Below are 72,089 nucleotides of genomic sequence, written 5' to 3' on the forward strand. Positions count from 1 at the left end.
ACATTCTTTTTAATAGTAAAAGCAAAAGCAACGCAAAGCAGTCACCTCCGTACAGGCCATGAAGGCCCTTGGAGGAGTGGAAGGTAAAGGCTTCCACCATCGTTAACCGCGGCACGTGATGGGGTAGAGTGGTTAGCTCTACGCCCGGCCGCCTTTGCCCCCAAGAATTAACCTGGTACTCATTTTTGGTGTAGGCTGAGTGAACCTCAGGGCCATATGCACCTCCGGAAATCTCGTTTCTTAAATTTTACGACTTCCTGACGGGGATTCGAACCCACGTCCTTTCGGGCGAACCGAGCACGCTCTTACCGCCTCGGCCAGGCAGCCCCTTTTTTTAATAGTAAGTACTTAAAAATATTTGCCTTTGCTGGCAAGATGTAGTGTTTACAGTGCGCTATGTCTTCTGAAAGGAGTGAGGCAAGGTTGCAGTTTGTCCCCTCTCCTTTTCAATGTTTACATAGAACAGGCAGTAAAGGAAATCAAAGAGAAATTTGGAAAGGGAATCACAGTCCAAGGAGAGGAAATCAAAACCTTGAGATTTGCCGATGATATTGTTATTTTATCTGAGGCTGCAGAAGATCTCGAGAAGCTGCTGAATGGTATGGATGAAGTCTTGGATAAGGAGTACAAGATGAAAATAAATAAGTCCAAAACAAACGTAATGGAGTGCAGTCGAACGAAGGCAGGTGATGTAGGAAATATTAGATTAGGAAATGAGGTCTTAAGGGAAGTAGATGTATATTGTTACTTGGGTAGTAAAATAACTAACGATGGCATAAGTAAGGAGGACATAAAATGCAGACTAGCACAAGCAAGGAAGGTCTTTTTTAAGAAAATAAATTTGCTCACTTCAAACATTGATATCGGAATTAGAAAGATGTTTTTGAAGACTTTCGTGTGGAGCGTGGCATTGTATGGAAGTGAAACATGGACGATAACTAGCTCAGAAAGAAAGAGAATTGAAGCTTTTGAAATGTGGTGTTACAGAAGAATGCTGAAGGTGAGATGGATAGATCGAATCACGAATGAAGAGATACTGAATCGAATTGGTGGGAGGAGATCGATTTGGCTAAATTTGACGAGAAAAAGAGATAGAATGATAGGACACATCTTAAGACACCCAGGACTTGTTCAGTTAGTTTTTGAAGAAAGTGTAGGTGGTAAGAACGGTAGGGGTAGACCAAGGTATGAATATGACAAGCAGATTTGAGCAGATGTAGGTTGCAATAGTTACGTAGAAATGAAAAGGTTAGCTCATGATAGGGTGGCATGGAGAGCTGCATCAAACCAGTCTATGGACTGATGACAAACAACAACATGTCTTCTGGTATGGGCTAGAATAAATCTGTTACTTTCGTTGACCTGTCTCAGTCTCTTCCTTGGCTTTGACAATATGATAGTGACTGAGGTATGAGCGATGCTAGTAATGCCATTCCTTATGCAGCCAGTCCCTGCTATGAAAGGTGTGAAAATGTCGCTCATAGGGTTGGTTGGTGCACGCATTTCAGTGGGCTTGGCAGACTGATATGTAATAAATAGCAACTTCTGACTCAGTGAGGAAAGCAACGGGAAACTACCTCACTCCTCATTTCCCTAGTACACCTCTTCAGTGACACCTAGGCCATCTGTAACAGGTAATGGTGGGCCTGATGAGGATCCAACCAGCCTTCGGGCTGAATACCCAATATACATACACTTAGAAATATACGTACAAACTCTATTTTACGACATCACTTTAATTATAATTCTTATTATAGTATGTTTTTTAGAAGACGGGATACAGCACATACAGTAGTGAAAAAAGACACATACCTCGGTTAACACCTTTGGAAAACAAATCCGTTAGCCTCTTCTGTTTGTTACGGTTAACCTTTCCTCCCTTCACGTTGAAACTTCTCGTCAATACAACGCAGCCGAGATTCGTAAATGGAACTTGTCATCCGCGACTCCGAGGCTTGCTTTCTTACGTGACCGGTAATTAATTCACACCCGAGGTTTCGCCGATTTTCCGATCACTAGAACTTTAAGTTTTTGGTTCCCGTCATATTAGCTCCCAGCATCACTGTAAACCTTCCTTTACTTGTTAACTGTTCCTTACAAACCACAAATGCCGTATTGCACAGTTAATGTTGCGCAAAATTCGAGTTACAGAGTATTCTTTGCTTCAAGGGAGGAAATGTTTGCTTCGTGAAATCGAGAATTTATCGTGGTTTTTTTTTTTTTTTTTTTTTGCGTCGCACCGACTCAGATAGGTCTTATGGCGACGATGGGACAGGATAGGGCTAGGAGCGGGAAGGAATCGACCGTGGCCTTAATTAAGGTACAGCCCCAGCATTTGCCTGGTGTGAAAATGGGAAACCACGGAAAAACATTTTCAGCGCTGCCGATAGTGGGGTTCGAACCTACTATCTCCCGAATACTGGATACTGGCCGCAATTAAGCGACTGCAGCTATCGAGCTCGGTATCGAGAATTTCATGTAACCGAATTTCGAGTAGTAGAGTAATACACGTGAAGAATAAGACAAACGGCCGAGAAATTTAAGTTACTTCGATATACTGAAAATTCGAGAACTGGCGGTTCGAGATATCGAGGTTCGACTGTAGAAAAGTCGCGTGGGTTCAGTGGACCCAGGTGTACCTTGTGTGTACCAGTTGGGGATCAAATCAGTCTGTTAGAAAGAACCTCGTACACTCACTACGCAGATTGTTCGTAATAAAGCCCATGACTTTGATGTCAGTCCTTTTAATTTTATACAATAATAATATCATTGTCTTGTAAGTCCCACTAACTACTTTTACGGTTTTTGGAGACGCCGAGATGCCGAAATTTTGTCCCGCGGGAATTCTTTTACGTGCCAGTAAATCTACCGACACGAAGCTGGCGTATTTGAGCAGCTTCAAATACCACCGGACTGAGCCAGGATCGAACCTGCCAAGTTGGGGTCAGAAGGCCAGCGCCTCAACCGTCTGAACGACTCAGCCCGGCAATCAGTCAAGTCTATGCTAAGACAAGGCTTTTTTTAACCACCCGATATTTTTTTTTTGCTAGGGGCTTAACGTCGCACCGACACAGATAGGTCTTATGGCGACGATGGGATAGGAAAGGCCTAGGAGTTGGAAGGAAGCGGTCGTGGCCTTAATTAAGGTACAGCCCCAGCACTTGCCTGGTGTGAAAATGGGAAACCACGGAAAACCATCTTCAGGGCTGCCGATAGTGGGATTCGAACCTACTATCTCCCGGATGCAAGCTCACAGCCACGCGCCTCTACGCGCACGGCCAACTCGCCCGGTCCCGATATTTTTAAGCATTCAAACATACACACATGTCCGCCTCTGGGGTGTAGTGGTTAGTGTGATTAGCGGCCACTCCCGGAGGCCCGGGTTCGATTCGCGGCTCTCCCATGAAATTTGAAAAGTGCTACGAGGACTGAAACGGGGTCCACTCAGCCTCGGGAGGTCAGCTGAGTAGAAGTGTTTTTCCGTAGTTTCCCACTTCTTCAGGCAAATGCCGGGATGGTACTGCACCTAACTTAAACGGCCACGGCCGCTTCCTTCCCTGTTCCTGGTCTATCTCCTCCAGTCGTTTCGTCCCTCACAAGGCCCCTGTTAAAGCCTAGCAGGTGAGGCCACCTGGGTGAGGTACTGGTCCTCTTTCCCAGTTGTATCTCCCCGACCATATGTCTCACACTCCAAGACACTGCCCTGGAGACTGTAGAGATGGGATCCCTTGATGAGTCCGAGGGAAAACCAACCCTGGAGGGAAAACGAATTAAGAAAGAAAGAAAGAAAAAGAAAGAAAGAAAGAAAGAAAGAAAGAAAGAAAGAAAGAAAGAAAGAAAATATTATTAATAATAACGGTAGCGTGACACGGAAGTTCTGTTCTAAATACCTGTGATAGCACTGACGGTTGTACACAGCTGTACAGGAAGGTCTTGAAGGTCATATAATTCGATACAACGCCCAGAGAAAAAAAAAAAGAGAAAAAAAGTTCGTAAAGTCCAGAGGTGAAACCGCCAAGTATTGAGAAAGAAAGAGAAAAAGTAAGAAAGGAAGTGCCTTGCTCTTGTGGCTCATGAAGAATGTAGTTTGGCTACGTGCAATATTTTACGTCAACAAGAGGAAGTCCTTGGACCGTATCTCGACTTGAATAGCGTCATTTGCTTTAAAGATACGAAAAGATACAATCAACAAGATCTTGCCACATCATACAATTCTAATCTTAGGGGCCATTAAATAGAGAGAAATAAAATCTCGGTGTGAAAAACTTAGGCAAACCTGCGATAAGAAAGTGATAATGAACGGAGTGCTCACATCCCGCCAAGCGACAGAGAGGGCGTTGATTAGCATAACACTTTAGATTGTCAGAGGTGTGGTCATAACGGATTTCTCGGACCGCTACTTTTTCATGGCCGTCTGTGCGACATTTCAGTTGGCAACAAGAAAGAGTTCCTCTGGAAGGCCTAGGTGGTCACAATACCGTTCCTTGCCAGGATTACGGATTCCTACTTTGATATTAAACTAGACTTTCACTGATTTTAATCAACACAATCGCGAAATAATAATAATAATAATAATAATAATAATAATAATAATAATAATAATAATAATAATAATAATACCGAACTCAATAGCTGCAGTCGCTTAGGTGCGGCCATTATCCAGTATTCGGGAGATAGTGGGTTCGAACCCCACTCTCGGTAGCCCTGAAGATGGTGATCCGTAGTTTCCCATTCTTCCACCAGGCAAATGCTGGGGCTGTACCTTAAATAAGGACACGGCCGCTTCCTTCCCACTCCTAGCCCTTTCCTATCGCATTGTCGCCATAAGACCTATCTGTGTCGGTGCGACGTAAAGCAACTTGCAAATAATAATAATAATAATAATAATAATAATAATAATAATAATAATAATAATAATAATAATAATAATAATAATAATAATAAAACCTAACCAAAAACCAAATCCCACGGCGTAATAGCCCTGAAGAGTCATGGCCTACCATGTGATCGCTGCTCAAACCGAAGGCCTGCAGATTATGAGGTGACATGTGGTCAGCACGACGAATTCTCTCGGCCGTTATTCTTGGCTCCCTAGACCGGGGCCGCCATCTCACCGTGAGATAGCTCCTCAATTGTAATTACGTAGGCTAAGTGGACCTTGAACCAGCCCTCAGATCCAGGTAAAAATCCCTGACCTGCCCGGGAATCGAACCCGGGATCTCCAGGTGAGAGGCAGACAGAGGCAGACCCCTACACCGCGGGGTCGTCCTAATAATAATAATAATAATAATAATAATAATAATAATAATAATAATAATAATAATAATGTTACTGGCTTTACGTCTCACAAACTACTTTAACGGTTTTAGGAGACGCCGAAGTGCCGGAATTTAGTCCCGCATGAATTCTTTTATGTACCAGTAAATCTACCGACACGAGGCTGACGTATTGGAGTACCTTCAAATACCACCGGACTGAGCCAGGATCGAACCTGCCAAGTTGGGGTCAAAAGGCCAGCGCCTCAACCGTCTGAACCACTCACCACCGCACCAAGTTTATCATTGGGTCATATAGTAAAATATATTGATTCAAAATTAATATTGCTTATGGCTTGGGGGTAATGTGAAATTAGTACACAAAATGTATGACGGGATGTTACCTAACAATCGTGCAGGCTGTGATGTGATGTATTGATGGATGGTCATGACTGAGAGACACATTATCGAAGAGAGGCATTAGAGTAAAGATGATCAATGTGATATAGCAGGCTGTGATGCGAAGTATTGATGGATGGCCATGACTGAGAAATATATTATCAAAGGGGGGCGTTACAGTACAGATGATCGATGTGATCTTGCAGGTTGTGATATGAAGTATTGATGGATGGTCATGACTGAGAAATATATTATCAAAGAGGTGCATTAGAGTACAGATGGTCGATGTGATCTAGCAAGCTGTGATGCGAAGAAGTACTGATCGATGGCCATGCCAGAGTGGCGTATTATCAAAGAGGAGTACAGGTGCCCGATGTTATCTTGCAGGCGGTGATGTAAAATATTGATGAATGGCCATGAATGAGAGAGAAATATATATGAGACATATTTGTGATCGTTTAATTTTCTCAAAAGGAAATTTGGCATCATTTCTTATGCAACTTGTGCGTAAACTGGGCCTTTTTGGCAGGTTTGGAAAATAAATACGAACTTGCATATACATGCACTTTTTGTGAATGTATAGGCTAAATTATATAAATTATCTGGCACTATCGTCCCCGAGGGGCCATTGGCCTACTAAGCGAGCGCTGCTCAGTCCGAAGATCCACAGATTACGAGATGTCGAATGATTAGCACGATGAATATTGGCTAAGTTACACACTACTTCTTCTTCTTCCGCTTTTCCCACACCTGCGGGGTCGCGGGTGAACTATGTCGCACATGTGGATTTGGCCATGTTTTACGGCCTGATACCCTTCCTGACGCCAATCCTATACGGAGGGATCTAATTGCTTTTGCGTGTTTCTGTGGTAGGTGGTAGTGTATTGTATTGTCTGAATATGAAGAGGAAAGTGTTGGGGAAACACAAATACCCAGTCCCCGGGCCAGAAGAATTAATCAGACGCAATTAAAATCCACGGACCAGCCGGGAATCGAACCCTGGACCTTCTGAACCGAAGGCCTTATCGATGACCATTCAGCCAATGAGTCGGACGCTAAATTGCACACTATAATATAATGTGTTATTTTCTCTTAGCCCGGCTCCGTGGCTAACTGGTTAATATGCTAGCCTTTGATCCAAGGTATCCTGGATTCGATTCCCGGCGGGGTCGGGGATTTTAAAACGAATTGGTTAACTCTTCTGGCTCGGGGACTGAATGCATGTACCGTCTTCTACTCTAGGCGTCATCCCAGATGGGTCCCCATCCTCACAGACGCGCAGTTTTCCCATGATCGTCATTTCGAAAGTGTCTGGAAGTCATACGTTATTATTATTATTATTATTATTATTATTATTATTATTATTATTATTATTATTATTATTATTATTATTATTAGCAGCAGCATGGATATGTTTTAGGCTGGGTGATCTATCTGTAATTAGCGTCATCAACTTCCAGACACCATTGTAACCATGACAACCACTTTTCGTCTATGTACACTCGGTCAGTAGCGTCATCTTCTCACTGTGAGCTTTCTTCTTCATGTAACTAAGAGCTTGAGAAAATCTCGTATCAAGTGAACCACGCTCTGCTACACAGGCCAGAATTAAAATCCTTGAACTGGCCGGAAAAGTCCCAGGGCCTTGGAATTCGCACTGTGCGTTTTCTTCCTGTAACTAGGAGCCTGACCGAGTGAGTTGGCCGTGTGGTTAGGGGCGTGCAGTTGTGACCTTGTATTCGGGAGAGAGTGGTTTCGAACCCACTGTCGTTAGCACTGAAATGAAATGGAAATGGTGTATGGCTTTTAGTGCCGGGAGTGACCGAGGACAAGTTCGGCTCGCCAGATGCAGGTCTTTTGATTTTATTCCCGTAGGCGACCTGCACGTCGTGATGAGGATGAAATGATGATGAAGACGACACATACACCCAGCCCCCGTGCCAGCGGAATTAACCAATGATAGTTAAAATTCCCTGCGGGAATCGAACCCGGGACCCCTGTGACCAAAGGCCAACACGCTAACCATTTAGCTATGGAGCCGGACGTCGGTAGCACTGAGGATGGTGTTCTGTGGTTTCCCATGTTCAGACCAGGCAAATGATGGGGCTGTCCTTTAATTAAGGCCACGGCCGCTTTCTTCTCACTCCTAGTCCTTTCCTATCCTAGAAGACCTATCTGCGATGTAAAGCAACTTGTAAAAAATAAAATGCTTGAGAAAATCTCGTATCAAGTAAACCATTTTATACTCTTCAGTCCAGAATTTAAATCCTTGTACTGGCCGGAAAACGAACCCAGGGTCTTGGAATAAGTGACACGCCCGCTACTAATACACCACACGAATGGCTAATAATAATAATAATAATAATAATAATAATAATAATAATAATAATAATAATAATAATAATAATAATGTATTTACAACTTGCATGTTCTCACAATTCTTGAGCCTTACCATTCTTTTCTGGATACGCTGATATTTCTTTCGATTTATCGGTAATCTTTATCTGCTCTGCGGGTGGAGGCAAAGGATGCATAATCTGTACCCCTTGCATGTCGTAAGAGGCTACTAAGAGGCGAACAGCTATTTTTTTTTTTTTTTTTTTGCTATTTTGCTTTACGTCGCACCGACACAGATATGTCTTATGGCGACGATGGGATGGGAAAGGCCTAGGAAGTGGAAGGAAGCGGCCGTGGCCTTAATTAAGGTACAGCCCCGGCATTTGCCTGGTTTGAAAATGGGAAACCACGGAAAACCATCTTCAGGGCTGCCGACATTGGGGCTCAAACCCACGATCTCCCGATTACTGGATACGGGCCGCACTTAAGCGACTGCAGCTATCGAGCTCGGTAAGAGGCGAACAGCCAAAGAATCTGTACTCTCTCTCTCTCTCTCTCTCTCTCTCTCTCAGCTTCTAAGCCCAAAATCATATCCACGATTTTACGATTTTCCGTGCAACTGAGACAATGTACGAGTGAGAATTATTATTATTATTATTATTATTATTATTATTATTATTATTATTAGGGCCCGGATGTTTATGCAGTAATAGGTTAGAATGCAAACTTACTGAAGCGAGTAATAAGTGGAGCCTACCCGTACGACGGTAGTGCTATGAGGTTTGCATAAACATCAGGAGTTCGTCCCATTAGAACCCCTAGGATTTATGTTACTCCCACTACATTACGTTAGAGCGGGCTAGTCGACATTTCCTATACTAGGAACTGTCCCGGCATTCGCCTTAGTACAGGAGAATGGAAAACCACGTAACACACCCGACGATGGGGACTAGCCCCTCTCCGTTTCCCGAATACAGAGGCGTAGAGCCGCGGCCAACCTTCCTCTGCTCGGTTGGCCGGTCGGAGTGCAGAGCTGTCGTACACGGACCAGCCGTGGCCACTTGTGGCCCAAGACCCACTCTGCGTCCACCGTGATTTATTCGTAGGTATAGTGCATTGTGAAGGAAGTGATGTAATACAGAAGAAAGAAAGAAGACCAACCTTCAGACATTATATAAGACTGTGTTCCTCCTTACTTTATTGTATGGCAGAGATTTGGACTGGAGGAAAGAAGCATGACAGCAGAGTAACAAGCTCAGAAATGAAATACCTACATCAAGTTGTTAACGAGACTAGGAGAACAATAACAGAAGAGCTTGGGGTGACATCTGTAGTGGATGATACAAGAAGTCACTCAGATGGTCTGGTCACCTGGTCCGTATGGATGCTAAGAGGAAATCTAAGCAAGTGTTTGAAGATAGACTTGAGGGAACTGAAAGAAGGAACGTCCATAGATGAATTGGGATCGAATGGTCTGTGGAATTGTGAAGTAGCCTACTGAGGAAAAGACACAATAGAGTGCCGAAGATGGTTGGAAGGCCAACATCGAGAGGCGGAAGGGTGCGGTGAAGAAGGAGAACTCAGAAAGGTCAAACAACATCGCTGTGCGGAACCTGCCTCTTAATCATTACATTATCGAAAGCCTTGGATAGGTCAATATCGATACAGACCATTTTAAAACTAGAATCTAAAATATCTGTTATGTCTTACTGGAAGCCTGCAAGTTGAACCTCACTGGAATAACCTTTCCTAAACCAGACGGTAATTTCAAAAACGTGTCTGATATAATCAGAAAGAATGCTTTCCCAGAGCTTACATGCAACTCTTATCCAGCCGACTGGCCTGTAATTACTGTATTTGCATTATGTTTACCATCCTTCCGTTTATACACCAGGGCTACTATAGCAACGCTCCATTCATTCATTTGGTACAGTTCTATATATATATATATATATATATATATTTGCTATTTTGCTTTACGTCGCACCGACACAGATAGGTCTTATAGCGACGATGGGATAGGAAAGGCCTAGGAATGTGAAGAAAGTGGTCGTGGCCTTAATTGAGGTACAGCCCAAGAATTTGCCTGGTGTGAAAATGGGAAACCACGGAAAACCAGCTTCAGGGCTATCGACAGTGGGATTCGAATCCACTAATCAAATTAGTACGGTACTTCAAATATGTCAAACCCCCAATCCATTGTCTTTAGCATATCCCCAGTCCGGCTCCGTGACTAAATGGTTAGCGTGCTGGCCTTTGGTCACAGGGGTACCGGGTTCGATTCCCGGCAGGGTCTGGAATGTTAACCATCATTGGTTAATTTCGCTGGCACGGGGGTTGGGTGTATGTGCCGTCTTTATCATCATTTCATCCTCATCACGAAGCGCAGGTCGCCTACGGGTGTCAAATCAATAAAGACCTGCATCTGGCGAGCCGAACATGTCCTCGGACACTCCCGGCACTAAAAGCCATACGCCATTTCATTTTTTCAGCATATCCCCATAAATCTTAACAATTCCAGCTGCTTTTCTAGCTTTCAGCTTTTGTATCTCTGTCAATATCTTCATTATCATAGGTAAATATTATTACTTCTCTGGTATTAGTCACTTACTCTTCTTGGACATTATCCTTATCTCCAACTATGCTGACATATTACTGACTAAATACTTCTGCCTTTTGTAAATCCTCGCATGCACACTCCCCCCTTGTCCATTACGCGAATGTAATTTCTGGACCCTGGTTTTTTTTCCCCCTTAAAGTACTTAAACATTCCTTTCCATTTTTACTAAAATTCTTACAATTGTCAATTATGCTTGCTGTCATATTAGTATTAGCTGATTATTTAAATAACTCGTCGTAGTCATATCTATTGTTTTGTCTGCCCTTTTCAATGGTTACGTTTACTCGTTTTCATTCCCCACCCTGAAGGGGTGGGGCGGGCCACCTAGAGGGTGACGCCCTCGCTCTGGTCAAGAGTTGCGGGCGGGTTGAGGAGGTTTGATGGATGAGGGAGGTGGGTAGGAGGATGTGAGAAATAGAGGGGATGGTAGTGGGTTGGGCTTCTTTACTGAGCTTTATTGAATGTGCTTTTCCAAATGTTACAGAGAGGAATTTATAAACATAAACAATATTTTTTATGATTAGATTTTTTTTTGTTTCCGCTATTTTCTTTCTTTTTTCTTTTTTTTTTCATCCTTCGCCTGATGCTGTACAAAATATTATGCTATAAATAGATCTAAGAAGAAGGACGTTTGCAATACAAGAATTTGGTGGTTCTAATAGCATGCCGGTCTGAAGTGATTCTGGATCTTGGACATTACATTGCGTCATTAAGATATGATGCTATTGTCCATTTCTTGATGCTGACAGGAGGTTGAGGGGGTTTATACGAGAGTTTCTAAGGGTGTGAAGTTAAAATGAGTATTTAAGCCTGAATGGGTAGTGAGAAAATGGAGATTGAGGGTCTGATTAGCAGCAGCCTGAAGGTGTGTGAGAACCAGGTGTCTATTGTATGGATGGATATTTAACAGGGAGATTGTAACAAATCTGACAAGATCTTCAATTGTAGGGTGGGGGAAAAGTGAAGGGGTGGGCGTGATTGGTGGGTCAATAGTGCGAATCGGGGCTATGAATTCTGGGTGATTTGAGGGAGGTGTCGGACGTCCTCGACAGCGGCGAGAATAGACTGGATGGCTGCCCCCACAAGTGTTACAGCGGGCGGGGTGTACGGTGTTGGGGCACTTGGTAGTGACGTGATGCTGAGTGCAATGACCACAGATTGGATGATTTGCTTTGCACTGGGCCGTTGTGTGATTGTTATAGAGGAGGCCTCTTTCACATCTGATTGACTGTGGAGGTGGAGCACGAGAAGGTTCGACTTTGTGATGGTGGCGATGTATCGATACACCACTGGCAAGCAGTCTGTCCACATCAGCTGGTGTTGGCAGAAGAATCCGCACCAGGAATGTTGGACCCTTCGCATTCCGGATGCGAAAGGCTTTCCGAGCAGGCACTCCCTCCGCACGGAGCTCGGCGAGAATCGTCTCTTCTGAAAGTGAAGGATCCACACCACGGATGACACAACTTAGTGGATTATAACGTGATGGTGGAAGTGGTGGTGGAGTGGGTGGTGGTGAGAGGGGTTGAAGAGGGATAGTTGATCCGAACGGAGTTGATCCTATTGTGGTGGCGAGTTGGTGTGCTGCTACTTCCCCGTTGATTTGAATGATGATTCCTTTTGAAGTCTTCGTGATATCAGCGATGTCCTCTCGGCGCATGTTGTAGCGAAGAAGCGTGCAGAAGATGGCTTGAGGTGTCCGAAATTCTGGAGAAGGGTTAAGGAGGAGAAATGCATGTGTGCCGGAAGGCGTTTGCTGGAGAAATCGGAGATGGTTGATGGGTCGTCTAGTGCCAGACGTGGAGGAATATTCGAGTCGAGAGGAGGTGGGTGTAGTGATGGTAATAGATGGGGATATATGCTGTATGGTGGTGTCCATTGGAAGAGATGTAGCAGCTGCTGTAGGAGTCCGCGGTGCAGTGCCGAGTCCACTGCCAGGTAATGCGGAGCACGCGCTACCTCGGGGGCCGGTTGGTGCGTCATCCTCTGGTACTGAGTTCGCGGGTTGTCCGGATGCGTAGCTGGATTTGCTGGCAGAAGTTGTGCGGCGTAATTCGGAGTTGCATAGCTGGACTGGAGAGTCGTGTGGAAGGCTACGGCGAATTGTCGGAAGCTGGAGGTGGAAGTGGTGGTGCAGGTGGCAACTGTGGTAGTAGCAGGAGAATATGACTTGTAGGGGTAAATGGTTGTGATTTGCTTCAGACCCCGGAGCGGCGTAAATAAGCAAGCCTTGGTAGACACGAATCAGGGCTAAGCTGCTGACGATTCTCGTATAGTGCAGTGCTACCGATGGGCACGTCCTGATGTGAGACCTCACTGGTTTACGTTCGTCCACCTGGCTAGTCCACAATTTTTAAGAAGCAATAAACCTCCGTGGCTGCTTTCGGTGTTGCAAACAGTCGGACGGCGAAGGATTTTTCAATGGCTTTATAAACATTTAATAAGAAGCGCGTTATGGTATGGCGCAGTTCGTAGTTAGAATTCATCCATTCTGAAATCATGCCGTCTGTTTGATAAAAATCAATCCATACATTCGCAGTTCTTGATGTGAAGGTTGGTAAGGCAATGGTACTTTTAATCACAGTTCTTCTACATATGTTCCCAGATGAGGTCTGTTTGTACGTAGATTTTTCTCTTAGCAGCATGCAAGTTATTAGGAACGCTCCGCCATCTCTTAAATATATTTGAAAGCTGGGGAAGGTTAGAGAATCAAAGAGTATCCAGCAGGGAATAGTATTCTTCCGTGATCAGAGGAAGTGTATACTCTCTGGCTTGACAGGTAGTAACCAAACATGGCTGAATGCAATTACATTACTAAGGATGTTGAGCAACCTGCTAAGTAAAGAATGTATTGCGGGTTAGGGTAAGCCTTCGCCTGCAATTATAGGAGTGATAATTCAATGATTAGATTTTTTGATTACTCAAAGTTGGCTGAACTTCGATTCACCGGCAGGTAATTCCGGAGAGAATGAAACAAGTCGATCCAGTAGAATGGACGGACGGATTTCCCAAATCTAATTTTAGTAAACTCTTTTTATTTATTATTAAGAAATGCACACAAGTTGTGTATATATGTTACATAAGTTACATAAGTTTTGGCGATATATTTTAACCCGCATTTTGATTGTACACATTTTAATTAAACACAAAAGTCTACCAGGGGTATTACTCGTTTTTCACAAGTGGTCATGTGGTAACGATCACTAGGTTGATCGCACAACTCGCATATACAGTTATTCCCGGGATCGTGAAAACGCTTGTTCTTGCATACTTTGTGGTGGTACCCATGCACAGCTATTGAGGTCACCAGGTTTCGAAGGTCTTGATTCGTGTTGGCCCAGGATCTATTTACCATGGCTTCTCTAGTATAAAAGTCCAGCCAAATTTCTCTTCGTTTCTTTTGTCTTTCAAGGAGCAGTTTATTCGAGTTGTCGGTAGATGGGAGTCTCATACGCAGTTCTTCTATAAAGAACGGTTCTCTCGCGAGCTCGTAGACTAGCCTCGACTTTGTGTGTTTCGAAACACCTAGAGCGGCTTTCAAGAATCTTGATTTAACTGCTTTCAAAGTCATTAGATCTTTTACACTTAACTTATCTCAAATAATATCTATTCCGTATGTTGCGAGTTTTGCGTTGAATAATGCCATAGCGGTTGTTAATGGTAATTTGGATAATTCTTTGATGTCAAAAATTGCTTTTGTGGCAGATGCTACACGGGATTTCGCGTGTATTCTGAAAGATCTGGCGGTGGTCTGCGGAGTCACTCCCAGGTATTTGAAGCTGTTGACTGTCACAAGAGGTTTCGGTCCTAGATATATCCTGTCCAAGGCAGCTTCTCGACCTCCGTTGCGGAATGTCATCTGTACAGTCTTTTCGGTGTTAATTTCAATTTTGTTTTCCTGTGCCCACTTCTCATGTTGGTTTATGGCTCTTTGGAGGTTGTAGATGGAATTCGATCCAATGACTATGTCGTCCGCATATATGTAGATTTTTATATATTCCGTCTCTTGTCTAATCATCTGTACAACATCGTATGTGGCGACATTCAAGAGTATGGGGCTTAATGGGTCTCCCTGTAGGACGCCGTTGGTCTGAGTTATTGTTTTCGATGTGGTTACGCAATCTGTGACCTGAATGAAATTGGCTGTCATCATGTTATGGATCAGTGCAGTGAGCTTATTTTTTCCTGTTATTGTTTCCAGCTTTGAGATTAAGATACGTCTGTTTACTGTGTCGAAAGCTCTGGTATAATCTACGAAGATTACATGGAATTTTCCATGAGGATGCGTTAATGTATCTTCTGTATCATCAATTAAGTTGTTAATGGCGTGGAGAGTGCGCCTGCCTTTTCGAAAACCGAATTGTTCATCCGTAATCCTGTGTTCTACTTCCTTAGAAATTCGCTTTGTGATAATGCTTGTGTGTATTTTCAGTATGCATTTTTCCATGGCAATTCCCCTGTAGGAGTTCGGGTCCAATTGATTACCTTTCCTCTTAACCAGTATCTTAATTGTCGATATCCTCCATATTTCTGGTATGTTGCCCTCTTTTAAGCATAGGTTTAACACATCGGTGACTGCTTTAAGTAATAAGCTAATTGAGCCATTGATATGTTCATTATATATGCCGTCGGGACCTGGCGCCTTCTTGTCTTTTAGAGATGTTATTGTCTCGTATACCTCTTCTGTCGTGAAGGGTTCAGTTTCCGGTAGATATGTCTTCACATTGATTGGTTCATATGCGGCGTTGGTTTTATCAATGTTGAGAATGTTGTTGAAATGTTCTTCCCAAACCGTTATGTCTATTTTGCTATTGCTTTGAGGTTTCCGTGGCCTCAATGCCACGTACGGATCCTTTCTGGCTTCTTCCACCATATTTGTTGCTTCCTTTTCCATGCATTCCTTTTTTTAATCTTCCATAGATTTTTATATTATTTTATGATTTGACTGTAGGATTTTATATCCTCTAAACTATGGCTGGATTTGGCTGTATGTAGCGTAAGAAGGGTAATCAGTCTCTTTTCGTAACATTCTGCGTCAAACTATTTGCGAGCTCTTCTCTTTTGATTGTATACCATAACAGACTGAATCGTTTTTTCCAGTGTCATGGCAGCCGAATCAATGTCATTTCTCTCTACCTGATTATCGAATTCTTTCCATTCTTCTTTCTTCTGGCTTAATACGTAGTTTCTTAGCTGTCGTGAGACTTTGATTTCTGTGGTTTAAATTTTGTTCATCACATTTGGAATGAAAAAATTGGCCACGACCGGGCAATGCTTCTTTAGGGGTGTCTCATCTGCTGAATAACATACTATATAATTTTTCAATGTAATATTAGGTCCTTTATAGAATATTAAGTCAGTAGTACTACATCCTGAGTGTGTGAAGTACGTTCGTTCATCCGCCTGGTTGACCAGGATGAATCCTTCCTCTATCATCATATCTAACAGTTCTTTTAATATATAGATTTTCCGCCGATCATAGTTATTCTTTAAAACTCAGTTATGTCTCGCTTGCCAACCGTAGGCACTGCTTATAGTCTTACTGTTGTAACTAGAGCTCGGAAGTTGAAGACCTATACATCGGCTAAAAAGGACCTAAAAGTATAAAAAAAGGACATGAAAACTGACAAAAAAACACGTAAAGATGTGATCCAAATTCATTCTTAATTTTAGTTTTAATTGCATATTTAATGAAGGAATATAATGTTAGAAAATGAAAAAATGTCTGGTGGTATTCAACATACAGTGCAAATGTGCACACTATACAGAGTGAAGCGAAATTCGCGCACTCGGGCGTCGCAGCGCGACTCCACACATGCCAGCAATAAAAAACGTCTCTCACAAAAAATCGTCCTGCTGGTATATCCAGCAGAAAAAGAACGTAGAAGAGTGGCAATCTGGCAACACTGTAACCATATGCAGGGTAACTACCTCTGTCAGCACGAATTAGTCGTGCTGTACAGTTGGTGCAGTAGATAAAGTTAGCATGCAGGAGGTCGAGGGTTCGAGCCTGGGTTGAGGCGCTCTTTTTTATTTGCTAATTTCCATCGGACATTACATACTGTAATACAGTAAGACACCGTTTCTTAGGTCACATGTATCCTATATTTACAAAATTTAGTGACGCTGAACACGTTGTAACGCATCTAGTAGATGAAGTGATGCCAATAAATTCACGCCCACGTAGTGGAAAGGGCGTCTTGCAAAGCTGACCAATGGAAACGAATGTTGGTCCATTTCTAGGATCGTAGTATGTAAGTGCAAATGGTTTCTAGCGGACCCGCTGCAATCGCTGTTGACGATTAAGATGCCAGATACCATACCAGCTGGACTACATTTACGAAATAAAAAACATACCCCTCAACCCAGGAACGACCCCTCGACTTCCTGCATGCTATCCCAAAACTCTATGCATTGCACCAACTGTACAGCACGACTTCTTTCTGATGACAGAGGTAGTTACCCTACATGTGGTTACAGTGTTGCCAGATTGCCACTCTTCATCGACCTTTCTCTCCCGGATATACTCGCAGGACGAACTTTTTTGAGAGACATTTTTTATTGCTGGCATGTGAGGATTCGCGCTGCGACGCCCGAGTGCACGAATTTCGCTTCATTCTGTATATTTTTAGATTAACTTAATTTAAAAAAGGGAATTCCATGTCTGTTAAAAAAAAGTCCTTGCAGAATTTAGAATGAGATGTATTTTTTTCTACCTAGAATGAATTCAGCGAACTCGCAAAATTGGAATCATACGAATATTTGTCTTAACCACACTAGGGTTACAGAAATTTGAATTCGGAAACCTTACCTCAGTTGGTTTTGCAGTATATCACAAGAGTCATCTCCAGGTTCATAGGTGTAAATGATCGCCGGGTTTCAGACCGCACGTTGGGAACCATCGAGATACTTCTCTCCACATCAAGCAAGTGAGGTCTTTCTCTTCAAAAAAGCACCACAACAATATTTTCTGTTTTCAGTATTGTACTTATCTTGCCTCTGGGCTTTTTCTAGCACTAGTTTCATTTTTCATTTCATTTCACTTTTATTTCATATTCTTTTCCGGATACAATTCAAATATATGTATTTACTAGAGACAAGATATGGAAGAGGTGATGGATAAACTAATGACAATTCGAACTGAGAATGGGCAGTAAAAAATGTAGTCGACAGAAGGTAAAATTGTAAGAAAAGCATTAAGACCTAAAAAACGTTAAAAAAGGACCATTAAATAAAAAACCCCGAAAAAGGCAAAAAGGACAAATAAAACCCACCATTTTCTGACCTACTACGACCCAGAATGAACATATATTATTTTGGGCCTCGGCTTCAGACACTCGAGAGAAAAAGGATCTTTTACTGAACTTCCGAGCCCTACTTATCATCTTCCTTCCTTCCTTCCTTCCTTCCTTCCTTCCTTCCTTCCTTCCTTCCTTCCTTCCTTCCTTCCTTTCTTTCTTTGTTAATCCATTTGCCCTGCATAATTGGTTTTTCCCTCGGACGCAGCCAAGAATCCCATATCTACTGCCTCAGGAGCAAGGTCATGGAGTGTGAGACTTTAGGTCGGGGTATACAACTGGGAAGGATGACCAGTACCTCGCCCAGTTGGCCTAACTTGGTATGCTGAACAACGAACTAAAGGGGGGGGGGGGATGGGAAGTTTGGAAGGGATAGACAAGGAAGAGGGAACGAAGCAGCCGTTCCCTTAAGTTAATTACCATCCCGCCATTTGCCTGGAGGAAAAGTGGGAAACCACGGAAAACCACTTGACGATGGCTGAGGTGAGAATCGAACACCCCTCTACTGAGTTCACCTCCCGAGGCTGAGTGGACTGCATTCCAGTCCTCCTGCCACTTTTCACATTTCGTAGTTCAGCCGGAAATCAAGTCTGGGCCTCCAGGGGTGGCAGCTAATCAAACTAACCACTACACTACAAGCTCCTTTCTACCATATTTAATTTTAACTACGACTAAAACAGTCTTATGATCTTATAACTTAAACCAATACCAAACCCCATGGCACTACAGCCCTTGAAGGGCCTTGGCCTATCAAGCGACCGCTGCTCAGCCCGAAGGCCTGCAGATTACGAGGTGTCGTGTGGTCAGCACGACGAATCCTCTCGGTGGTTATTCTTGGCTTTCTAGACCGGGGCCGCCATCTCGCCGTCAGATAGCTCCTCAATGCTAATCACGTAGGCTGAGTGGACCTCGAACCCGGGGCCTCCGAGTAAGAGGCAGGCACACTACCCCTACACCGCGGGGCCGGCTCACTTATAACTTACCACCCATCAATTCAGACATTAAAAGGAATGCATTAAGGAATGTGTACCAAAGGAATGTTTGAAACATTGTCAGAAGTTCAGGACCCCCTTTGGGTGGAGGATGTAGAATAATATCTACAGTGTCCCCTGCATGTCGTAAGAAGGGACTAAAAGGGGCCTCAACGGCTCTGAACTTGGGAGCATAGGTTGGCGACCACGGGGCCCTTACCTGAATCCTGGCATTGCTTCCACTTGTGCCAGGCTCCTCACTTTCATCTATCCTAAGTTATCCGACTTGCCCCCCTGTGGGTGGGGGCGGTAGAATAACGCCCACGGTATCCCCTGTCTGTCGTAAGAGGCGACTAAAAGGGGCCCCAGGGGCTCTGAACTTTGGAGCGTGGGTTGGCAACCACGGGGCCCTTAGCTGAGTCCTGGCATTGCTTCCACTTACTTGTGCCAGGCTCCTCACTTTCAACTATCCTATCCGACCTCTCTTGGTCAACTCTTGTTCTTTTTCGACCCCGACGCTATTAGGTTTGAGAGGGCTAGGGAGTCTTTCATTTTCACGCCCTTCGTGGCCCTTGTCTTCCTTTGGCCGATATCTTCATTTTTCGAAGTGTCGGACCTCTTCCATTTTTTCTCTCTGATTAGTGTTATATAGAGGATGGTTGCCTAGTTGTACTTCCTCTTAAAACAATAATCACCACCACCACCACCACCACTATCCGACTTGCCTTTGTCACCCCTTGTTCTCGAGGCCTAGGAAGTCTTTCATTTTCACGCCCTTCGTGGCCCTTATCTTCCTTTGTCCGATACCTTCATTTTTCAAAGTGTCCGATCCCTTTCCCTCTGATTAGTGTTAACAGAATATGGTTGCTCAGTTGTACTTCCTCTTAAAACAATAATCACCAACACCACCTCCTCATCATTTCAGGAGAAGTTTAAAAGCTACGTTCCTAACGAAATCATACTTTTTTTTTTTTTTTTTTTTGTGCTATTTGCTTTACGTCGCACCGACACATATAGGTCTTATGGCGACGATGGGACAAGGAAGGGCTAGAAGTGGGAAGGAAGCGGCCGTGGCCTTAATTAAGGTACAGCCCCAGCATTTGCCTGGTGTGAAAATGGGAAACCACGGAAAACCATTTTCAGGGCTGCCGATAGTGGGGTTCGAACCTACTATCTCCGGAATACTGGATACTGGCCGCACTTAAGCGACTGCAGCTATCGAGCTCGGTCATACCATTTTATCGTACGTCTTTTGTATTCTATAATTGTATTCAAAAATTAAACCTGATAAGAATATATGTATCGCACTGAATGCTATTTAAAACTTCGATTAGTGGAAGTATGTGTGGGTGAGTTGAATAGAACGATCTTTTCAGCAAAGCATTAACAACTACTGGGCGGAGCAAGTTAGTGTAGCTAACACGAATATAAAAACTTGCCAGAAATTGAGGATAATTGATTCAGGAAGTTACACTCCATTAAATGGGGCATTGACCGCGCTTTCAATCCGAAAATTGCTGCACTTACGAATAGAAACGACACTACGACACTCCAGATAAGAAGTTCAGTTGAGGGAAATGACTCGGCTATTATGAAACTTCAGGTGGATTTTGACCGCTGATATCTTGGAAAGCCCCATCTAATCGAATTGAAACATGTTGAGATAACATAAGTATAACTTCCTGCATTGAAAATGAAAACCTACAACCTGTTTTCCAGTCAATGGCCGGGTCAGGGATGGAATGAATGAAGCCCCCATCTTGCGGCGAGGATGGGAATTGTGCCGGCTGCCGAAGCCTGTCGCACTCCTCTGCAGCAATGATTAATGACTGACTGATGAAATGAAATGTTAGTGGAGAGTGTTGAGTGGAATGAAAGATGGCAGCGAAAACCGGAGTTCCCGGAGAAAAACCTGTCCCGCCTCCGCTTTGTCCAGCACAAATCTCACACGGAGTGACCGGGATTTGAACCACGGAACCCAGCGGTGACAGGCCGACACGCTGCCTGGCAACGCTGAACAGACATGCCAATGCTGAGGGAATTTTACAATTAAACAACCGAGAGATTGAGAGTGTAACCACTTTCAAATATCTGGGTGCCATTGTCACTGAACAACTTGAACCTGAGAAAGAAGTGAAAAAAGAGGACAGCAATAGCACGAAGAATATTTACAAAAATGAAATCTCTCTCTTGTAATGTCTGCCTAATTTTAAAACTTAGACAAAGAATTGTCAAGTGCTGTATGTGATCAATCTTGCTATATGATGTGGAATCATGGATCCTCAAGAACATATCAGTGAAAGGCTTGGAAGTAGGGTTGCCACCAGTGGCGAAGCTAGGGGGGAATCTAAGAGTCTCAGATTCCCCAGACGAAATACGAATAATAAATTATTGATATAAGGCACGAAAATTATGTCTTTACTTATGATCTGACTGCCTTCCATACATATTTCAGCAAGTCATCAAAGAGAACTCAAGTCCTAAGAGACAAAGGCTTTAAACTTTCCCCGGCATGTACGACACGTTGGAACTTCAACTCCAGAGCAACACTAACAATAGCATCCCATTTCAAGGACTTGAAAGAAGCTCTTATACACATTGTTGATAAAGATGAAGAATGGGATGGCGAATCTGTTAATAGTGTTATGGGAATGGTTAAGAGATTAGATGACCCTAATTTCCTCTTCCTGTTGTGCGTCTTCAACAAGATATTTTGCTACACGAATCATTTATTCAAGGTGCTGCAAGCAAAATGCATATCTAATGTAAATATCTGCAACCATGAGATAAAGCAAACCATAAATAACTTAACAAATCTGAAAAATGAAAAAACAGTGAATGAATGCATAGACACCAGCAAAGCTCTCAATACCGCAATGACAACAGAATCATTTGTAGTGCCAACCCTCACAACATTAGCATATGAAATAATTGATACCACCATGGTACAGATGGAAATACGATTCTGTGACTTTGAAAACTTCCATTTTGCTGAATTATTAGATGAGCATCAATTTAAGGCTTACAACACAAGTTTTCCCTCAATGAAAATGAAACAACTCCTGAAGATGTACCCTTTTTTCGAAGGTGAACAACTGACAAATGAACTTGTGAATGTGTACTCTGATGAAGCTAAACATCTACCTCCACAAATACTGCTAAAATACGTGTTGGATAATGGTCTGGACAAGGTTTACGAACAAACAACACGTTTGGTTCGTTTAGTTCTCACATTTCCAGTGACAACATGTTTGAGTGAAAGAAGTATGAGTGCGCTAAAACGCATAAAAACCTTCCTGAGGAATTCAATGAGAAACAGTAGACTATGTAACTTAAGTACACTTGCGATAGAAAAATCTGTATTGCACGAACTGTCAAATAACCAGAGCTTCAGGGACCGCGTCATTGATACATTTGCAGAGAGAAAGGAACGCCGCATACACTTGCTTTATAAAAGAATTTAAGGGAAGCTTGAACAATATTCTTAGACTCCCCAAGTAATATAGCTAGCTTCGCCACTGGTTGCCACCTGTCCCGTATTGTAAGGGACATCCCGTATTTGAGGTGAGAATTGTGTGTCCCGTATTATGAATTGTTGTCCCGAAAAAACGAGCGTGTTTTTTTTTTCTCTAAATATTTTTAAATCCGTATTTGATTTGAGCGCCATTGAAGTTCAATATAGCTCCACTATCTTTTCCCCTTTGGAGCCTCAGAAGAAGGAAATCTCGTGATGTCTCGTCATTTGCTGGTAAAGCTGAGCGTGCTGGGTTATTTACCTCATCTTCCGCCGCGTACTTCCAATTTCTAACGTGTCTGTTCATGCTGTTCGAGACTAAATCTACATTTCCTACCGCTTTTTCCCACGGCTGTGGGGTCGCGGGTGCGAACTGCACATATGGATCTGACCCTGTTTTACGGCCGGATGCCCTTCCTGACTCCAACCCAATATGGAGGGATGTAATCACTATTGCGTATTTCTGTGATGGTTGGTAGTTTGACATGTTGTCTGAATATGAAGAGGAGAGTGTTGGGACGGACACAAACACCCAGTCCCCGAGCCAGAAGAATTAATCAGAAGCGATTAAAATCCACGACCCGTCCGGAAATCGAACGCGGGACCCTCTGAATCGAACGCTTACCATTCAGCCAGCGAGTCGGACTTTGAGACTAAATCTACGTAGACCTAAATTCTGAAATTATCAAAACTCATCGAAGACTTCAGTTCTAAGATGTCAGATGCAATTTTTTTTTTTTTTTTTTTTTTTTTTTTGCTAGTTGCTTTACGTCGCACCGACACAGATAGGTCTTATGGCGACGATGGGACAGGGAAGGGCTAGGAGTGGGAAGGAAGCGGCCGTGGCCTTAATTAAGGTACAGCCCCAGCATTTGCCTGGCGTGAAAATGGGAAACAACGGAAAACCATCTTCAGGGCTGCCGACAGTGGGGTTCGAACCTACTATCTCCCGAATATTGGATACTGGCCGCACTTAAGCGACTGCAGCTATCGAGCTCGGTCAGATGCATTTTACTGTACGTGCTGTTAAAAGGGTGGAAGTTAGTTTCTTTTACGAATTTCAATCATTATCTTACTCTGTTAATGAAACTAGTTATAATCTAATTGAAATTGGTCCCTGTCCGCCTCTGTGGTGTAGTGGTTAGTGTGATTAACTGCCACCCGCGGAGGCCCGGGTTCGATTTCCGGCTCTGGCATAAAATTTGAAAAGTGGTACGAGGGCTGGAACGAGGTCCACTCAGCCTCGGGAGGACAACTGAGTAGAGGTAGGTTCGATTCCCACCTCATCCATCCTGGAAGTGGTTTCCCGTGCTTTACCACTTCTCCTCCAAGCAAATACCGGGATTGTACCTAACTTAAGGCCATGACCGCTTCCTTCCCTCTTCCTTGCCTATCCCTTCCAATCTTCTTACCCCAGCGCAAGGCTCCTGTTCAGCATAGCAGGTGAGGCAGCCTGGGCGAGGTACTGGTCATCCTTCCCAGTTGTACCCCCCGACCCAATGTCTCACGCTCCAGGACACTGCCCTTGAGGCGGTAGAGGTGGGATACCTCGCTGAGTCCGAGGGAAAAGCCAACCCTGGAGGGTAAGCAGATTAAGAAAGAAAGAAAGAAAGAAATCGGGGAACTGTTGATTGGAATTAATTACCTGCAGCTATCTTAGAGCCTTTTACCAAAAATATACGATGCTTCAAGAATAGACTCCAAGCAATCTGTAAATTGTGTGCAAATTTCTATGCGATGTGTCGTAATTTAATGTAACGCTCAACCCACTGTAAATTGTAGTATTAAGGCATTTAGGTTGCCTGCTGCCATTTCATGATGGATACAGTACTTTTGTATCCATCTCTTGGCACAGGCCACAGTAAAGTGTAGCTTCCACCGAAGTCCCAGTCTCATCCATGGCTGTGACAATATGGAAGCTGCTGGGGTATGGGTAGTGCTGAGTAATGACATTCAGAGCACGACTAGTGCATCTGAGTGTTATGAAAGGTGTTGCTCATAGGGTCAGTCGTGCTGCAATAGCACTTTCTGACCTAGTGAGGCAAGTAATGGCAAACTACCTCACTCCTTGTCTTGCCTAGTACGCCTCATTTCGGTGCTGCCATTGGTTTTTGCGGTTTCCTTATAACCACATAACATTTGGTGGTGCTATTTGAGGATCCAACCAGCCTCTGGGCTGATGACCTAACAGACAGAGACAGACACGGCATTTAGGCTTCTGAATTGTTTAAGGTAAGTGTGAATTTGTATATTAACCTGTTGTATTTACATTCATAAGATAATAACTAGTGTAAAAAGTTTGAAATACTTAAGGTACGTGTGTGCGTGTGAATGTGTATATGACGGAGTTGTAATGTAAAGCTAGTTTTTAAGTTTACTTCATGATCATCTGTCTGTTAGCTCATCAGCCCAAAGGCTGGTTGGATCCTCAAATAGCACTACCAAAGGTTATGTGGTTATAAGGAAACCGCAAAAACCAATGACAGCACCAAAATGAGGCGTACTAGGCAAGACTCGGAGTGAGGTAGTTTGCCATTGCTTGCCTCACTGGGTCAGAAAGTGCTATTGCAGCACGACTGACCCTATGAGTAACACCTTTCATAACACTCAGATGCACTAGTCGTGCTCTGAATGTCATTACTCAGCACCACCCATACCCCAGCAGCTTCCATATTGTCACAGCCATGGATGAGACTGGGACTTCGGTGGAAGCTACACTTTACTCTGGCCTGTGCCAAGAGATGGATACAAAAGTACTGTATCCATCAAGAAATGGCAACAGGCAATTCATTATCATACTATTAAGTAATCATGGCCACCGGGTGTTTCCAAATTGTGATGTATCTGTTAATAAATAAAAATTAGAAAAAATATAATAGGACGGTACTATTTGCTTTTTATTGACTAGTCTTTATGTTTCAAACTATATAAAAGTTTCTTTATGTGCCGAGTATTATAACTACTTTGCTCGAAAGACAAATAAGGACTGATAGAACTGGTACTGATAATTGAATGAGGTACTGTATTTACAACGGAACGGGGGAAAGGGTTGGCTTAAAATGTAACCACTACTTCCCTCTTGGCCGTGTCAATGAATGAGACTGCCTCTGTCTCAGCCGTGCTGAGTGGCTCAGACGGTTTAGATCCTGGCTGAGTCCGGTGGTATAGCTGAGACGGGCAACGCGTACCCAACGGCATTCAAAGAGTTCGGCAAACGCGTGATCTCCCTGGCCACTCACTTGCCTAGCAGGGGATGATTTATGACGGCAGTGGGCTTTAAAACGGAAGTTCGCATTCCCCTTCAGAAATCCACACAGCTCCGTTGCCAATGCACCTCTTGTTAAACAGACGTCAGTCTCTTTTTTCGGCTCAGACAATTCACACTTGCTTTGTTCGCTGTTTGAAAGTTTTGGATTATTTCTTTGCTTCGTTAATTAATATTTGTGAAGTGTGTTGCTTTTCACTTCGCTTCATGCAGTAATGTGGAGACCGTGGGAATCACACCTAGAAATTATACAACCAGGGAGAATGACTAGTACCTCGCGCAGGTGGCCTCACCTGCTATGCTGAACAGGGGCCTTGGTGGGGGATGGGAAGATTGGAAGGGATAGGTAAGGAAGAGGGAAGGAAGCGGCCGTGGCCCTATGTTAGGTACCATCCCTGCATTTGCCTGGAGAAGAAGAGGGAAAACACGGAAAACACTTCCAGGATGGCTGAGGTGGGAATCGAACCCACCTCTACTCAGTTGACCTCCCGAGGCTGAGTGGACTCCGTTCCAGGTCTCGTACCACTTTTCAAATTTCGTGGCAGAGCCGGGAATCGAATGCGGGCCTCCGGGGATGGCAGCTAATCACACTAACCACTACACTATAGAGGCGGACAATTATTATTATTATTATTATTATTATTATTATTATTATTATTATTATTATTATTATTATTATTATTATTATTCCAGTCCCTAGTTCATGATTTTACTTTTCCTTTGCCGGGCGAGATGGCCGTGCGGTTAGGGGCGCGAGGCTGTGAGCTTGCATCGGGGAGATAATGGGTTCAAGCCCCACTGTCGGCAGCTCTGAAGATGGTTCTCCGTGGTTTCCCATTTTTACACCAGGCAAATGCAGGGGAAGTACCTTAATTAAGGCTACGGGCACTTCCTTCCCACTCCTAGGCCTTTCCTAGCCCATCGTCGCCATAACACCTATCTGTGACGGTGCAACATAAAACAAATTGTAAATAATTGTTATACTTTTCCTTTCTTTACTGAAAGCGAGACACTGATATTAGCAGCATAAAATGTATATTTTAATAGGCTTCCTTTGGTATCAATTTAAGTTTAGTCTTTGTCGAGTTTATTTGCCAATTCCTTCTTCCTGTTTTTCTTTCTTTCTTTCTTTCTTTCTTTCTTTCTTTCTTTCTTTCTTTCAACATCTGCGACCACCGCACGTGATAACCACGAAACAAATTATTCTGAGACTAGCTGATTTACCAGTGCTTCGCTACGGGATTCTCAGAAAGACTGACTTGGTGGTTTTCCTAACTGAATTCAACATAGGTCATTACAAAAACGTCAGTAGGAATGTAGGGATTGAAAGCAATGTTAAGATATAAAATACTCCACCAAATGAAAAACCGCACACTTTCTCACTTTCAACGAACAGTACTACGGTGCCGATCTAAGAGTCCAAAGTTCCAGAGCTGGAATAACGAGGTCGCAGACTGTCGTGAACACTCCTCTGTCATTATTCCATTAAATATGCACACTACTCATTCCAATCAGTGGCTCAGAGTAGGGATTGTATAGCTCGAATACTATGATGAACCAGTGTGTTACGTACCAGATATATCAGAAAATGTATGAACCAGAGGAATGGCATGCTAAGGAAGAAAGTTATCTTACACCCCAGCTACTTCCCACCAATATACAGGCAGGCTGTTACAGTCGGTACGACCAAGCGAGTTGGCCGTTTGGTTAGGGGCGCGCAGCTGTGAGATTGCATCCGGGAGATATTGGATTCGAACCTCACTGCCGACTGAAGGTGGTATTCGGGAGATGGTGGGTTCGAGCCCCACTGTCGGCAGCCCTGACGATGGTTCTCCGTGGTTTCCCATTTTCACACCAGGCAAATGCCGGGACTGTACCTTAATTAAAGCCACGGCCACTTCCTTCCACTTCCTAGACCTTTCCTATCCCATCGTCGCATAAGACATATCTGTGTCGGTGCGACGTTAAGCAAAAAAAGATGGTATTCCGTGCTTTCCCATTTTCACACCAGTCACACCAGGCTGTACATTAAAGCCAAGGCCGCTTCCTTCACACCACTATTCATTTCCTATCCCATCTTCGCCATAAGACCTACCTGTGTCGGTGCGACGTCAAGCAAATTTAAAGAAACCTCGGTACGCTGCAGTAATCCTATCTATCGGGGATGAGAGGTAAGAGAAGACAAAAAGCACATCACAACAAACAATGGTCAATGTAGTGTTATTGTTGATAAAGTTTATGAGCTTTCTATATTGCAGGCCTTCACATTAGTTTTCTTTCGACTCTGTGATATTAGGGTGTCTTACGAAATTATTTATATCGTAGACTGTAGTTCCTTATTCTCAGACTTTACATACCGATTTTCACTAAATTCTGTTTACCCATTTTCTCGTGACTCGGCGCTGATATGGACTTTGTAACAAAAATCCAAATTCATGAATATCTCTGATTATATGCGGTACGGTGACAATGTATAAGACATAAGTGATCGGAAATTGAATAACTTCTTACATAACTACTACTAACGACATAACTAAAGTTATGTTAGTTATGTAGTATTTATCGATACGACCACTAATAACATAAATAACTTATTTGAGAATTACATTTCAGGCCTTCCCCTAAACTACCATTTCACTCAACATGAATAAAATAATTTGTAGCCTAGATTGCAGTGGTTCATCACCCGACATTACATACCGATTTTCATTAAATTCTCTTCAGCCGTTTTCTATTGATGCGTGTAACATACATACATACATACAGACAGACAGACAGACAGACAGACAGACAGACAATCTGTCGTTACACATCCGGTGAATGTGTCTAGCAAACTTCAGTCGTCTTTTTCTTATTTTATCAGTCAGTTCATTAATCTGTTTGTACAGTCCTTCCTTCCTTCCTTCCTTCCTTCCTTCCTTCCTTCCTTCCTTCCTTCCTTCCTTCCTTCCTTCCAGATGTCACCTGTCTACCCAGGACCTAATATCTTACGTAACATTTTCAGTAGTATAATACAGGGATTCTGCTGCCACCACCTCCTCCGGCTCCCAGAGGCCCCCTCCACCACCACCACAGCCAGAGGCCTCCCAGAGGTCTCCTCCACCACCCGCGGGAAATTTGAATTTGTAAACAAAGCCACGTGATTTTTGACAGCTATCATCGACAACAACGCATCGCTAACCTCAGTACTGCCATCTTGACGGGCCTAAACCTCAGTAGTACCAACTTAACCTAACTAGCGTGAGATAAACAAATCCACGTGCTTTTTTGACAGCTGTCATCCGCCATCTGAGAGCACCGTGCTACCCTCTTTATCGCAGTAGCTGCAAATTCGTCACCTGTCATCGGAAGTGCTGCTATCTTAACGGGCCTAAACCTTAGTGCTACCAACTTAACCTCACTAGCGCGAGATTTGAATCGCTAAACAAATCCACGTGCTTTTTTGATAGCTGTCATCCGCCATCTTTAATCTATAGAGCACCGTGCTGCCCTCTTTAGCTAGATACCTTTGAAATGTGGTGGCAGGCAATTCCACATGACAGCAGCCATCTTTAATCAAGAGAGCACCATGCTGCCCTCTATGTGGTGGCGGTAATTTGAAACATTCTACATGCTCTTGTTTGGAAACAAACTCACGCGCTTTTTTGACAGCCGTCATCCGCCATCTTTAATCAACAGAGCACAGTGCTGCCCTCTTTAGCTAGATACCTTTGAAATGTGGTGGCGGCAAATTCCACGTGCTCTTGTTTGGAAACAAAGCCATGTGCTTTTTTGACAGCTGTCATCCGCCATCTTTAATCAACAGAACACCGTGCTGCTATCATGCGGGCAATTTCGTCAGCTGTCATCCGCCATCTTTAATCCACAGAACACCGTGCTGCCCTCTTTATGGCTACTACCTTAAGCACGTAGTAGCGGGCAATTTGAAAAGTTCTGTTAGCTATCATCCGCCATCTTTAATCAAGAGAGCACCGTGCTGCCATCTTTAGCTAGATACCTTTGAAATGTGGTGGCGGCAAATTGAAAAATTTCACGTGCTCTTGTTTGGAAACAAACTCACGCGCTTTTTTGACAGCTACCATCCGCCATCTTTAATCAACAGAGTATAATGCTGCCCTCTTTAGTTAGATACATTTGAAATGTGGTGGCGGCAAATTCTACGTGCTCTTGTTTGGAAACAAAGCCATGTGCTTTTTTTACAGGTGTCATCTGCCATCTTTAATCAACAGAGCACCGTGCTGCTATCATGCGGGTAATTTCGTCAGCTGTCATACGCCATCTTTAATCTACAGAGCACCGTGCTGCACTCTTTAGTTGAAATGTGGTGGCGGCAAATTCCACGTACTCTTGTTTGGAAACAAATTCTATGTGCTTTTCAGCTGTCATCCACCATCTTTAATCAAGAGAGCACCGTGCTGCCCTCTTTGTGGTGGCGGATAATTTGAAAAATTATTTTTGACAAGCAGCCATCTTTAATCCAGAGAGAACAGTGCTACCCTCTTTAGCTACTTACCTTTGAGGCGGTTAATTTGAAAAATTCTATTTGACAAGCTGTCATCTTTAATGAAAAGAGCATCGTGCTGCTATCTTGCGGGTAATTTTTACGTCACAGCTGTCATCCACCTTCTTGCATTGCTAACCTTAGTGTTACCCTCTTTAGCTACTTACCTTTGAGGCGGACTATTTGAAAGAAAAAATCTATTTGACAAGCCGTCACCCACCATCTTGCATCGCAAACCTCAGTGCTGCACTCTTTAGTTGAAATGTGGTAGCAGATAATTTGAAAAAATTCTTTTCTGACAAGCACCCATCTTTGAGCACCGTGCTGCTATCTTTATCGTAGTAGCGAGCAATTTAAAATCTCCGCCATCTTTAATCTAGAGAGCACCGTGCTGCCCTCTTTGTGGTGGTGGTAAATTCCACGTGCTTTACAAACCCACGTGCTTTTTGTCATCCGCCATCTTTAAACAAGAGAGCGCAGTGCCGCACTCTATGTAGTAGCGGATAATTTGAAAAAAATCTTTTTGACAAACAGCCATCTTTATTCAACATAGTTACCGCTATCTTACATCGCTTACCTCGGTGCTGCACTCTTTAGTTGAAATGTGGTGGCGGTAAATTCGAACAAGTTTAATCATACATCGGGGGAGCTAGAGTAAGCACGTGCTGCAGTGATGACATCATCATGCATGTTTAGACTTGTCCGTTTTCTTAAGAGTAAGTCGGTGTAAAGGAATGCAATAAGTATGCATCATAAAAACAAGAGTTTGCATGTGCTGCAGTGATGACGTTATTGTGCATGTTTAAATCCGTTCATTGACTAAAAGCTTTAGTCTTCGAGAAACAGTGATAGAGAGTGGAGTGCAAACATGACGAAAACATTAATAGTTGATGTGCAAGGCTTTAAAGTAAACGGAAACAAATTTGTGTTTAAAGAGGTGGCTGTGTTAGATTGCAGTGTGTTGTGGGCACCAAAACTTGTTAGTTTAGTATTTAGTCCACCGTTCCCTTACTGTTTTCAAACAGATGAAGATAAAAAGCAGACTCAGTGGATTGAAAACAATTTAGGTTTGAAGTGGGAAGAAAAAGGAATACCTTATCGTTTTCTACCTTTAATGATGAATGCGCATTTGTCAAGAGCAGATCTTGTTCTTTTAAAGGGTTGTGAAAAGAAAGAATGGTTGTGTGATTTTCTACCATCATCGTGTGAAGTTATCGACATGCATGAATTGGGGTGCCCATCATTTAAAACTCTTCCGAAAGAGCATAGTAGAGAAACAAGTAAACAGTCTTTACAACATGTATGCATGCTCTTTGATTGGTTGTGTCGCAGTGCATGCCGGGAAGTGAACAACATATGTAAACTGCAATGCCGAAATAACCTTAGTGTAAAAGAAACATTTGTAGAGTAAAGACATCATGTCATTTCTAACAGATACTAAGTGTAACGCAGTTGAAAAGGCGATCGTAAAGTTCTATGCATGCAAAAAGAAACTAAACACTTTTACTGAAGAAGAGTTAAATGCATTACCAAAGGCATTTTTGGTTAATGTAGCTGCGAATGCTGTAAAGAAGATTTGGGATAAGGTGCCTCGTGAGTGGACTCAAGATCCTGTTTTGTCATAGCTTCAAACTTGTAGTTTACATCATGAACACGTGAGTTTAGGTAGAAGACCTTCTGTGAGACAGTGCCGTACATGTCAACTAATTAAACTGTATCACGGACCTAAAACTAACGAGTTGTCTTCGCTTATAAACACTTATCATGTCTGTGGAGAGAGTAAACAAGGAAAAGGTGAAGAAACGTGCTTGGAAAAAGATGAGGAAGCATGTTGGGCGTGGACTCATCAATAGAGTGATTGATCTTCTTTTCTTCGTGCTTCATCTCCCCTGCAGCCCTAGAACACGTTCGCCTGACACGTAGTTACATGCTGCCTGCATAGAGTATGTCGTGTAGCTGTTAAAATCTGCTTCGTAAAGTTATGCTGTGTGTGTGTGTTATTACCTAGTGCTTTAGCTGCTCAGAAGAATATAGCAGCACTTGTCGTTGTTGGTGTAATAAAACGAAAACTGAGTGACAAAGACCGTAAAATAAACAAAGGATAAAAATGTATATATATATATTCTAAAATAAATATGAATTGTCAAAACATATTACAAGTGTTGTTTAATCCTACAGCATGTCCTAGTGACTTAGAAGAAAGGAAACGTAGAGGATTAAAAGAAAACACACATAAGATTTAAAGTACATCCTCTTTATTAATCCATGAATTATAGCTGTTATTAAAACCAAGCCATTTAACATACAGTTTATTGCCACGACGTCGAATAACACGTTCAACTAAATAGTGATCAGGATATTTTGTTTTCTGCAGTTCTTCGATGTAGAATCCTCCTTCAATAGGCTGTCCTCTGAGATCGCGAAGTAAATACGTAACTGGATTAGTAAGCTTAACACTTCTGATTTGAAAAAATTCAGTGCTCCAGTTAGGTGCGTATCCTTTTGCAAAGATAGACTTGTGTTTGCTGCTGCGAACAAAATCACCTTCTTTAAAGCGATGGCGACGTGGATCAGCTGTTTTAATTACAAGATGAATAGCATTTATACGAGGTGTATTCTTTGTAACAAGACGTGGCTTTGTTCCGATAGTGCGATGAGGTGTATCGTTGTAGGTAGATAAAAGTCTAGGTAGCAGATCAATCCAACGATATGAACCTTGCGCTGTAAATTCTCGCCACATCATTGTTTTGAGTGTACGATTAAAGCGTTCTACAACACTTGCCTTGAGATTGCTGAACGTAGAGTAGTGTTGAATGCCAAGTAACTTGAGGTAAGAAGAAAAATCCTTGTTGTAAAACTCTTTACCTTGATCAGTTTGAAGAAGCCTTGGGCAGCGTTTCGATTCTTCAACAATATGTTTAAATGCTTCTTTAACTTGAGCTGCTGTTTTAGAACGCACGGGTTGTGCAAAAGCAAACTTCGAGTACACATCGATAACAGTAAGTAGATACTTATACCCCTTATTACTAGAGGCATATGGAATCATTTCTACTAAGTCTGCTTGCCAGAGATCATCTTTTCCACGTGTAATAACGCGTCTGCGACAGTAGGTGCGACGTGCTGTTTTATGTAACTCATGTGCGATGTTTACCTCTACAGGTGAGATCTTCTCTTGACGAGCCATTACAAAATAATACCGGCATAACGTAGTTCTCTTTCTATTTCTAGAATTTCTGATCCGTGACCAGTGTGACCAGCCTCTTGCGATGCTCTTAAAAGTTGTAATCGTTCAACGAGTAAGTTTGGGTCATTCCAGTATCTTACATCCACATACGGCAACAAAGGCTTGTAGATAACATCAAGACTACGTGCAGTCGGAAACAGCTTAGAAATAAACTCACGATACTTGTAACTCTTATTCGCATTTACAGCTTCTGTTCTCTTGTAATTACGCCGTATTGCATCAGTAGCAAAAAGTATTGCTTTATATTTTTTAAGATCATCTTGTAAAATTATATCCTTGCCAGGTATTCGTGAGAAAAGAAGTTCTAAGAGTCCTTTCGTAGGTTTATAGGTAACACCTTTTACAATGAGTCTGTTGTTATTAATCTTAACATTTGAATTTCCTATCCGGAAACAGTCATCTTCGTAGCGAATACCGTAGGTAGTGTCAGTTTGTCCTGTAAAAAGTTTTTCTATATAAGGTGCAAAGAGAGATCCATAGGTATCTTGAATAAAAGTTCTAAACTGATTGCGATACTCTGGTGTAATCATAACCTCAGACAAAGATGGTAGATTTTGCGTCGATGTAGTAGGTGTTTCAGGAATAACATCTGTAGTTAAAAACTCAACACGCTTAGATGGTGATGTATCATTAAGTTATTCTTCTTCTTCTTCCTTATCTTCCTCTCCTTGATCTACATCCTGCTTCTTCTCTTCCTTATCTTGTTCATGCTTTTCTTCTTCATGCTTCTCTTTATGATATGATGTTTGCATAGAAGCAAAACTTGAAGTAGACTGCGGTAATGAAGTAGAATTAAAAATTTCTTTGAGTGGTGTACTTAGTTGTGTTTTTAAAAATAAATCCGTGTCTGCTTGAATACGTTTAAGCTCCTTAAATTTCCGTCGAATATTGTTTCGAGCATGGATGATATGTTTTGTGATCTCCTTGCTAGATGTTAACATGATGATGGTTTTTAATCAAGTAGTTACTGTAATTGTGTTAATGCATATAAAATGATCGAAACCCATGCGATATCGTCCATGCTGTACATCACTTTCTTTATCAATAACTAAAAAGCTGTAACGGTGTAATGACCAACATTTAGCGCACATACGTTTAAAGTCATCGAATGTCGTATCAGTGTTAACATGATCGTTATACACATGTCGCATGTTGCGCTCATCTTGCCGGAAAAGCACAATAACATTTGCGTTGTCGCGTATCAACTGCTTAGGCACACGAGAATAGGTTTGGCACAAATAGATGCAATCAACATATTTATGCCGACCCATACTAAAGAATGCACGAATAACGTTTTGCTGTTCTGTTGCGACATCATCAAAGATCATAAGAGAATTAGGAAGCACATCGTCTGGTGATGGTACTTGCTCATGCGAATTAAATTTAAAGATGGAATAAGATATTTTAAAAATAATTTTTTCAAATTATCCGCTACTACATAGAGTGCGGCACTGCGCTCTCTTGTTTAAAGATGGCGGATGACAAAAAGCACGTGGGTTTGTAAAGCACGTGGAATTTACCACCACCACAAAGAGGGCAGCACGGTGCTCTCTAGATTAAAGATGGCGGAGATTTTAAATTGCTCGCTACTACGATAAAGATAGCAGCACGGTGCTCAAAGATGGGTGCTTGTCAGAAAAGAATTTTTTCAAATTATCCGCTACCACATTTCAACTAAAGAGTGCAGCACTGAGGTTTGCGATGCAAGATGGTGGGTGACGGCTTGTCAAATAGATTTTTTCTTTCAAATAGTCCGCCTCAAAGGTAAGTAGCTAAAGAGGGTAACACTAAGGTTAGCAATGCAAGAAGGTGGATGACAGCTGTGACGTAAAAATTACCCGCAAGATAGCAGCACGATGCTCTTTTCATTAAAGATGACAGCTTGTCAAATAGAATTTTTCAAATTAACCGCCTCAAAGGTAAGTAGCTAAAGAGGGCAGCACTGTTCTCTCTGGATTAAAGATGGCTGCTTGTCAAAAATAATTTTTCAAATTATCCGCCACCACAAAGAGGGCAGCACGGTGCTCTCTTGATTAAAGATGGTGGATGACAGCTGAAGAGCACATAGAATTTGTTTCCAAACAAGAGTACGTGGAATTTGCCGCCACCACATTTCAACTAAAGAGTGCAGCACGGTGCTCTGTAGATTAAAGATGGCGTATGGCAGCTGACGAAATTACCCGCATGATAGCAGCACGGTGCTCTGTTGATTAAAGATGGCAGATGACACCTGTAAAAAAAGCACATGGCTTTGTTTCCAAACAAGAGCACGTAGAATTTGCCGCCACCACATTTCAAAGGTATCTAACTAAAGAGGGCAGCACTATACTCTGTTGATTACAGATGGCGGATGGTAGCTGTCAAAAAAGCGCGTGAGTTTGTTTCCAAACAAGAGCACGTGAAATTTTTCAATTTGCCGCCACCACATTTCAAAGGTATCTAGCTAAAGATGGCAGCACGGTGCTCTCTTGATTAAAGATGGCGGATGATAGCTAACAGAACTTTTCAAATTGCCCGCTACTACGTGCTTAAGGTAGTAGCCATAAAGAGGGCAGCACGGTGTTCTGTGGATTAAAGATGGCGGATGACAGCTGACGAAATTGCCCGCATGATAGCAGCACGGTATTCTGTTGATTAAAGATGGCGGATGACAGCTGTCAAAAAAGCACATGGCTTTGTTTCCAAACAAGAGCACGTGGAATTTGCCGCCACCACATTTCAAAGGTATCTAGCTAAAGAGGGCAGCACTGTGCTCTGTTGATTAAAGATGGCGGATGACGGCTGTCAAAAAAGCGCGTGAGTTTGTTTCCAAACAAGAGCATGTAGAATGTTTCAAATTACCGCCACCACATAGAGGGCAGCATGGTGCTCTCTTGATTAAAGATGGCTGCTGTCATGTGGAATTGCCTGCCACCACATTTCAAAGGTATCTAGCTAAAGAGGGCAGCACGGTGCTCTCTAGATTAAAGATGGCTGCTGTCAAAAAGCATTTTTCAAATTATCCGCCACCACATTTCAAAGGTAAGTAGCTAAAGAGGGCAGCACTGTGCTCTATAGATTAAAGATGACGGATGACAGCTGTCAAAAAAGCACATGGATTTGTTTACAATTCAAATCTCGCGCTAGTGAGGTTAAGTTGGTAGAACTAAGGTTTAGGCCCGTTAAGATAGCAGCACTGCCGATGACAGGTGACGAATTTGCAGCTACTGCGATAAAGAGGGTAGCACGGTGCTCTCAGATGGCGGATGACAGCTGTCAAAAAAGCACGTGGATTTGTTTATCTCACGCTAGTTAGGTTAAGTTGGTACTACTGAGGTTTAGGCCCGTCAAGATGGCAGTACTGAGGTTAGCGATGCGTTGCTGTCTGTCAAAAAGCACGTGGCTGTCAAAAACACGTGGTTTTGTTTACAAATTCAAATCTCGCGCTAGTTAGCTTAAGTTGGTACTACTGAGGTTTAGGCCCGTCAAGATGGCAGTACTGAGGTTAGCGATGCGTTGTTGTCGATGATAGCTGTCAAAAATCACGTGGCTTTGTTTACAAATTCAAATTTCCCGCGGGTGGTGGAGGAGACCTCTGGGAGGCCTCTGGCTGTGGTGGTGGTGGAGGAGGCCTCTGGGAGCCGGAGGAGGTGGCGGCGGCCGAATCCCTGTATTATACTACTATTTTCCTTTCTATCTTCCTCATCTGCTCACCTTCTGTTTTTATGTTGCGGGTTAGACATTCCGATGTATACAGTGCTTCTGGCCTTATTACTGTATTTTAGTGTCTTAATTTCATTCTTATCGACAATGATTTTTTTTTTGGTATACGTTTTGTGTGAGTTTGTAAGCTAATTCCATTTTCCTGATCCTACTCTTATTCGCTTCATTATCATGACCATTGAACTGTATCCACTCACTGAGATTCTCGAATTTGGATACTTTCTTTATCTTCCCGTGTTCCATTTCCCAGTCTGTCAACGTGTTCATTACTCGAGTTTTATCATGTGATATTTTCAGTCCTGCCTTTCTTGCAATTTCTTCGAGCTTGTATAACATCTTCTGATTTTCCATGTAAAATAGCATTATGATGTAAATCAATATTTTTAAAACATTCCTTGTTATATGTATTCCTTATCTCGTAACTGAAACTGAAAGCTGAAGCTGTGATTGTAAAGGGCAGTCCCTCCTTGAGCCACTAGCTCACTGGGACATCCTATAAATAAATAAATAAATAAATAAATAAATAAATAAATAAATAAATAAATAAATAATACATACATACATACATACATACATACATACATACATACATACATACATACATACATACATACATTATCATTATAGACTGTTATGCCTTTCAGCGTTCAGTCTGCAAGCCTCTGTGAATTTACTAAACGTCGCCACAATCCTCGATTTGCAACTAGTGTTGTGGCCTCATTTTGTTCTATACCTCTTACCTTTAAATCGTTAGCAACCGAGTCTAACCATCGTCGTCTTGGTCTACCTCTACTTCTCTTACCTTCCATAGCAGAGTCCATTATTCTCCTAGGTAACCTATCCTCCTCCATTCGCCTCACATGACCCCACCACCGGAGCCGGTTTATGCGTACAGCTTCATCCATCGAGTTCATTCCTAAATTATCCTTTATCTCCTCATTCCGAGTAACCTCCTGCCATTGTTCCCTCCTGTTTGTACCAGCAATCATTTTTGCTATTTTCATGTCTGTTACTTCTAACTTATGAATAAGATATCCTGAGTCCAGTCAGCTTTCGCTCCCGTAAAGCAAATGTGGTCTGAAAACAGACTGATGTAAAGATAGTTTCGTTTTGGAGCCTTCTTACAGAATACTGCTGATCGCAACTGTGAGCTCACTGCATTAGCTTTACTACACCTTGATTCAATCTCACTTACTATATTATAAATAAATAAATAAATAAGTAAATAAATAAATAAATAAATAAATAAATACATCAATCAATCAATCAATCAATCAATCAATCAATCAATCAATCAATCAATCAATCAATCAATACCTTGATCTCCTGTTTCGCTTAAGATCACTATATCATCGGCAAAACCCAAACAATCCACGTTCAGATTGTCTTTCTTGTAACCTAGTTGTACACCACTCATGCCTTCCTTTTGACATTATTATTATTATTATTATTATTATTATTATTATTATTATTATTATTATTATTATTATTATTATTTAGACTGCCTCTTAATTTCCTAGTGCGCCTCTCCATTGGTACCCAGACTTTCTAAGAAGCATTGTTTATACTCTTTTGTATTCTTCTCTTTCCTAGCGTACCTTTCTGCTGTATTTCTCTCCCTCCACCACGTTATCCGCTCTGCACCAGACACACATGGCTCGCATGTCTTTTTGCAAGCGGCCTCGGTCGACCTTGGGTGGGGTCTTCCCTCAGTGTCCGTCACACATAACGGTACCTGCGTCTGCTCTCCGTGGCGGAGGAAGAGGGACTTCCTTGAAAAGAGAGATACGCCTTCAACGATGCAATTTATTTAATAAATATTTGCAGTGTGATTTTCAAAAGTCCCGGAACTTACTTAATATATTTCCTTTCTTTTGCGTGAATGTTTTCGTCTCTCTTCAATAAGCAGTTTAAGGAAGAATTGGACGAAATGAGACATATTACTATTAATAAAATTCTGCGAGCGTCATTTCACATCAACTACGTTATTCAATGCGTCACCGAGCTCGATAGCTACAGTCGCTTAATTGCGGCCAGTATCCAGTATTCGGGAAATAGTAGGTTCGAACCCCACTATCGGCAGCCCTGAAAATGGTTTTCCGTGGTTTCCCATTTTCACACCAGGCAAATGCTGGGGCTGTACCTTAATTAAGGCCACGGCCGCTTCCTTCCCACTCCTAGCCATTTCCTGTCCCATCGTCGCCATAAGACCTATCTGTGTCGGTGCGACGTAAAGCAACTAGCAAAAAAAAAAAAAAAAAAAAAAAAATCAATGCGTCATTCGAACATACCACAATCCTACTTCTCTGGTAACATCCAAACTGAATTACCATCCTGCAGAAAAAATAAAATATGCTTTGGAACTTATACTGGTAAATTTCAACACGGTAGTGGCAAATCTCGCAAATCACGAAAAAAAAAAAAAAAAAAAAATGTCTATACATAGTACCAACATGCGACATGGAAGGTAACTGTAAGACGTCGTATCGGCAAATAGGGTTGGCGACGATGCATCGAACCCAATAGTTAGACAAGCGCAACTTTCAGTGTTAAGAGGGGAGAAAGAGTACAATTCCCGGCTGAGTGGCTCAGACGGTTGAGGCGCTGGCCTTCTGACTCCAACTTGGCAGGTTCGATCCTGGCTCAGTCCAGTGGTAACTGAAGGTGCTAAAATACGTCAGCCTCGCGTCGGCAGATTTACTGGCACGTAAAAGAACTCCTGCGGGACAAAATACCGGCACCTCGGCGACTCCAAAAACCGTAAAAGTAGTTAGTGGAACGTAAAGCAAATAACATTATTATTTTAAGAGTTAGGTTATTCCCTAAGTGGCTACGCTTAAGTGCCGAGGACTATAGATTTGTATTTACGAATACAGTATATGTTCTGCAGCGAAGTTCAAAGAAATAACTGTTTTACCAGGTGTATGCATAAGCATTTACCGGCTTCACTAAAAGATGGCGCCGCCGAGCTCGATAGCTGCAGTCGCTTAAGTGCGGCCAGTATCCAGTATTCGGGAGATAGTAGGTTCGAACCCCACTGTCGGCAGCGCTGAAAATGGTTTTCCGTGGTTTCCCATTTTCACACCAGGCAAATGCTGGAGCTGTACCTTAATTAAGGCCACGGCCGCTTCCTTCCCACTCCTAGCCCTTTCCTCTCCCATCATCGCCGTAAGACCTATCTGTGTCGGTGCGACGTAAAACAACTAGCAAAAAAAAAAAAAAAAAAAGATGGCGCCAGCGAACAGTACGCAGCGTATAAATTTGACACATATATTAGTTTGTTCGTCTGACATTAACCTACCAACACACACAAGTTGAGTCCGCCAAATACTAGCGTCTGTGTTGTATTATACAGTGATCATTCGACGTTTGTCCTTGAAAAAAAAACATTTACGGCACGCATTGTAATCAAAGGACAAAGGCTGTGAAAAGTCATCGTTTGTTGGTAGAAACATATCATGAACGTGCTCCGTCTGGTTTCGAAAATTTAAACATGGTGATTTTAATGTGAAACATATTGGTGAGACCAGAGCGGTATTATGTACCATGAACTCTTGAAGCCCGGCGAAACCGTAAAGGCGCAACGCTATCGCCAACGCATTAATCGAAAGACGACCGGAATGAGCCAGAAGACATGGCAAAGTGATTTTGTTAAACGACAATGCGCCGTTCACACAGCAAAACCAGCGAAAGACACCTTGAAATCGCTTGGATGGGACATCCTTCCGCACCCGCCGTATTCTCCCGACCTGGAGCCATCTGACTATCACCTCTTCGCATCAATGGGGCACGCGCTCGCAGAGCAGCACTTCAGCAATTTCGAGGAAGTTGGAAAATGGCTCGACCAATGGTTTGCCGCAAAAGACGAACAGTTTTTCTGGCATGCTATTCATAACTTACCTGAAAGATGGACGAAGTGTGCAGAAGCCGATGACCAATATTTTGAACAAACAAAAAATTAATTTCCTTTGAAAATTACGTGTTTTCTTTACCACAAAACCCGGCAAGAACATATGCATACACGTGGTATACCAATCTAGCTGAAGTACCCGTTCTTCGTACGGATTTATGAGCAAGAGTTAAAAGTTGAAGTGGCCCCAAGTATACAAAGGGCACTAGGAAAGTTTTCCAATGTAAGTGAACGCTTTAGACTTTTCCAAAATAATTTCCACCACACTCAATACACTTCTCCATACGTCGAAACCAGTCACTGAACCAACTCTGCCACTTTTCCTTCGGTTACATTTTCACACTCTTGATCCCATGTTGCCAGAAGCTCCTCGTCGGATGAAAAAAGCCGCCCTTTTAGCTTCATATTCACTTCTGGGAAGAGTGCGAAGTCACATGGGGCAAGATCAGGACTGCATGGAGGGTGATCAAGCACAGTCAACCCTGATCTGGCAAAAGAAAATCCATTGTTACATTAGCACGATGTGCTGGAGCATTGTCGTGATACAAGAGCCAAGTGTTGAGCCGTGACCTTGGACGGAGCTGCTTGAGAGCCTGGATGACCTGAGGCAGACAAGTCTCACTGTACCACTTCGCAGTAATTGTCCTTTGTGTTTCTAGCACAACCCGGGTCAGGATGCCCCGTTTAGTGAAGAATACTGCAATCATCCTTTTCTTCACTGACCTTGACTTTCGCACAGTCACAGGAGTACCCTCACCTTCAAACAGCCACGCCTTGTTCTGGGATTTCGTTGGGACATCGTAATAATAAAGCCAAGTTTCGTCACCTGTAACGATGCTACTGACGTTACGCAAAATCCCATTTTCAAACTGTTTTAGCATTTTTCGATACCATTTTACTCGATGTGCCCTTTGTTTCTCTGAAAGCGAATGGGGCACCCAAAAGAAACAAACCTTCCTCTAACATGAAGATGGTCGTATAGAACTGAATGAATAGCTGGTGAAGGGATGTGGAGGGTCTCTTCTACCTGCCGATATGTCAACCGCCTCTCTTGGTGCAACATTTTCCTCACAGCTTCAATGTTTCCCTCAGTCACTGATTCAGACGGTCGGCCAGAACGGGGATCGTCTTCAACCCCAAAATTTCCCCTCTGGAACTCTTTGTACCAGGGGAAATTGTTTTCCGATGTGGACAGTCTTTCCCCAGTACAGGAGTCATTTCCTCCAGCTACTGGTCAACAGTTAATCCACGTGCAAAATTGTAGCGGATAATTGCGCAATATTCACCTTTAGACCACATTGACATCTTAACTTGCTTTCAGTCCCACTGCTTGGTAACAACTGGTGTGAAGGTCGCGCCTTACTGTCTTCTAGACCGGGTTTCACCCCTCCTTTCATCCCTTACCATAACAGGGGTGTCCAGCCAACCGTTTTTGCGTATTGCAAAACTTTCCTAGTGCCCTTTGTATATGTGTGCTACAACGCGTTCTAGTAGACAGCATTTAGGATTTTCTCATCAGGTACAAAAATACAGGATGGCCCAAAGTCCATTAACATTTGACAAGGCAATACTTCACGGAATGTCGGAGGTAGAGACGTAATAAATGATACACATGATTGGCATGACATGGGGTTTTATTGATACTAAAATAAAGTACATCTTATACATGCTAATAGATTTCCATATATACAAGGACAAAAAAAATGCATGTCGCCCATTACTTGGCAATGTATAATATAGTTTACAGTCATAAAAAATTGACAAGAGTAAACTAATTATTTTATGGAGTAATTATGATAAATGGACTCCATTTTGCATATTTTAGCTATACAAAATTGTTCTTAAGAACTGACATCGAATTGCCAAATTTAGGGTTAAAAGTCAGGTTGTGAATTTTACAAATAGGAAAAGTCCTCTCAGTTTTAATTATTGCGTTGAAGGGCTGAAAATTCCTTTTTGGGAGCATTGTAAGTACCTAGGTGTTAATATAAGGAAAGATCTTCATTGGGGTAATCACATAAATGGGACTGTAAATAAAGGATACAGATCTCTGTATACTGTATAATATATTATACGTTGCCAAGTCATCGAAGGCATACTTAGGCTACTATAAATCTCTGCACATGGTTATGAGGGTATTTAGGTGGTGTTGTGTGGATATAAAGGATAGGGTATATAAGTCTCTCGTAAGACCTCAACTAGTGTATGGTTCCAGTGTATGGGACCCTCACCAGGATTACTTGATTCAAGATGTTTGAAAGTTGGGGTATGCATTGTCTGCGAGGTTTGGTTTTAGTAACACACTCCCTATATGAACATCTGCACGAAAATCAACGTTGCTCGACTTACATAGTTTAGAAGATATATAACAAGCATAACACATGATGCTCTTTTAGCAATATAATAAGTTTGGATTTGATGTTGCGGCGTGTTTCTGTTCAAACAGGCAGCAAATATTTCAATTAGTTTGTATATCTAATTAGCCTCATTGTGGCTGGCGTGATATTTGTATTTGGCTAAACATTAAGTTATCCTTACCATCAGTCTCTCTACTGCAAACCTCACAGCGGAAAATCGAATTGCTGTAACACCTCTGCGATTTAAAAAAAAAATCGTAATAATGAGGATTATTGCTCAGGCGAAACAGTCTAATGAACGAAAGAGAAATGTTTTGGAACAGGAAATATTTCAGCATACGCATGCTTGCGATTGCTTTCTTCGACTCTCAAATATGGTGAGACGTACTGTAATGTTGTCGAAAATTCTGTGGATATGATTTTTCTGTTCTTGTTTAATTAGTTTACTATAATGAAGTATTGTTATTTATTAAGCGAGCGTAATACAGATTTAAGATATAAATTGGTGTGTATTGCATCCTTCCTTTTTGTAAACTGAGAAAAACTGTAACCAAAGTAGGGTTTCGCTCCATAAATTCCCATCTGGAGCCGCAACAAGACAACAGTGGATTCTAGTTATTTCACCGCAAGGCAACAAGCCGGGGTCCCTTTGGATACCAAATGATAGCTCCTCTATATGCATTAGGCATTTCAGAGATGCCGACTTCAGTATTACATGCTTTAGTACCTCTAGAAATATGATGAACTCTTCTTTAGCTATTCAAGGGTAAAGTGCGTGATAACGACATGATGGATGTAAGGTCTTGTATATATTCCATTAAGTCAACACTCCAGACCGGTCTGATATCTGCCTCGAAACATGGGAATGTTAAACTAAGATATCGTGAACCAATTTTTTTTTTTTTTTTTTTTTTTTTTTTTTTTTTTTTTTTTTTTTTTTTTTTTTAAGGACTGCATTACAAGAAGCCGCTATGTGTGTGCCGAAATTCCAACTGTTCCAGCACATGATCTTCAAATATTAGACACATCCATGCAGGGTAATCATAGATAAATAATGTCCGTCTCCATGGCTAAATGGTTAGCATGCTGACCTTTGGCCAAGGGGTCCCGGGTTCGATTCCCGACGGGGTCGGGAATTTTAACCATAATTGGTTAATTTCGCTGGCACGGGGGCTGGGTGTATGTGTCGTCTTCATCATCACTTCATCCTCATCACGACACGCTTACGGGCGTCAAATCAAAAGCCCAGCATTTGGCAAGCCGAATATGTCCTCGGACACTCCCGGCACTAAAAAGCCATACGCCATTTCATAGATAAACAATTTTAATTAATTAATCTCTTGAGTTACTTTAATTTCAAGGTAGTTAACCCTTATTATTTTGTTTCAGAAACTGCAGCTAGTATGGCCAACATCTCAATTGCTATGATAGCAGGATACTTGGTCCGCATAGCAGAAGGAAGAAGAAATTCTGATAGTTGTTTAGAAAAAAATATCGAGTCCTGCAATTCAAAACCCAGCACTATGCTTAATAAGATTTCAAGTCCGGGGAGGATTAACATATCCAAAGTAACCTTTTGTATCACTTCTGACAATTGTCTCATATTTGTTTATTGTACCTGTGCTTTGCCTTCCTCATAGAGAATTACTAAAGAACTGCTCCATTCTCCTGAAAGACAAATTCAAAAGAAAAGGAAAATATGACACTTGTGATGATGGCTTCCACAGCTTCTTTAAAAAAAAAAAAAATGTAAAGCCACGTTTAAGTAACATGGCCACATATCATTTACAGAAGTACGAGCAATTTACAAAACTCAATAGGTTTTAAAACTTCAGTGGCCGTGCGTTTAGGGGCGCGCAGCTGTGAGCTTGCATCCGGGAGATAGTGAGGTTCGAACCCCACTGTCGGCAGCCCTGAAGATGGTTTTCCGTGGTTTCCCCATTTTCACACCAGGCAAATGCTGGGCTTTACCTTAAGTAAGGCCACGGCTGCTTCCTTCCCACTCCTAGCCCTTTCATATCCCATCGTCGCCATAAGACCTATTTGTGTCGGTGCAACGTAAAGCAACTAGCAAAGAAAAACTTCAGTGAAACCTTAACGGCAAAACCAAGAAATTGGCGCAATTTTTATCTATAATAATAATAATAATAATAATAATAATAATAATAATAATAATAATAATAATAATAATAATAATAATAATAATAATAATAATAATTGTACCGGGCGGTACACCTCTACACCGTTTATTTAAAAGTTGCGCCAGTTGAAACTCCTCTTCTGGAGGAAGGTTGAACTTTATCTATTCTATTAATTCTCTACTTTCTCCGAAGATGTCACCACGTGGAAAATTTTGAGTTTTTGAACTGTGTCACTTTTGATGTGTTTTTGTTTCGCTTGAAGTAAGAAGTGTGAACTTTCTCTTCTAGAGGACACTACTGAAGAATTACAATAGTGCAACCTAGTGCGAAATCAAAGAACTATTTTGTTGGAGAAATTTTTATTTCAAGAGTTTTTTCTTTGTTAAATTTCTTTCTGTCATGGTTTAAGTTGGCTGTATACCCCTCTTTTTCCCCTTATTTTGGATCTAGCCAATCCCGAATTTCTTTAATTAATTTTCCACCAATAATGTGTTCCTTCTTCCTCTATGTAGGGGTTTCTTTTCCCTAGCCAATAAAAACTTTGAGGGAGGGTGTTTTATTTCCCCTAACGCCTAGAATCTTCCGCGAGAGGATATAAACTGCTGATTTTGGGGTCTCCGGGCCACTTCTGTTCCATCTTTCAGTGTATTAAGTACATAGCAGGAGGCGGGAAGCGCCTCTTTCTTCTTCAGCCGTTCAACACCAGGTAATGGCCTATTAATTACTTCTTTTCTTGCTAGGTCGGCAGTTTAACACTCGCGGCGGGTTCGAAGCATTTCCATCATGTAACCTTTTCCTAAGATGTAATTACTCTTTTCATCTTTTTCTTGTAAAGCTACATATTGGGATAGAGAGTGCTAACCCTCTCGAGCTCCCACTCACATTTGTTTTGAGGTGAACTTATTTTCTCAAACTATTCTTCGTTTATGTAATGTAAAGTGTTCTTCTCTAAGTCACCTCTGTAGTATGGGATTAGCCCTTGCGTTAGCGGCCCAGAGCCAGATTAGGTTTTAAAAAACAAAGTGTATTAGGAGTGCAAGATCGCCTCCTCTCAAATTGTTATTTTAGAGGTCATGTAATCAACCTTCTTTTCATGTAATAGACCTCTGTAGGTTGGGTATTTTACCCCTGTGAATACGTCCTTAGAGGACAGCTTGAAGGTAGAGTTTGGTGTGGCCTTTGAGAGGCTTAAATTTTAAGAGCGGATCGCTCTTTTGAAAATGGAGTGTCATATGCCTCGTGGAGGCTTTTCTGTGTAATTCGGAGCCAGGGGCTCCTAGGGATGAATGGGGTTTTCTGCCCCTCTGTTAAAACTTGTGTTTGTGGTAAAACTGAGCTGATCGCTGAAGTTAGGGCGTGAAGCCCAAAACCTGTAAATATTGTATCTCCCCTTGTTTTGCTACATTGTACCTGCCATGTCTGTTATTGCTTTGTTTTTGAAAAGAAAATATAACCTAGTTAAATTTTAAATTAATTTTACATTAACTTTGATTCCGTAGTTTGAAACCCATTCACGCCCGCACCTTCTTACGCCTCTACCTACCGCTAAAACACGGTAACAAGTGGTAGCAGAGCGTGGTTGAATGGGTCTCAATTTAGCCCCTTTTGACGGCTAAACATTGCTTGAATTCGAACTCTAACAATTGTCTCAGTTGCTGGAATTTTTTGAGTTTTTCAAAATTGTTCTGTCATCATGCCCGGCCCTCGCGATGTTCTCCTCCTTAACTATTTGCGTAAAGAGGAGTTGATATACGAGTTAACTATCAGAAATGTGCAATCTGGAGGCACGGTTGCAATCGACACCAACAAGCTTAGAGAGTCCCTTGATTTGCCCATTTCCATCCCCAATTTGGGAGAGAAAGAAATTGATGACTCTCTTTCCACGATCGTCGAGAATATTACTGGGCTAGCATCTGTAGTCAGCTTTTTTGATGAAAACGATCCGTCTCCTAATCAAATTAAGCGTGTGCAAGGCAGGCTGTATCACTTTGCAAATAGAGTTAATGATCTGTTGTCTCTAAAGGTGAATGACGTTCAGAGGAAGGACGCTAATACGCTCCTTGAAACTATTTCTGAATTGTCTAGTAAGGTCACTCAATTGCTAACCGGCGAAGTTCCTCCCAAAACTGATCAACCCGCCACAGTGAACGTAGGTAGTGATGAAGAGCCTCCTCAGGGAGAAGTCAATAGGATAACCGTTGCTGCTCAAACTATCTCTGCCCCATCGAACAACGAATCTGAACGCCGTGCGTCATTGGGTAACATCCGCTCTGAATTAACTTCTTTGCCATTGAAACCTTTAACGACTATGTCACCTGGGTTCAGTAGCTTGCCTCATCCATTGGCAATGTTGCTTAGAGGTATCTCTAAGTTTTCCGTCAACACCACCAGTGATGTAATTTCATTTTTAAGATTTCTAGTGGAATTTCAGGATCATGCTCTGGTTTTTTCTCTTTCGCCATGTCAAATTTTGCAAATTATCTATCCGTATGCTATTGGTATTCTCTCTGATAAAATCGTAAGAGCCATTGCCGAGCAATCATCTATTGAGGATTTCCATGCCCATTTGCTAGCTAACTTCATCCCGGCTAGGGCCAGGTCCTCCCTGATTCAGAAGTACTATTACCGTGTACAGCGCTTGGATGAAAACTTGGCTGATTTCATTCAAGATATCAAATTCTACACTAGGGTGTTTGCTCTGCACTTTCCTGAAGATCAGATTGTGTAGGCTATTGTAGAAGGTATTTCGCCATCCTTCAGGTCCTATTTGTGTTTCGCGGCGTGTCCGCAAACCTTCTCTGAACTTGAAGCATTGGCCGTCTCAGCGGAAGGAGTTAGATACGCCGATTCTTTGCGTGTCGCGAAAGAACCCCCGCCTTCCTTTAGTAACACTCGGCCTCCACCTCGCCGACCAGTCAATCCCCGTAAATGTTATGCTTGCGGGTCGCCTGAACATCTGCGGAATAAGTGTCCTCTGATCAAGTCAAGTGGGACAAGGAATGGAGCAGGGTCATCACAAGGCTGTTTTAAGTGTGGGGCCTTCTCACATATCGCCAAGAATTGCCCAAACTCAAATAGCACCCCCTCCTGCTCAACTTCTGGGGCAAATTCCACCTATGCCAATAATAAAAAGTGACTAGCGGCTTCGGCTGAGTCGACTAATCCTGCTTTCCAAGGCTCAGCCCCGGGCAAAAAGGTCGAGAATTCAGGGAATGAGCAATCTTCAAATTCTTTTTTTGAATGCCCCAGAGAGTGTCTTAGGATTGCGGCGGATACCCCCGCACCTGTTCCTTTTCTTAAGATTGAGTTAAATAACGAGCCTATAACAGCTCTCTTAGATTCAGGCAGTGTTTGTTCCATTATTTCGGCTGATTGGTATTCTAAATTGAAATCTGTTTGTAAACTCCCTGACTATGACTCATCTCCTGTTAAATATGTTTCGGCTAATTCATCTCCATTAGAAATTCTAGGTTCCTTACATGTCAAAATTCGTGTTTTTAAATTTACATGGAAAATCAAATTGTTTGTGGCCAAGCATTTGTCTTGCCCCATCATACTGGGAGCGGACTTCATGTCTCACACTGGTCTTGTGCTCGATCTTCAGAGTAGGTCGTGCACATTCAAATTTGCGTCCAATTGTAGAATTCCCTTGTTAAAGTGTAATTCTGTATCATGTTCATCTATTTCGCCTACCCAGGATGAGATGTTGTTAGACCTTAGACATCTACCTGAGGAGCAGGCTGATAGTATTCGGAAACTGTGTCAGTCGTTTCCCGAGGTGTTCTCTGATACTCTTGGTGTTACTGACCTTATTGAATACAAAATTGAGGTCACGGATTCAATTCCTGTCCGTTTTCCACCGTATAGGCTATCTCCACCTAAAATGAAGGCTCTGAAAGAAATCATCGATCAGATGTTGAAAGATGGTATTATTAGGCCCTCTAAGTCAGCGTATTCTTCGCCTATTTTTCTAGTCCCGAAACCCCAAGGAGGCTTCAGGCCTGTCATTGATTACAGGGCTCTCAATCGGAAGGTGGTGTTGCAATCTGTGCCCCTTCCCGACCTTCATTCTTGCTTTTCATGGTTTCGTAAGGCCAAGTTCTTCACCATCCTGGACTTAAATCAGGCCTATAATCAAATTCCCCTTGCCGAAGAGTCTAAACATCTTACAGCGTTTGCCATGGACTGGAATTTATATGAATACAACCGCGTGCCTTTCGGGCTCCCTACGGGAGCAGCTGTACTCACTAGGCTGCTAGATAGGGTCTTCTCCGACATCAAATTCGAGTACTTATATCACTACTTAGATGATGTCGTCGTATTTTCAGAGACTTTTGAAGAACATCTAGATCATCTGCGAGAAGTTCTCGATCGCCTTCGTAAGGCGGGGTTAACTGTTAAGTTGTCCAAGGTTGCCTTTGCTAAGCCCTCTATGTCATTCCTAGGGCATATTGTGTCACCCGATGGAGTAGCAGTCGATCATTCTAGAACACAGGCCATCCGTGATTTTAAACCTCCCAAGGACATTAAAGGTATCGCCAGGTTCATCGGTATGGTGAATTTCTTCAGGAAGTTCATTCCTAATTTTGCTAATAGAGCGGCGCCCTTAAACCTTCTACGTAGGAAAGGCATCAAATTTGAGTGGGGACCTTCTCAACAAGCCGCTTTTGAAGACCTTAAATTAGCTCTCTGTAAATGCCATGGATATCTACACGCCGCTGGCCCCTCAACCTCTCCACAAGCCTGTACCCTCAAAGAAAATGATTGTCCAACACAATTCTGCCGCCTAGCTTTAATGTTTCAGCGCCCCCGCAGCCGCGCAGCGCCGTGCAGCGACTGGGGAGGGGGATGGGCCCCCTCCTCTCCAGCGAGGACGACATGTGCACGGCGAGCCGGAGCTCACCTCCCGGCCAAGGCTGATGTGCGGCGCACGACCTGCTACATGCCCGCAGCCTGTATCTGTTCACCGCGGGCGCGGCGTACTTCAACACCTCTGCTCCCCTCATAGTGCGGGCGAGCGGTATCTCAGGGTACTTGAGGGGTCCGAGCGGCCTCCGTTGGACGCAAGCTGCAACGGCCGGTCCGGCCATTCGACTCAATCTACATCAACTACATGGACAGTCACCATAAGCAATAACTACACTTGGGAATTCAACTACAATATTTGGTGGACATTGCAAAGTTTTCTTCACCTTTAAGTATTAAAAGTTTATCTTCAGAAATTCAAATTCTACAAACATAAAGACTTTCATTCACCCGCAACAACAACATTTTGAAACTGAATTAAGAAATCTTGTAAATGCTTCTGCTATCTATCTTCGTATCAACATCATTACTTGGACTTTGTTTCAAACGGATTTCATGTGTCACCCCTGGAGGAACTTTTGGGGGGGGAGGTCTGTACCGGGCGGTACACCTCTACACCGTTTATTTAAAAGTTGCGCCAGTTGAAACTCCTCTTCTGGAGGAAGGTTGAACTTTATCTATTCTATTAATTCTCTACTTTCTCCGAAGATGTCACCACGTGGAAAATTTTGAGTTTTTGAACTGTGTCACTTTTGATGTGTTTTTGTTTCGCTTGAAGTAAGAAGTGTGAACTTTCTCTTCTAGAGGACACTACTGAAGAATTACAATAGTGCAACCTAGTGCGAAATCAAAGAACTATTTTGTTGGAGAAATTTTTATTTCAAGAGTTTTTTCTTTGTTAAATTTCTTTCTGTCATGGTTTAAGTTGGCTGTATACCCCTCTTTTTCCCCTTATTTTGGATCTAGCCAATCCCGAATTTCTTTAATTAATTTTCCACCAATAATGTGTTCCTTCTTCCTCTATGTAGGGGTTTCTTTTCCCTAGCCAATAAAAACTTTGAGGGAGGGTGTTTTATTTCCCCTAACGCCTAGAATCTTCCGCGAGAGGATATAAACTGCTGATTTTGGGGTCTCCGGGCCACTTCTGTTCCATCTTTCAGTGTATTAAGTACATAGCAGGAGGCGGGAAGCGCCTCTTTCTTCTTCAGCCGTTCAACACCAGGTAATGGCCTATTAATTACTTCTTTTCTTGCTAGGTCGGCAGTTTAACACTCGCGGCGGGTTCGAAGCATTTCCATCATGTAACCTTTTCCTAAGATGTAATTACTCTTTTCATCTTTTTCTTGTAAAGCTACATATTGGGATAGAGAGTGCTAACCCTCTCGAGCTCCCACTCACATTTGTTTTGAGGTGAACTTATTTTCTCAAACTATTCTTCGTTTATGTAATGTAAAGTGTTCTTCTCTAAGTCACCTCTGTAGTATGGGATTAGCCCTTGCGTTAGCGGCCCAGAGCCAGATTAGGTTTTAAAAAACAAAGTGTATTAGGAGTGCAAGATCGCCTCCTCTCAAATTGTTATTTTAGAGGTCATGTAATCAACCTTCTTTTCATGTAATAGACCTCTGTAGGTTGGGTATTTTACCCCTGTGAATACGTCCTTAGAGGACAGCTTGAAGGTAGAGTTTGGTGTGGCCTTTGAGAGGCTTAAATTTTAAGAGCGGATCGCTCTTTTGAAAATGGAGTGTCATATGCCTCGTGGAGGCTTTTCTGTGTAATTCGGAGCCAGGGGCTCCTAGGGATGAATGGGGTTTTCTGCCCCTCTGTTAAAACTTGTGTTTGTGGTAAAACTGAGCTGATCGCTGAAGTTAGGGCGTGAAGCCCAAAACCTGTAAATATTGTATCTCCCCTTGTTTTGCTACATTGTACCTGCCATGTCTGTTATTGCTTTGTTTTTGAAAAGAAAATATAACCTAGTTAAATTTTAAATTAATTTTACATTAACTTTGATTCCGTAGTTTGAAACCCATTCACGCCCGCACCTTCTTACGCCTCTACCTACCGCTAAAACACGGTAACAATAATAATAATAATGACCTCCGGATAGGCCTGGTGCAGGTCTTTTCCTAGTAGACGGCCTATTAGGTGACATGCATGTCTGTGAACATGAGGGCCCTACCTGGGATGATTTCTAATGTTGAATTCGCCACACACACACCCAGCCCCAAGCCATTGGAATTAACCAATTAAGGTTAAAATCCCCGACCCGGCCGGGAATCGAACCCGGGCCACTCTGAACCGAAGGCCGGTACGCTGACCATTCAGCCAACGAGTCATACATTTTTATCTATGAAATAACTTATATAATAAGCCACAGTGTTAAGCACTGGAAATACTTAAGTTGTGTGTGAATTTGTATATGAAGATGTTGGATTTAGAATGTTAAACTAGTAGTAATTGTTGTAATATTTTCCTTCCATGGAATTGCTTGTTGTAGTTGTTGTTGTTGTGCACTTATGTTTTAACTTTATTATCAGTTAACACACTGCTGTATGTTATCGTTGCCATCGGGATATTTCCCAATTGCGATGCATTTGTTAATAATAATAATAATAATAATAATAATAATAATAATAATAATATGCAACCTTAATTTGGCATCTGTTAATTTTTTCTTTCATAAACAATGGCCTACTGAAATTGCATGTTCAAATTGCATGAGAAAATAGGGTAGAGATGAAGCTTTGTAAATATCAGTGTTAGGTATGAGGAGATTTAAGATAAAAATATTTCATTACTACGAACTATGTGCATTTAAAAGTTGAGAAAGTACGGAGCTTAAGTACGAACCTGGTGAGTGATTTTCGAACTATTAGCTTCCCTCCCCCGCCGCCGTCAGCCGCTTATCAGCAGGCCTAATAGTATTTCGTTAACGAAGGCTGGGAGTTATAAATTTCATGTTGTTGGTCCGTATTGAACTGAGAATAACATAAGAGTAACAACACAGTAAAGGTTTCCACCTATTCAATATAAAATATATTCACAATATTTTAAAATTACATTTGGAACTACACCCCGACTCATCTAGGAGTCATCATCAGCCATATCAAAGCAAAGATCACTCTTGATGAAAACCTAAGAACATGTTAATTTTAACAGTAAGGTTATTATGGAATAACAAGTGAATGTGGTAAATGAAATGAAACTGAGATGTTAGTATGGGACAGGTGAGTAATAGCTAATAAATATACAAGGAATATACATATTTATACATAGCTAATAAATATACAAGGAATATACATATTTATACATATTTATTAGCTATTACTCACCTGCCCCATACTAACATCTCAGTTTCATCACATTCACATGTTATTCCATAATAATCTTACTGTTAAAATTAACATGTTCTTAGGTTTTCATCAAGAGTGATCTTTGCTTTGATATGGCTGATGATAACTCCTAGATGAGTCGAAACTAGTTCCAAATGTAATTTTAAAATATTGTGAATATATTTTGTATTGAATAGGTGGAAACCTTTACTGTGTTGTTACTCTTATGAAGGCTGGGAGTGCATAGATCATTCTATGTTAAGAAAACAGTACTGCTCTTATGACAACAGGGTTGCCATATCGAACGGCTCTGCTCAACTTCATCACGGGAAAACGGCGGCACATAAATTTGTGAAATTCAGTATTTAACTTCAAGACAAAAAGCGGAAGAAACTAAATTAAAAATTATTTTTATGAACTAAAGGGGATGGGAGTTTACAGGGGCTACGTTTTTTTTTGTACAGAATCAGAAATAAACTACGGCACATAAAAAAATCTCAGCATTGAAGTGTACGGCAAACTGGGGGAGAAAATAGAAAAATAATGTTTATGGGCTCGAGAGGTGAGGCATGCATTTAATTGCATTTAATAAATTTCCCCAAGCAATAAAGGCTAGAAAACTGGACGCAACAAATAAATACTGTAGATGACTGTGCAAAAGATCACAGTATTACTGTTAAAGAAAGAAATCACACACGTAGGCTTATTGCATAATTCTCACTCAAACCAAGACAATTAAGCACTGGTTTAAAGCCTAAAACACGCACGAAACAAATAAATACTGCAGATGACTTCACTACAGAACTGAGCTGCCGGCTGTTCACAGAGTGAAGGACTACACGAGGCTTGTACATGCACGCACATTAATGGTGTCCCGACGCAAACAATCAACACTGCCCCACTCCAGTACTGAAAAAGAGGGAGAGAGTAAGGGGATAGTGTTGAAGGCCACTCTCCAGTACTGAAAAGGAGGGGAAGGGAGTGAACAGGTAGTGCTGAATACACAGTCTGTGTATTCCGGCGTTATACTGTAACATTGTAATACGATGTCTCCTATCCTATCACAGGTGAATCGAGGCCGTATTATTGGCATGAGGGAGGCTCACATGGTCCCCCAAGCAATAGCACAAGCAATACCATGCAGTCTTAAGACAGTTTGGAGATGGATAGAAATATAGCAAGAACGAGGTGAAGAAGGATTTTGGTAGATCATAGGACACATAACAAGGCTCCTAGAAGAACTATTCCGGAACAGGATGCTGGAATCATTCAAACTATGGACAATTCTCCGTTTGCAACTATCGATAATGCGATTGCCGCATTGGAATTGCCAGTAAGCCGAACTACCGTGAGTCGCTGACTCCACGCGGCAGGTATTTACAATCGCCGAGCTGCGAAAAAGGAGCGACTTCTTCCTATCCACAGAGAACTTCGCGTAGGCTTTGCACTACAAGAAAGTGTTACTCCACGACAGGAATGGGAAATTACAATTTGGTTGGATGAAAAGGTAAACAGCTGAAGTGCTGACGTCCAGTTGGAAAGCGTTATGAAGAGCCCTTTGTCCAGGTAACTAATCAGTCGGGTCGCATCACATGTGGCGTATTGGGTGCTGGTCCAGGAGAGTTGATAGAGATCACTCCACATATGACTGCTTGTGAATATGTGGACATTTTAGAGGGTGCCGTTCAGATGTATTTTCTTATTGCTCAAGAAGTAAAATGTATCTTCAGTTATTTTTATAAAGAAATGCTTACACAGTTATACACCAATACCTTATTTTAGCATATTAATTTTCTGTTTATAGAATTTATCGTAATTCTATATCCGATGTGGTAAATTATGATGATATAACTTCAGTAAAGTCCAGAACAAAGTTACGAACCAATAAAAGATATTTTCAAATTACTACCCGGTATAACGCAGCTACAAAATCTTCCTAACTAGTATAAAATACTTTTCGGTTAAAAACCTCCTTTACCTCTTAATACTGTAATTATCAGAGTAGGTTACTTTTTTAATTTTGTATGTTAAAATGCTATTTGTTCTGGGCGTCGACATATACAGTTCTTTTGCCCCTACTTGCACAATAAAAGAACCTGCATGTAATTGGAATTGCGGAAGTGTTGAGTGTTGAATGTGAGGAACGTTAAGGACGATACAAGCACGCAGTCCCCAGGCCGGGGATATTAATCATTTACAATTAAAACCCCCTGACCCAGCCGGGAATCGAACCCGGGGCGGCCTGACGCGTTGTCCCCTACACCGCGGGGCCGGACGAGTAGGTAACCTAATGCTGTACTTCAATACATCCGCCACTGTGCCCATTTCGATCACAACGATGTCTTGTAGCGGGCTGTCTGCATGCAGTCCATGCAGCAATGCGTTAAGCGAGAAGGTGAGTCATTGTGCCTTCGACACTACCGCTTCACTCCCTTCCCCCTTGTTTTGTACTGGATTGGCCTTGAACACTACCCCTTCACTCTCTCCCCTTCTTTTCAGTACTGGAGTGGGGCAGTGTTGATTGTTTACGTCGGGACACCATTTCTGTGCTTGCATGTACCAGAAGAAGGAAAATGAAGGAAGGCAACGAAGCGATGGCTGTTCTCGCCTTTGTGCGTCCTCCCTACGAATATGTTTATGAAAAAGAAAATGTTATGCATTTTAATAACTCACAGGCAAAAATGCCTCATCCTTTCTATCTATCTGTCATAATACATTACAAAGTATAGTATAAGATTCCTTAATCACGAGGAATTATGTGTGTCTCAGAGGGGGTGTGTTCACTCCTTGTAGGTTCATAAGAGCAATCCTGTTTTCTTAACGTGGAACGAACTATAGTAATCGTTACATTCTACTAATTGATATAGACCGCACGGAGGCAGAAATGTGAAAGATTAAGTGATGATGAAAATAACTTTTTCAGATCTGCTACAGCAGAACCAGTAGCTTCACTAGTTCTGGGTGAGATACTGTCTTATCACCCCAGTACTTCCAAAGCCATTCCGACGATGTTCTTAAAATTAAACACAGGTATTTTTTCAAGTGCCCTTGTAGGGCGTCTTTTCAATAAATGCAAAGATTTACTTTCTCCCAGTAGCGGCGACTGGGAGTTAGAAGTGTGTGTGTCGCGGGGGGGCACAAAACTTTATAGAAAACAATAAGTACCCGGGTGTAAGGACTATAGTAAGGGAAGGGGCATATTCATTCAAAGAAATAGCTAAATTTGTAAGATTTTTTAATGCTGTCTGAGCGAATTTCTATAGAGACGTAAAGGTTGAGTCTACCAAATTTAGTGTGGTAATAACAGTACTAGTCCGCCTCTGTGGTGTAGTGGTTAGCGTGATTAGATACCACCCCCGGAGGCCCGGGTTCGATTCCCAGCTCTGTCACGAAATTTGAAAAGTGGTACGAGGCTGGAACGGGGTCCACTCAGCCTCGGGAGGTCAACTGAGTAGAGGTGGGTTCGATTCCTACCTCAGCCATCCTGGAAGTAGCTTCCTGTGGTCTACCACTTCTCCTCCAGGCAAATGCCGTGATGGTACCTAACTTAGGGCCACGGCCGCTTCCTTTTCTCTTCTTTGTCTATCCCTTCCAATCTTCCCATCCCCTCATAAGGCCCGTGTTCAGCATAGCAGGTGAGGGCGAGGTACTAGTCCTCCTCCCCAGTTATATTCCCCGACCCGAAGTCTCATACTTCAGGACACTGCCCTTGAGGTGGTAGATGTGGGATCCCTCGCTGAGCCCGAGGGAAAAGCCAACCCTGGAGGGTAAACAGATTAAGAAGAAGAAGAATACTAAACAATAAAACTTTCATCAAAGGACCAATAATTACGCATGTATTACAATTAAATAGAAGTACGGCGTGAATGGTATTTGACTACACACTAAGAAACTAACAGATACTGGATAGAAATACACAGACTGAGTGAGACTGCGAGATTTTTACCTTTGCAAAAAATATGCCCCTGCTTACCCCCCCCCCCCCTCACAGCACCTGATACACGCTGCTGCGCTGTGTGTTAGCCGCGACGAACGACATTTTGTGCGTATTTCCATGAAGTACTTTTCTTATTAATTAAAGAAATAAAGGGAGGAATTGGCTGAAAAACAATAGGGATTATACAACTTACTTTTTAAAAATAATTCTAGTTTAAGACAATGTTTAATAACTCTTGCGTTCTTCAGCCTCTCAAAATTTAAGCCAGTTGGCTAAAATGGAATTTTAAAATATTTTTCCTCCATCACCCCCCTAATCACCGCTACTGCTTTTCCCCTTAAGAGGACGAGGATTAGCTGTGTGAATTTTAAGAACCAATTTATTTCTTTGCAAAGTAAATGGAAAATCATTTCAAACGCTAAACGTCATTAACTAAAAATGCCATTCTGCTTCGAGTCAAAGATGTCACCTCCACTGTGTCAGAGACTTTCGGACTGAGAGGAAATCTATCTTTGGCATTTTAAATACACTGACTGACAGAGCAAATGCAACACCAAGAAGGAGTGGTTCGAAAGGGATGAAAGTTGGGGAAAAAACAGAGACGGCACGGACGAATAATTGATGTTTATTTCAAACCGATATGCAGGTTACACAATGCGCACGGCATAGACTCAGTAGGATGTAGGACCACCGCGAGCGGCGATGCACGCAGAAACACGTCGAGGTATAGAGTCAATAAGAGTGCGAATGGTGTCCTGAGGGATGGTTCTCCATTCTCTGTCAACCATTTGCCACAGTTGGTCGTCCGTACGAGGCTGGGGCAGAGTTTGCAAACGGCGTCCAATGAGATCCCACACGTGTTCGATTGGTGAGAGATCCGGAGAGTACGCTGGCCACGGAAGCATCTGTACACCTCGTAGAGCCTGTTGGGAGATGCGAGCAGTGTGTGGGCGGGCATTATCCTGCTGAAACCGAGCATTGGGCAGCCCTTGAAGGTACGGGAGTGCCACCGGCCGCAGCACATGCTGCACGTAGCGGTGGGCATTTAACGTGCCTTGAATACGCACTAGAGGTGACGTGGAATCATACGCAATAGCGCCCCAAACCATGATGCCGCGTTGTCTAGCGGTAGGGCGCTCCACAGTTACTGCCGGATTTGACCTTTCTCCACGCCGACGCCACACTCGTCTGCGGTGACTATCACTGACAGAACAGAAGCGTGACTCATCGGAGAACACGACGTTCCGCCATTCCCTCATCCAAGTCGCTCTAGCCCGGCACCATGCCAGGCGTGCACGTCTATGCTGTGGAGTCAATGGTAGTCTTCTGAGCGGACGCCGGGAGTGCAGGCCTACTTCAACCAATCGACGGGAAATTGTTCTCGTCGATATTGGAACAGCCAAGGTGTCTTGCACATGCTGAAGAATGGCGGTTGACGTGGCGTGTGGGGCTGCCACCGCTTGGCGGCGGATGCGCCGATCCTCGCGTGCTGACGTCACTCGGGCTGCGCCTGGACCCCTCGCACGTGCCACATGTCCCTGCGCCAACCATCTTCGCCACAGGCGCTGCACCGTGGACACATCGCTATGGGTATCGGCTGCGATTTGACGAAGCGACCAACCTGCCCTTCTCAGCCCGATCACCATACCCCTCGTAAAGTCGTCTGTCTACTGGAAATGCCTCCGTTGACGGCGGCCTGGCATTCTTAGCTATACACGTGTCCTGTGGCACACGACAACACGTTCTACAATGACTGTCGGCTGAGAAATCACGGTACGAAGTGGGCCATTCGCCAACGCCGTGTCCCATTTATCGTTCGCTACGTGCGCAGCACAGCGGCGCATTTCACATCATGAGCATACCTCAGTGACGTCAGTCTACCCTGCAATTGGCATAAAGTTTTGACCACTCCTTCTTGGTGCTGCATTTGCTCTGTCAGTCAGTGTATCAACGAAGCTGATAACATCAACCGGACTGGACCAAGGACCAAGGGGGATGTTTTCATTCCCCTTCCCGAAGGGAAGAGGCGGGCCACCTAGAAGGTAACGCCTTCTCTCTGGCCAGGAGATTTGGCGGGGTTTGAAGTTTTAAGGAGTTGGATGAGGGGGGAACGGTGTTGTGTTTAATTGGAGATTTGGGGGGTTGGCCTCTTGGCTAAGGGGTGTAGATCTGCTCTCGTGCTTTTTATTGGGTTCTTACATACATTGGTTATACATTGGTTACATTGAGTTGAATACATGTTTACAAATATTGCGAATTACATAGTTGCTTATCTGGTACTAGAGAGTAGGAGGGGAAGAATTTGGTGGTAGAATGATGTGATGTTGGCTAGGGATGTGAGTAGAAGGTGGAGGTGATTGGTATTGTGGTGTGGATTCGGGAGATGGTGTTGGGGACGGGGCTGGTTGTGAGGTGGGTTTGGGCGATTTTGAGTTTTAGGAGGGGAGCGAGATGGTTCTACTCGGTGTTGCTTCCCGAAGAGCTGGATCCCGTGTTCTATGAGGCGCTGGGTTTCTTCGGGAAGCTGGAGTTGGAGCCGTACCATATAGGTTGGCCCGGCTGCGTTCTGGATCCTTGTTGCTTTCTTGGGCTGGAGTCCTGTTCTTCGGATTTCCTGTATTATGAGTTCTGGTGGGATGGCTGGGTTTACGCCTCGGATGACGCAGCTGGTGGTGGTTTCTAGTGCTGATGGCGGCGGGGTTATTCTGTTAGGCTCGGACTCGGACTCGGGGCGGTGGTATCGGTCGTTCTGTTTCCATAGTGCTGTTGTGGGCTTCTTCTTCAATCGGTGGCCGAGTTGGACTGGCAGGCGATTAAGTCTTAAGAGATAAAGACTTTCATACATGGGCTTCGCACTTGTTGAGAGGAAGGGGCGTCTCAGTTCACGCTGACCCAACCAAAGCTAAGTTTTGGGTGAATAATTGTAGTGGATTATTGTCTTCGGAGTGGACAAACACCCTTAAAATGTCGTCCAACATCTCCGCACTTCGAGCAGTCCCTGGAAGGTGCAGAAGTAGAACCCGCTGCCGTCATCCTGCCTATGGCGAGACTGAAACATAAGGACACGTGCTTGCTGTCTGTCCCAAGGGAGCACTGCTATTACAGGGTTAGATCAGCTCTAGCTTCAGCATTAAGGGAAATGAAGTGGCAAGTTTATGCAAAAAAAGTTCACTGTGTTTCTACTACAGAATCGAATAGAAGAGCCGACATCATTGCCATACATTCAAAAAAGCACGCTGCTTTAGTGTTGATCCCACTATTCGTTTTTGAAAGAGACATTGAGCAAGCGATTGAGGTTGACAGAGAAAGAAAGATAACTATAAACCAAGTGAATTTAAGCGATTATTACAACATCCCACTTGAGCATTGGTCAGTTAAAGGATTGCTTGTTGGTAGCAGGGGAGGTACTACAAAATATACCTAGAATATCTTGTAAGCAGGGCCGGATTAAAGGGGGGGCTAAAGGGGCTGCAGCCCCAGGCCCCGCGTGCCAAGGGCCCCTGGCCGAACCTAAAATTGTATAAAAAGGCCTGCTGCTCCACCTCCGTGCATGTATATGAATATTTACGCTCGCAAAATATCAAACACGCACTCTTCCTTCTTATCAGCTGTCCGCGTTAGTATTCCATCACTGCTAGAATCAATTACCGTCCGGAGACACGAATCCTCGCTACTTACGCACTGTAATTATTGTAAAGGTTATTGTTGACGAAAATTTAGCAGCTTGCGAGTACGGGCAGAGGGGGAAGGGGGGAAAAGGTCTAGAAAGTGAGCGGGAGGGGACAGGGGAAGCACGGTGGAATGCGCAAGCTATTCTATATCTTTGCATCAGGAAGAGAACTTCCAGTTCACCTCTTATTATTGAACCATTCGTAAGTTACAACTGTAATGTTCTTGTAAAATGGATAGAAAATATCCTAGTGGTGCCAAAAAACGTAAGTTCTCTTTTGTATGTCGATTTAATAATGATGATGAGACAAATGTAAAATATGTTTAGGCATTATGAAATATTAGCATGAGAAATAGAGAAAAATTGTAGTCTATTTCAACACTTCCCTATTCATCAATTTAAGTGGAAGTAGTTCTATAATGACTTCAGTATGTTAGTCTTACGTGATGTTACGAAGAAGGGGCCCCACATTTTTAAATAGCCCAGGGCCCCCAAACACCTTAATCCGGCACTGCTTGTAAGAGTTAAGTATCCCCCAGAAATTGTTGTAATCACAAAGACGCACACACAACATGCTGTCAGGTGTGTATACTATTTTATTTACAAATTATATACACATTAATAAACCATCATTTTGAACAAAACACTGCTACAAAGAAGAAGAAGACTGCCACATTAGCATTTCAAGCAATTACCAACACAACAAAATCACAACATGAGTTCACACACTCAGCTAACAACTTCCACTATCAAGTCTCGCTAACAACTCAAATACACTCCCAAGACTGTTCTTTATATACCTTGCCTGGCCAGGCTTCTAGAAGAATATGACACAACATGTTTTTCTCGAATCTTTCTCGAGTCTCCAGTAACCTATTTACAAATGGATCGAATGTTCTGTAAAACTCTAGTGACAAAGATACGTTGTTCTGGACTATTACCCTGTGCTGCACAACATTACATGGTATTTATACATCATATGTACAGGTAATATGAAATGATATACTATTACAGTAATTACATGTTCTTACATTAAATAAAGTATTATTAATATACATACAGCAGTCGTGTCGTGTCATAACCTCACACTTTTTGTTACAGAAGACAGATCATCATCATCATCATCATCATCTGTTTACCCTCCAGGGTCGGCTTTTCCCTCGGACACAGCGAGGGATCCCACCTCTACCGCCTCAAGGGCAGTGTCCTGGAGCTTCAGACTCTTGGTCGGGGATACAACTGGGGAGAATGACCAGTACCTCGCCCAGGCGGCCTCACCTGCTATACTGAACAGGGGGCTTGTGGAGGGATGGGAAGATTGGAAGGGATAAGCAGGGAAGAGGGAAGGAAGCGGCCGTGGCCTTATGTTAGGTACCATCCCGGCATTCGCCTGGAGGAGAAGTGGGAAACCAGGGAAAACCACTGCCAGGATGGCTGAGGTGGGAATCGAACCCACCTCTACTCAGTTGACCTCCCGAGGCTGAGTGGACCCCGTTCCAGCCCTCATACCACTTTTCAAATTTCGTGGCAGAGCCGGGAATCGAACCCGGGCCTCCGGGGGTGGCAGCTAATCACGCTAACCACTAAGACAGATCATACAACACATAAATAATACAACCACGATTTGTATAAAATAAAGTCCGTAGATAACTACGTAAATAATAATAATAATAATAATAATAATAATAATAATAATAATAATAATAATAATAATAATAATAATAATAATAATAATAATACCTAGTAATCGAGCTCGATGTCTATACTATTTACCCACGGGTTTAGAGAATTGTTTCCATTACACTTGCATCAAAATACACTCAACATCATAATAGGAATTATCAGAGACTCGTTAAGCATTCTCCACCACCATCTTTATGTTTCATAATTGTCAATCTGGCCCACTTTGTCTGAAACTCCCCTATGAATGTGTTGCATTCCGTGAAGTCCAAGCAGTTTTGTATTTGTGCATACGAATAGTTTTTCCTAGTTATCAAATTACGTCTTCTAGTGTACTTTTTTGTTGTAAAATTCAAGAACCGTGTGCTAATGTTCTTGTGAAAATAATATATAATTGTAATTTTACCGATTACTTTTTGAAAAAGTAATTTGTAATCGCAATTGAGTAAACTATTCCTCAAGGAGCTGTAATCGAGCCAGTTACTTTTTTATTGTACTCTTCCCATCACTGAATAAGCTGCCTCTGTGGATCAGCGGTAGAGTGTCGGCCTCCGGATCCCAAGATAGCGGGTTCAAACCCGGCAGAGGTAGTCGGATTTTTGAAGGGCGGAAAAAAAGTCCATTCGACACTCCATGTCGTACGATGTCGGCATGTAAAAGATCTCTGGTGACACATTTGGTGTTTACCCGACAAATTTCATTAAAAATCTCAGCCATAGACGCCCAAGAGATTTTCGGTTTACTCGGTCGGCCATCTAGTGGTGGCGTAGAGTAAAACGGAACGTCGAAATTGACGAGCAGACAGCCAGATGGCGTCAAATTGAAATGTCTGCACACGGTAGCTGAGGCCATACTATTATTATTATTATTATTATTATTATTATTATTATTATTATTATTATCACTGAATACACTACCAAATCTTTACGTCTCATGATGTACGAGTTTCAGTCGGATGGAGTAATCAAGTTGAGTCAATTTGTGATGAGGCAGTTCAAACTACAAGCGTCTTGAGTGGATTAAAATACATGCTATCTGGCAGACTTCTGAAGAGTATTTACGTTTGAATGAATGGTTTTTTTTATCAGCTGTCGCCGTCTCTCACATTCTAGTTGGCATCTATTTTTATATATCCAGTCTTGATCTCTAAGTTCTCTGCATGTCATTGCTGTATTAATTTCGTTCCTCTCCTGTTATACTTTGCTCTGGGGTCCAGTTCCAGATGCGGAATTGTCCGTCTATGTTCTGGCATATGATCTAAATGTCCGTATTAGTGCAATCGTTTGGCTTCTATGGTATCCATAATAATATCCATATGAATCACATCTCTGCTTGATGGCTTCTTTTCGTTCTCTTTTCCTCCAGCACATTCTCCGATAGTTCATCTCTGTTGCATTTATTTTGGACATATTTATTTTGTTAATTTCATATAATTCCTAGTCATACTTTATTATACAGGGTCCCAAAAGACAATACAATACTTCACGGATATTGGGAGTAGAGAGGTAATAATTGACACACTAATTGGCATGACATGGGGTTTTATTGACACCAAAATAAAGTACACAAAATACCAACAGATGGCGCTTCATACGATATACAAGCAATAATTAGCATAACAATCGAGGTTTAGCGAAGGCGATGTTCTTTATAAGACATGCTCAACATGCCGGCCATCATTCATCAACAATACCTGTAGTCGAGGGACAATGTCGTGAACAGCACTCTACAGTATATCGATAGGTATGGTGAGAAATTGCCGAACAGAACCGAACCGTACCGAACCGAACAGAACCGAACCGAACCATGTTGTTTCAATTCCTACCCAAACCGCCAACGGCCGTAGCCGTGTTGAAACACCGGATCCCGTGAGGTCTCCGAAGTTAAGCAACATTGGGCGGGGTCAGGAGTTGGATGGGTTGCCACGCGCTGTTGGTGGGGGGGGGGTAAGGGAATGGAGGAGAGGAAAGGAACTGGCCACCCTACCGCACGTAAACTCCGGCTCAGGAACACCTCTGCGGAGGTTCGGACCTGCCTTCGGGCAGAATAACCCTTACCTACCTACCCAAACCAGTGGCTCTTTGGCCATTGTAATAAATGAGTATTGTCTTATTTGAGTTTTGTTGATTTGTATGTTTGTACATACATAATACCATCAAGGGTTATGAATTTCATGTTGTTGGTCCGTACTGAACTGAGAATAACATATGAATAGTAACACAGTAAGGTTTCCACCTATTCAGTACTAATATGTATTTACAATGTTATAAATTACATGGAACTAGTTTCGACCCGCCTAGGGGTCATCATCAGCCATATTAAAGCATACATAAGTATTTTGTCGAATCCTAAAAACATGTTATTTTTAACTGTAATAGTCGTATGGATTTTATAATTTATAAAGTGAAGTTTGGTAATGAGATGAGAAATGTTAGTATGGTACAGGTGAGTAGTAAATAATAATATATATACAAACAAGTTTGGAACAAAGTACTAGTGGGGTGCTCGTGGATGTCAGTAGTCCTCGTACTAAAGAAACAATGTAAAATAACACATATAAACATATATACAAGTATGTACAGAGTCTGGAGAGTAAAATGCCTCATCCTTTCTATCTTTTTTTTTTTTTTTTTTTTTGCTATTTGTTTTACGTCGCACCGACACAGATAGGTCTTATGGCGACGATGGGATAGGAAAGGCATACGAGTGGGAAGGAAGCGGCCGTGGCCTTAATTAAGGTACAGTCCCAACATTTTCCTGGAGTGAAAATGGGAAACCACGGAAAAACATCTTCAGAGCTGCCGACAGTGGGGTTCGATCCCACTATCTCCTGGATGCAAGTTCGTGCCCCTAACCGCACGGCGAACTCGCTCAGTGTATGTATGCATGTATTTTTCAAAGCAGTGAACCCCAGCTGTTTTATCAACGCGCCGCCACCGACCTTTTAAGGCCCCACAGAACAATGGATGTGGGTGGATCAGAGAAGTGATTAGTGGTGCACTTCTGAGTGGATAAATATAAATCTCCTGCCTGACAGCGTAATTGGCAAACGCTCCCACTCTCAGTCGTTACTAACTGATAACATTTCATTTTACTCATGGTGTTATCAGTGACTTATTAGGTCAAGGTTACAGGGAATATTCCTGATTTGGATACAGACTTAAACGGAAGACTTCCATACTGCCATGTTCTAAGATTAAATGGGTGATCAGAATGAAGATCCCCACCGAGCGAGTAGATGCGCGATTGGGTCACGTAGATATCAGCTTGCATTCGGGAGATAATGGGTTCGAACCCCATTTTCGACAGCCTTGTAGATGGTATTCTGTAGTTTCCCATTTTCACACCAGGCAACTGCTGGCCTTGACTTGACTTGACATACATTCTGTGTCCCCTTTTGGAGCAAAGGGCTGCAAAAAAAGTTCTCCATTGGTTCCGTCTCCTGGCAATCTGCCCAGGATTTACCGTCCTCCCTCATCTCTTCCTCCAGGTCATCCTTGGTCTTCCTCATATTCTTGTTCCTTGTGGGTTCCATCTAACAAGGGGAGGTCACGATGTCCGCACCATCGATTTTCTTCAAACTTTGTAAGTTGGTAGTACTACATCACAAAAACACACTGGCAAACGAGTAGTGCGCAACTCTCAAAAATTTACGAAAAATGCGATTTTGAAAATGTCGAGAAAAGTTACGAGACGTTTAGCATGCCAGGTATCATCAAGCAAGAGACTGTGGCGAGGTGGTCGTGTGATTAAGGTTCTCCGCTACAGTTATGAAGATCGTGAGTTTCGAGTTATGCTGCTACCAGCTTTTTACCCCCCCCCCCCCCTTCCTTTCTTTTTTCATCAATTACAACTTTATTTTCTTCTCTTCTTCTTCTTAATCTGCTTACCCTCCAGGGTTGGTTTTTCCCTCGGACTCAGCGAAGAATCCCACCTCCACCGCCTCAAGGGTAGTGTTCTGGAGCGTGAGACATTGGGTCAGGGATTATAACTGAGGAGAATGACCAGTAGCTCGCCCAGACGGCCTCACCTGCTATGCTGAACAGGGGCCTTAGTGGGGAATGGGAAGATTGGAAAGGATATACAAGGAAGAGGGAAGGAAGCGGCCGTGGCCTTAAGTTAGGCACCATCCCAGCATTTGCCTGGAGAAGAAGTGGGGAAACTACTTCCAAGATCGCTGAGGTGGGAATCGAACCTACCTCTACACAGTTGACCTCCCGAGGCTGAGTGGACCCCGTTCCAGCCCTCGTACCACTTTTCAGATTTCGTGGCAGAACCGGGAATGGAACCCGGGCCTCCGGGGGTGGCAGCTAATTACCACTACACCAAAGAAGCAGACAGGCGAAATGCTTCAGAATTAAAATCATTTTCCGAGAGTTATTTTTTAAACAGCTCCCACTGTGCATTAAATACAGAAAATAAGTCTAAAATTTGTTTTTAGACAAAAAAAAAAAAAAATGCCGTAACAGCCACCCCTCCTTTGCTCGGTTGGCCAGTCGGACATGGACCAGTCGTGGCCACTTGTGGGCTCAGACCCCTCGGTGAAGACTGTCAAACCATGGTACGATAGATTCGTGAAAACATGTTCTGGTACAAAGGGGGTGCCCTCGTTTAGCAGACCACGTTGTGGAAGCCATAAGAGGGATGTATGCACGAGTCCAAAGTCTGCAGCAAGAGCAAGTTTGGAGAGTGCCATTCCGTAGCCTAGTTGCATCTAGTTCAAGAGTTAAGTGATATTGACAAGCAGAGAGTGTTTGAGTTCGGTGTGAAAATCACATTAAACGTAGAGGTGGGTTCGATTCCCACCTCAGCCATCCTGGAAATGGTTTTCCGTGGTTTCCCACTTCACCTCCAGGCAAATGCCGGGATGATACTTAACTTAAGGCCACGGCCGCTTCCTTCCCTCGTCCTTGTCTATCTCTTCCAATCTACCCATCCCTCCACAAGGCCCCTGTTCAGCATAGCAGGTGAGGCCACCTGTGCGAGGTTCTGGTCATCCTCCCCAGTTGTATCCCACGACCCAATGTCTCACGCTCCAGGACACTTGAGGCAGTAGGGATCCCTCGTTGAGTCAGAGGGAAAAACTAACCCTGGAGGGAAAGCAGATCAAGAAAGAAAGAAATCTTGAATTTTTGTCAATTTGCATTTTGGAAATAAATTACGTAAAATAATTATGTATATTGATTTATTGTGCATTAATTCCAGGTAACTATTATTACCGGATGTCTGGCTCTGTTACTAAATAGTTAGGGTGTTGGCAGTTGGCCCAGGAGATGCCGGATTCGATTCCCGGTCGGGTCGGGGATTTTAACCTGCATTGGTTAATTTTAATGGGTCGGGGTTTGGGTACGTGTGTCATCTTCAGCATTAGAATTCATCACAGGCAGGGCCTCATCCTCACGGATGTGCAGGTCACCTACACGGTGTCAATTCGAAAGACCTGCAGCAGGCCTATTCGGAGGCCACACGCCATTATTATTATTATTATTATTATTATTATTATTATTATTATTATTATTATTATTATTATTATTATTATTATTATTATTACAATTGGGTTAACGTCGCACCGACACAGATAGGTATTATGCCGACGATGGTATAGGAAAGGCCTAGGGTTGGGAAGGAAGCGGCCGTGGCCTTAATTAAGGAACAGCCCCAGCATTTGCCTGATGTTGAAATCTGAAACCACAGAAAACCATCTTTAGGGCTGCTGACAGTGAGGTTCGAACCCACTATCTCCCGGATGCATGCTCAAAGCTGCGCGGCCCTAACCGCACGACCAACTCGCCCGGTGCTTATTATTATTATTATTATTATTATTATTACCGAATAATTGAACTGATATGCAGTGCTGTACATCCCCCCTCCATGGCACAATAGCCCCGAAGAGCCATGGCCTACCAAGCGACCACTGCTCATCCCGAAGGCCTGCAGATTACGAGGTGTCGCGTGGTCAGCACAACGAATCTTCTCGGCCGTTGTTCTTGACTTTCTAGACTGGGGCTACTATCTCATCGCCAGTTAGCTCCTCAGTTGTGATAACGTAAGCTGAGTGGACCTCGAACCAGCCCTCAGATCCAGATAAAAATCTCTGACCTAGCTGGGAATCGAACCCCGGGCCTCCGAGTAAGAGGCAGGCACGCTGCTCCTACACAGCGGGACCGGCAGTACAGTACATACTTGTTCAAACGACCGTTGAGCTCAACCTGTGCTGCTCTATCAATCACCATGAGTTTGAACTTACTGAGGTTGATCTCCAGTCCATACTCCCATACTCGACTCCCCTTCTTTAGTCTTGTTAACATATCTGTGAGACCTGGACAGTAAAGGCTTTGAACAGGAAACGCATGACGTCTTTGAAATGTAGTGTTGGCGCAGAATGCTACGTGTGTCTTGGACCGCAAGAATAACCAATGAGTCCATTCCTCAGGAGCTGAAGATTTTACAAAGCCTTTCTTCGCGTAACAGTGAAAGAATACTGCAGTTCTTTGGACACATCACGAGACAACCTGGATAAAAACTAGAGAACTAGGGAAAGTTGAGAGCAGTAGACCACGCGGAAGGCTTCAACCAGATTGATAGGACAAGTGAAGATTTTTCAGTGTGCCCTGAGGAAAACTGAAAACCGCCCGGGATGGCGAATCTACAGCAGAGAAGTAACCAGCAAGGCCAGTGGGGTCACGACACTCAGAAATGTGATGATACTGCTGATGATAATGATCATGATAATGATGAGAGTACATATACGAAACGTCTACAGCGTTTCCGATTTATGTCACGTATTGCCTGCAGCGCTTCAACGGGAAACTTGCCGAGGCAGTCCGTGTGTCATGTTGACATTGTATGGGATTTGCTCTCTGGCACCCTGAGAACAAAGAAGTTGTACTGCTTCTGTGTCAGCACGAAATGTGATGTATGCACAGCGAGGACAACCGGTTGGGTGGAGCAACATAACAGTAAAAGAAAACCACTACCTGCAAATTAAGCTGTAAAGGTTCTAATATTCAAATGGTCTCATAAACTTCCGCTGTGGGGGGCCCATTAACAATCTTCCGGAATTTGCTTATCTGCTCTCCATTATCTCCTGTTTAATTTGGTCTTGCAAGTCTGGCTTCTTGGTCACCGTTCTGTTTGACTCTGGGTTCGTTTCCGGGTAATCTTCCTATGGAAAATGAAAATCACAGCCTGTTTCCAGTCATACGACCGGGTCAGGAATGGAATGAATGAAGCCCCATCTAGCGGCGAATATATGGAAGTATAAAATAGTTCATTAGAAGCTAAACTAGTGATGTAGATAAAGAGAACTAATATTCCTCCTAGGAAAAATAAGTATAGATTATAGGAAAATGAAAACAGGATGACATCACTCCGACGGTTATAGAAATAATACATGTTTGTACAATGATGATAAGGGTTATAGCAAGAGGGTGATTAGCTTGTATAAAAATTAAACTGTTGGGGAAATTGAAAGTAAGGATTCTTAGATTTATAATTCAGAGCGTAGTTTAGCATACACAATTAATTTTGGGGATTAACGTGAAGAATTTTCTTTCCTCTGAGTTTTAGAAGAAATATCTTAATATTGGTTTACGAGACCAGTGCTTTTATTAAACTACTTAAACAATGGTAATAAGTATAAGTTGAGTTATCTTGATTTTAGTATTTTTTTAATAGGTTGTCGAAGCCTGTCGCACTCCTCTGGGGCAGTGATAAATGACTGACAGATGAAATGTTAATGGAGAGTGTTGCTGGAATGAAAGATGACAGGGAAAACAGGAGTACCCGGAGAAAAACCTGTCCCGCCTCCGCTTTGTCCAACACAAATCTCACATGAAGTGACCGGGAATAATCTTGGAAATGCCGTTAAGCTCCTAGAGACAATGGAAGGGAAAGCCTGACATTCACCTCCCCGTGATAGAGAGGAGGTAACGTTTACACAGCAGGCGGCTAGCACAGACGTCATCACGTTGTTGCTCTAGGGAGCCGGTGTTACTTGCTCCGTTCGGGGCAGGTGTTTGTCACGTGACAAGAGAGCAGCAGTCAGGCGGGTTGCATACCGTGGCCGTACTGTACTTGCGCCACTGGCCTTCAGTACATACTACGTCATGCACTTCCCCTACTTGCCCGCTAAGCTGCTCTCGTTCCGTGCAGGCTGTGATGTAAGGTACGGATGGCCAGCCAGTGTTACCTAACAACCGTGCAGGCTGTGATATAAGGTACGGATGGCCAGACAGTGTTACCTAGTAACCGTGCAGGCTGTGATGTAAGGTACGGATGGCCAGACGGCGTTACCTAGTAACCGTGCAGGCTGTGATGTAAGGTACGGATGGCCAGACGGCGTTACCTAGTAACCGGGCAGTCTATGTCTTATGGCTGGTTGTCATCTGAAATTAGCAGCCGTTAATGGATGGCCATGGCCGAGAGACATTATTATAATTTGATTTTCGCAAAGGGAAAAATGTTTTGTTTTCTGATAACTTTTGTCGTGATATTGCGTATAATGGAAACACGTTTTTAGAGGAATTAAGGTCAATAAACAATACAAATATTAAGAAAATATTGTTTTATTTAATAGTAAATATCTGGAATCTGAAAGACACCATGATACCAGTAACGTTAGTACGATACCAATTAAGGATTAACATTGGTTTACGGTAGCTACGACCACACCCGTGCCTGACATCACACCAGAGTACACACATGCTGTTTACGACTGTTAATAACACTGTATGTGTGTCGCTTTTGACCAAACTTAACCTACAAGAAATAAAATGCCTGCCCCCTGGCAGCTATCCACCCTGCGGATGCTGTTTTCCGCTAGAGGCTTTGCAATACAAGCTCACATGTTCATCTCATTCGGCGGTATGTTTTACACATTGTGTGTCTACGAGTGAAGTCATGTTGTTAATATAAGTCATTTATTTTACGATGTATACTGCTGCGTGCGTGCCGTTTTGCAAACAAGGCTCTGAAAATAAAGTTCCTGGAACTAGTTTTAATGAATTTCCTTGCCAAGAACCAACGTGGAAATTACTGATTAAAGCAATACGCAAACAAGCTATACGCAATGTGATGCAAAATAATAATAATAATAATAATAATAATAATAATAATAATAATAATAATAATAATAATAATAATAATATGTTATGT

This window comes from Anabrus simplex, chromosome 13 (assembly GCF_040414725.1).
Source record: "Anabrus simplex isolate iqAnaSimp1 chromosome 13, ASM4041472v1, whole genome shotgun sequence".
In the NCBI taxonomy this organism is placed as follows: Eukaryota; Metazoa; Arthropoda; class Insecta; order Orthoptera; family Tettigoniidae; genus Anabrus; species Anabrus simplex.